The sequence below is a fragment of the Schistocerca piceifrons genome, chromosome 2 (genome assembly GCF_021461385.2).
Source record: "Schistocerca piceifrons isolate TAMUIC-IGC-003096 chromosome 2, iqSchPice1.1, whole genome shotgun sequence".
In the NCBI taxonomy this organism is placed as follows: Eukaryota; Metazoa; Arthropoda; class Insecta; order Orthoptera; family Acrididae; genus Schistocerca; species Schistocerca piceifrons.
In genome coordinates, this window is record NC_060139.1 from 491,713,415 (window position 1) to 491,785,503 (window position 72,089).

A 72,089-nucleotide genomic window follows, 5' to 3' on the forward strand; every position below is an offset into this window, starting at 1 on the left:
AGTGTTCTTCAGAGACAACAGTGTCGTCAGGAGTGCCCCCGGGAAGTGTGATAGGACCGCTGTTGTTCTCTATATACACAAATGATTTGGTTGACCGGGCGTACAGCAATCTGCGATTGTTTGCTGATAATGCCGTGGTGTACGGTAAGATGTCGTAGTTGAGTGACTGTAGAAGGATACAAGACTTAAACAAAATTTCCAGTTGGTATGACGAGTGGTAGCTAGCCCTAGGTATGGAAAAATTTAGGTTAATACGGATGAGTGAGAAGATCAAACCTGTAATATTCGGATACAGTATTATGAGTGCCCTGCTTGACACAGTTAAGTCGTTTAAATATCTGGGCGCAACGTTGCAAAGCGACATGAGGTGGAACGAGCACGTGAGAACTGTGGTAGGGAAGGCGAATGGTCCACTTCTGTTTATTGGGAGAATTTTAGGAAAGAGTGGTTCACCTGTAAAGGACACCGCATACAGAACTCTGGTGCGATCTTTTCTTGAGTACTGCTCGGGTGTTTGGAATCCGTACCAGGTCAGATTGAAGGAAGACATCGAACCAATTCAGAGATGGGCTGCAAAATTTGTTACCGGTAGGTTCGAACAACGCGCAAAATGTTACGGAGATGCGTCGGGAATTTAAATCGGAATCCCTGGAGCGGAGGCGACGTTCTTTCCGAGAAACGCTATCGACAGAATCTAAAGAACCGGCATTTGAAGCTGATTGCTGAACGATTCTACTCCCGCCAACGTACGTTGCGCATAAGGATCACGAAGATAAGATACGACAAATTAGGAATCATACGGAGGCACACAGACTTGTTTTTCCCTCGCTCCGTTTGCGAGTGGAACAGGAAAGGAAATGACAAGTATTGTTACGGCGTACCCTCCGCCACGCACCGTAATGTGGCTTGCGGAATATCTATGTGGATGTAGATGTATTTCGTCGCGAAAGCGTTTTTAAAGCTAAAGCTCTTGATAATAGATGTTCAGCCCCTCGGTTAGAAATGAAAAAATAAGTGTTTCAAAGCTTTTGGAAATTCAACCCCTAAGGAGACGAAATACGGCTAGAATGATTCACTGACTCATCATTGCCAAGACCAAACCTCTGAGGATAGAAACTTGAAGATTGGAGAGGGTGTGGATCCTGTGCTTGTAGGCATTGTTGAAGAAGGGATTGTCAGAAATTCCACTCCTAGGGAGGGGGAGAGGTAATAGGGGATTAAAGGCTTTTTGAAAGTATGTGGCTATTTTGTAGCTAGAACTGCGAAAACTGGTATTTGCTTTCTCCGTCAGAAAATAAAAAAAATGCATGTATCAACATTTTTGGAAATTCAACCACTGAGGGGGTAAAATCGTGGCTTAAAGCTTTTTTGAAAATAAATAATTACTGGAGAACTACCGCAGGGCTTTTAAGCCGACATCTATGACAATTGGTTTTTGACTTCTCTGATAGAAATAAAGAAAATACATATTTCAGTGTTCCTGAAAGTTCAGGGAGTGCAATAGGGGACGAAATTTTTAAGAAAATATTTCGTTACATAAAAAAATTTTAAAGCTAAATTTATCAAAACTGGTATTTCACTTCTTGGTTAGATATAAAGAAATATTTGTCAGGGGATGAAAGTTGCTATGTAAATATCTCCACAACAACGCAAAAGGCATGATTACGAGTAATAAAGGTCCAGCTACCAGAATCGCTTTTTAGTCAGAAGTGCATTCGGAAAATATCGTGATTCTATGGACTTAATTAGCGGGAAAAGCTTACAAGGTGTTGCAGTTTTTGAAGAACATAAAAAAAACGCCATACAGTCTACGCGGGCGAGGCAGCGGGCACTAAGCTAGGGGTATGTTGTAACGGTCTTTTAAAGCAAAAACTTCACATGAATATATGTTCTGTTCCAATCGCTTTCCGAGACAGAGCACATTTAATGTACATTGTTGTTTATTTTCTATATTATTCAATACATTCTCGGGTTTATACATGTAGATATGCAAAATAATTATCATTACAACATGCGTCTCACAAAGGATCAATTGAAAAATATGTATTTTTAACACGTTCAGCTCTAAGCATTACCATACACGTCTCATTACAGCTGTCGTACAATTTACAATTAATGTTCTAATATCCCACCGTCAACTTCAGTGATTTGTGCGTTCTTGGGAGAACACGTCATGTTGCTTTTCTGATTGCCGCTGCACGTTCACCATGGTGGGAACTACGCCCACGATATGACCAAGCAATACATCTCACGTATACACCTTTCGTTTGTACACCGCAGACTTCATCCACCCCGAGCAAAGAAGTTGAAAGCAACAACGTACATTGGGCTTTAATAAAACGTCATAGAGGTTGGGTGAGTAAGGCAGATACGTGCGCATCACTAGCTCAAAAACAAATGTACATTAAATGTGTTCTATGTCGCACACCCTTCAGAATAGGGCATATGTCAATTTGAATTTTTTTTGTTTCAGATGAATGTTCCTGTCATATCACAGAATATTGATCATTCCTCCTGGGACGTCTGTTTAATTTTTATTAAAGCACTGTACTTAAGATTTTATATTTATTTGCCAAATAAATATAAAATCTTAAGTACAGCTGGAGGAATTTCATCTTTAATAAAAATTATACCAGCTGTGTCCCATCTTCATCCAATTTAAGTATGGATGTGCGAAGATCTGTGTAATTCTCTGTGACACTCTTCGCTTTACTTCTTTGGGCCTTCAAGAACACTTAGCGAACGGCCTAACATCACGGTGGTGCTTCGTGAGCTAGAGCTGTCGTATTATATTGCTTTCCTAATTGCGTTGGCTTCAGCATAAGAAACTGTTGGCACTGTAGCGAATATAGGGCGTAAGAATGTTTTCCAAAATCGTATATTGCTCTCCTTGCCTTGTCGCCGTCGACGAACATCGATGCATCAGTACAAATCTTTGTCGAATTTGGGGAAATGATATTTGGCAAAATGTTGAGCACAGTCTGCAAGCTTGGAGGATGTTTATATTGTATCATATTATCGAGAATTGGGTGTCTTCATCTCGGTTGTTGAATAGGATTAGAAATTTTAAGATTTCGTATTTCTGTGTATTATTTTCATACAAGGTCCATCATTCAGCCTTGCATGGAGTTGAGTATGGTCCTCCTGAAAGCTTGGATTCCGACCAACGTGGGCAGCAATACTGTGAATATTCAAATGTGATTAGTGAACGAGAAATCCACTGTGCAGTATTTCGTTATATATAGAATGTAGGTAGATCTACTTTTACCTGTTTTGTCTGACTACGCTGAAATACTAATCAAATGTATATCCTAACATGCAGAACACTGTATTTCAATTTGAAGCTTATGTCATGTCTTATGGTGTTGCAATTTCAACTGCCAGTAGTATGTGAAATCATATCTCTACGAACAGTTGTGGTGCTAAGTTCTACTGAATTCTCGGCGCTATGCCGAGTCCGAGACAAATTGGCTGGGTGTGGTATTCGGCGGCGGCAGCGATTTGATAGCGAGCTAAGTTGGGGAGGCTGCGAGGGCGGCCGCCGTCCGCCAGGCGCCGCGTGGAGCCCGTCTTAAGGGCCTAGGGGCTGTTAGATGGCCGGCGGGAGCGGCGGAGGCTGTTGGCGGGCGGCGGGGGCGGCGGAGGCGGCGGCGGGCGGCGCCACGGCGTCACACTCCGGCTCCAGGGCCACTGTTCCAGACAGAACTCCGCGTCCCTTGCGCAGGCCAGGAATAGAGCGGCGGGCATTCAGAACTACTACACTACTCCCTTCTAGCCTATTGCCCTTCACTGCTCGCCGGAGTAACCTTCCCAAGTTCAGCACTTCCCCTTATCTCTTTTGGATGTCGCGCACGTCTCGCCGACAACTTACTCTTCTTCTCTGTTCTGCTAAAGGCTGGTCACGCACCAGGCTGCTCCGACAAACAAGCTGCAAGCGTACGCTGAAGTATGTTATGGAGAGACCGTATTTGTTACTACAGTAAAAGGGATAGTGACTAGTATGATTATACCACTGCAGACAATCACTGGTACCAGTCACATACCTAGATGTATATGTACGGAGCGATTAAAAGCGGAACGACCACATAATGCTAATAGCCAGTAGGCAGATGTCAGTCAGAGATTCACTAGATAAATCCTAAGAAAATACAATCTACATAGTACTCAATAATTCACTCTTATGTGCTTGGCAGAAATCACTACAGTTCCACTCTCAAATCGCACATGGTAAACACGAACACCTAAATCTTTCCATGCTACTTCAGATTTCTCTTATTTTTAGATCATTTCTCTCTCTATGTAGGTGGTCGTTAACAAGATATTTTCTCATTCGGAAGAGAAAGTTAGTGATTGAAATTTCGTAATAAGATCTCGCTGCAACTGTAAACACTTTTGTTTTAATGGGTGCCACCCGAACTCGAGTATCATGTCTGTGACACACTTTGCCATATTTCGCGTTAATACACCACTGGCCATTAAAATTGCTACACCAAGAAGAAATGCAGATGATAAACCGGTATTCATTGGACAAATATATTATAATAGAACTGACATGTGATTACATTTTCACGCAATTTGGATGCTTAGATCCTGAGAAATCAGTACCAAGAACAACCACCTCTGGCCGTAATAACGGCCTCGATACGATTGGGCGTTGAGTCAAACACAGCTTGGATGGCGTGTACAGGTACAGCTGCCCATGCATCTTCAACACGATACCACAGTTCATCAAGAATAATGACTGGCGTATTGTGACGAACCAGTTGCTCGGCCACCATTGACCAGACGTTTTCAATTGGTGAGAGATCTGGAGAATGTCCTGGCCAAGACAGCAGTCGAACATTTTCTGTATCCAGAAAGGCCCGTACAGAACCTGCAACATGCGGTCGTGCATTATCCTGCTGAAATGTAGGGTTTCGCAGGGATCGAATGAAGGGTGAAGCCACGGGTCGTAACACATCTGAAATGTAACGTCCACTGTTCAAAGTGCCGTCAATGCGAACAAGAGGTGACCAAGACGTGTAACCAATGGCACGCCATACTATCACGCCGGGTGATACGCCAGTATGGCGATGACGAATACACGCTTCCAATGTGCGCTCACCTCGATGTCGCCAAACACGGATGCGACCATCATGATGCTGTAAACAGAACCTGGATTCATCAAAAAAAAATGACATTTTGCCATTCGTGCACCCAGATTCGTCGTTGAGTACACCATCGCAGGCGCTACCGTCTGTGATGCAGCGTCAAGGGTAACCGCAGCCATGGTCTCCGAGCTGATAGTCCATGCTGCTACAAACGTCGTCGAACTGTTCGTGCAGATGGCTGTCGTCTTGCAAACGTCCCAATTTGTTGACTCAGGGTCCGAGACGTGTCTGCACGATCCGTTACAGCCAAGGGGATAAGATGCCTGTCATCTCGACTGCTAGTGATACGAGGCCGTTGGGATCCAGCACGGCGTTCCGTATTACCCTCCTGAACCCACCGATTCCATATTCTGCTAACAGTCATTGGATCTCGACGAAAGCGAGCAGCAATGTCGCGATACGATAACTCGCAATTGCGATTGGCTACAATCGGACCTTCATCAAAGTCGGAAACGTGATGGTACGCATTTCTCCTCCTTACACGAGACATCACAACAACGTTTCACCAGGCAACACCGGTCAACTGCTGTTTGTGTATGAGAAATCGGTTGGAAACTTTCCTCATGTCAGCACGTTGTAGGTGTTGCCACCAGCGCCAACCTTTTGTGAATGCTCTGAAAAGCTGATCATTTGCATATCACAGCATCTTCTTCTTGTCGGTTAAATTTCGCATCTGTAGCACGTCATCTTCGTGGTGTAGCAATTTTAATGGCCAGTAGTGTATAAAATGAGCTTCCCGTCTGTCAACTTTTTCAATGTACTCCGTCAGTCCTATCTGATGTGGATCCCACACCACGCAGAAGCGTGGTGTAGGCAGACTCTTTAGTAGACCTGTTGCATCTCCTTCTGCTAGTAAATCGTAATCTTTTAATAGCTTTCCTCCACAACGTTATCTATATGATCATTCCAATTTATATTATTCGTAATTGAAATCCCAAAGTATTTAGTTGTATCGCAGCCAGATTTGTGTGATTTGTTGTGTAACCGAAATTTAACGGATTCCTGTAAGTGTTTATATGGATGACTTCAGACTTTTCACTATTTGGAGTCAATTGCCACTTTTTGCACCACACAAATATTTTGTCTAAATAATCTGTCAATAGGTTTTGATCTTCTGATGACTTTACTATACGGTAAATGATCGCACCATCTACTAAGAATCTAAAGGGGCTGTTTAGATTGTATCCTACCGAATCCTACAGAGGTTAAATAAAAATACTGAAAGACCGCGAGAAATGCAGTTGTGAGACATCTGCAGGTTGCGCTGTGATGTTTGACCACGAACGGCAACTGTGCAATGCTCTCAGTAGGTTGCATGAGTCAGTCGAGGTCGGAATAGTGGTCTTGTAGTTGCGTGTGCATTATATAATAGGTAAGTGATTTCTAACATGGACAAACTGTTGTTAAGCGTATGATGGGCGCCTCCGTAATCTATGTAACCGAAGTGTTTGGTATGAAGAGGCACCGTATCGAAAATTTATTCCGCATGCAGGGAAAGCGGAAAAACATCTCACGCGAAGCCAGAATGCGGACGAAAGAGTGGTCGATTGATCTTGTCGGACGGTCAACACTGAGGGAGCTCCCTAAGCAGGGGTTTCCAGGGCGTGCAGGAATTCCAAAACCATTCATCAAAGATGTAAATGCTCGTAACAATAAATGTGTCAAAGCCATAAAGCCTGGACTGTGGAGCAATGAGAGAAACTCATTTGGTCGAATGAGCCTTGTGTCACACTGTTTCCAAATTTTGGACGAGTTTACATCCCGAGAGGGAAACATGGCTGGGGTTTCGGTGGTGATTTAGGCAGCTGTACCGTAAAATTCCATGGACCTCTTGGTTGTCTTGCAAATTGCTACCAAGGATTACGTTACTATTTTGTCAGGTTCATCTCATGGTACAGTGTTTGTTATCTTCTGATGATGCTGTGTTGGACTGTGTTGCAAGAAGGTAGAGCTCCTGTTCATATACCTCATATCGTCCAGCACTGGTTTTAGCATCACGAGGATGAATTGTTGCATCTCCCTTGGCCACCACAGTTGTCAGATCTATTGAGCCTTTGTGGTCCACTTTGCAGAGAAAGGTAAGTCATCGCTATAGGGGTTTCAGAAACTGATACAAATACATCGAACCCGTGTTTGTTTTCTGATTCGGGTATAACACACTAGCTCTGTATCGTGCTGTTTTATTTTGGTAATACACTTCTGGAAGTGTTTTCAGTCGCCGGTAAGACGCCACGTAATTTATTCTACTGATCTAATTTCATGTTGGACCTACAGAATTCTTACGAGAGCATTGAGGCAGCGCAACGGTTAAAATTCTGGACTTGCAAATAGGATTTAATATCCCAATAATTCACAGTAACTCTGGTATTGTTAAAATGTTGTTAACTATATTAATGTAAATGCTTCTGTGGAGAAATCAGCGTAAAACCTGAACTACTGATCAACATATACACGTAATGTAGTACGATGAACCTGCTGTAGACTTATTTCCCATAGTATATGCTTACGTATTGAAAGCAGCAGAATTGTAGAATACAGTCTGCGTTCTTAAAATATTTAAACTCGTTGAGATTAGACAAAATAATTTGGCAGTGGGTCAACTTTCGTATGTAGCTTTCGATAACGCCCACAATTACCCGGAATGTGTAGGGAATTGGGAAGATATAAATGGTTAAAATGGCTCTGAGCACCATGGGACTCAACTTCTGAGGTCATTAGTCCCCTAGAACTTAGAACTAGTTAAACCCAACTAACCTAAAAACATCACACACATCCAAGCCCGAGGCAGTATTCGAACCTGCGACCGTAGTGGTCTCGCGGTTCCAGACTGCAGCGCCTACAACCGCACGGCCACTTCGGCCTGCTGGGAAGGTATAGAAAGTCGTCTTAGATGAACATGTATATTCATTGGTACTAACAATGTTTCCGGCAGTAGATTACAGGTTTCAGGGTGGTACTATCCTCAGTCGCACAGATGACTGTCATTAGCACGAGTATGAAATAACATAGCTTGCTTAAAGTGCAGTTTTTCGACTTGAATGTCAAGGAATCAGTATTATCTGCAACGGAAAAGAATATATGTGTTAATGAATTAGAACAGGAGTTATTTGCAAAGCTTGTGCGTATCAGTCGCTAGGAAAATTAGGTTGTGTTTAAAGCGAAGGCATCATATTATTTTCTCAGTATACTTCAATGCGCATTACGCCAATCTGCGTCTTCCATGTTCACGAACCACTACAGGACATAAAGGTCTTGATAAAGAATACTGTGGATGTAATAGATGAACTATGGACTTTTACTCTGGTACTTTCCAATGGAACCAGCAATTGGCTGAAACTCTGAAATTATATTTGGGAAATGATGGGAAAAGTTAAAGCTCCTCAATAAATGACTTTAAAAGTCCGAGTAATAAATTATTAGGTCTTAGCAGCCCAAAGCATTCGGACGTTTTAAATAAATGTTTCTTTTCTTAATTGTGCAAGCACTTTTATTGTTAACAACTTTGGCTCCAACTGAACTTTAAACTGTAAACTTGAGAACTATCTTAATTCATTACTTAATTTCATTTTCGCGACGTGTTAGTGCATTTAGTCTAAATCTATGCTTTGCAAGCCGCCGTACGGTTTGTGCCTGAGTGTACTTTGTGTACCACTGTCATCTTGCCCCTCTTTCTGTTCCAGTCACGAACGGTTCGAAGGATGAACGATTACTGGGAAGCTTCCGTGTGAGCTCGAATCTCTTTAGTCTTACCTTCATGGTTTACTCTCGAGGAATATATCGATTGGCACTTCTAGGAACGTATTGTCTCGAAATTTTAACGGCAATCAACACCTTGATGAAGAACGCTGCTCTTGCACCGTCTGAAAACGGATTTGGCTGACCACCTCTGTGTGGCTTCGTACCTAGTAAATAAACCTGCAACAAAATGCGTTGCTCTTTATTTGATCTTCTCTGTTTCCTCTATAATGCTACCCGGTACAGATCTCATAATGACGAACAATATTAAAGCATTCGTTGCCCGAGGGCTATGTTAGTTACCTCTACTTTAAAAAAAAGGACACAAATTCACTCGATACCTTTCTAAGAACAACACTCCACTCCTTCCGAACTGATCATGTAAGTGTAGACCAGACATGGCTTGAAATCAGAGAAAAAGTATTGACGGCAGCTGAGAGATTTATAGCAAATAAGTTAATAAGAGCCATAGGAGATCCCCCACAGTACACTAAACAAGTCATAACTCATTTGCTGAAGTAACGAAAACAACATGGCAGATTTAAAAGAACACAATGTCTCCAAGATTGGCGACGTTCTATAGAAGCTCTGAATTTAGCTCAGACTTCAATGCAAGATCCTTTTAGTAATGTCCACAACGATACGCCGACTCGAAATCTTGCACAAAATCCTAACAGATTCTAATCGTATGTAAATTACTTCAGCGGCAAGACGCAATCAAAACCGACTCTACACGATAGAATAGTAACGCTACCGATGACAGTGCCATAAGAGCGGACTTACTAAATCCTCTTTTGAGAAATTCCTTTACCAAAGAAGACGAAGAAAATGTTCCAGAATTTGAAACAAGAATATCTGCCAAGATGAGTAGAGGTACATAGCTTCGATGAAGTGAAGCAACTAAAACCAATAAACGCTAGGTCTCGGGTGCAGCTTGTATACCAATTAGTTTTTTTTGACAGTATCCTGACACAATAGCTCCATACTTATCACTGATATACAAGCGCTCATTCGACGAAAAATCCGTACCTAAAGATCGGAAAGCTGCACAGGCCACACGAGTATTCAAGAAAGAAAATCCTCTGAAATACAGACCTATATCACTTGCGTCGATTTGCAGGAGAGTTTTGGAACAAATATAGTGTTCAAACGTTATAAATTACCTGGAAGAAACAATAATCCATTGATACCTAGTCAGCACGGATTCTGAAAATATCGTTCTTGTGAAACACAGCTGGCTCTTTATTCACATGAGGTAATGAGTGCTATCTCCAATTGACTTCATATTCCTAAATTTCAAGAAGACTTTAGACACCGTTCTTCACGAACGACTTCAAATCAAATTCCGTGCATGTACAAAAATGGTTCAAATGGCTCTAAGCACTGTGGGACTTAACATCTGAGGTCATCAGTCCCCTAGACTTTGCGTTTATTGATTCCCACGAAAATGTCCACTATAGATTTTTCGCATTTTATTTACTGTTGCTCAGGATACCGCGTCCCTCCCCTAAGAAACGTCAGGTGCCTTTGGTTTTTCGGTACACGTTTTGAGATTAATTTCCGAGTCAGATGAGGCTAAGACTGCTCATCGTGGCGAGAGTTGTAATGCGCCTCTTCAACGCTGCATAATCAATGACCTATCCTCAGACTGGACGTTGGTTATTATTTTCAAATTTGTTGATCAAAGGACACATCTACAGATAAAAATGTGTTTACTTAGCTCATTACATTGACCTTTGCTTGGCTGTCTTCTTTGGAGGCGTGAAAACATCCGCATGTTTTCTTCTGCTATGGGGAAAATTAACTGAAGATATGATTGTGAAAATCGGGTAAGACTTGAAAAACTAAATGAAGTAAAGTATCTGAACGTTTAAACGATTGTATTCTCCAACATTTCACATAGTATGACGGTACAATGTGAAAAACGTTACATCTGCTTTCTGCACCTTCATATAAGGCTCGACTTTCATTTACCACCAATTCCCAACAAATCCCTACACAACGAAGATGAACAGCGGTGCCATACAAGGCTAAGATTTTACATCTTTCTCAGAGACAATCACTAGTACATTAGTAGAAATAAAAAATTCAATTTCATATTAAATTTCACCATTATGTTAAATACAGTAAATATAAATTTTAGGCATTAAGTAACTGATCTACATGGACAGTTTTTTTATATGAATCGGAAGCTGATAGCGGCTGGTATTGCAGGTTTCCTAATGTATCTTTGTCTTGATTACATCGTAGGGAACTGACAAGAAATTTCGAACGTGGCATTTGACTTGTGCAGCAGCCTTAGCCGCCCGATGCTGGGACTAATTACTCTTCGTATTTTACTTTCACTGCTTGTAAATGTGCTTTAAATGCGTGTCCCGTAAATGCGATAATAGCTCGTGCTACCGACTATCACATAATGTTAAACTTTAAACAATTTGTTTGCAATGAGAACTAAAAGATGTTTTACATTGACTATGATCGTCGTATTAAACACAATGACCTCTTTCTTAAACTGACACCACCTACAAAAGTAAAACTGAATACCAACCCAGGAGAAGCAGAGACGTCCGGTATATACCCCGAAGAGCCAAAGAAGAGCCGAAGAAACTGGTACACCTGGCTAATATCGTGTAGGTCCCCCGCGAGCACGCAGAAGTGCCAAAACACGAAGTGGCATGGAATCGACTAACGTCTGAAGTAGTGCTAGAGGGAACTGACACCATGGACACTGTACGGCTGTCCATAAATCCGTGAGAGTACGAGGAGATAGAGATCTCTTCTGAACAGCACGTTGCAAACCATCCCAGATATGCTCAATAATGTTCATGTCTGGGAAATTTGGTGGCCATCGGAAGTGTTTAAGCTGAGAAGAGCGTTCCTGGAGCCACTCTGTAGCAATTCTGGACGTGTGGGGTGTCGCATTGCCCTGCTGGAATTGCCCAAGTCCGTCGGAAAGCACAATGGACATGAGTGGATCCAGGTGCTCAGACAGGATGTTTACGTACGTGTCACCTGTCAGAGTCGTATCTAGACGTATCTGGGGTCCCATATAACTCCAACTGCACTCGCTCCACACCATTAGAGAGCCTCCACAGGCTTGAACAGTCCCCTGCTGACGTACAGGGTCCATGGATTCATGAGGTTGTCTCCATACCCGTGCACGTCCATCCGCTCGATACAATTTGAAACGAGACTCGTCCGACCAAGCAAGATGTTTCCAGATATCAACAGTCCAATGTCGGTGTTGATGGGTCCAGGCGGGGCGTACAGCTTTGTGTTGTGCGGTCATCAAAGGTACACGAGTGGGCCTTCGGCTCCGAAAGCCCATATCGATGATGTTTCGTTGAATGTTCCGCACGCTGACACTTATTGATGGCCCAGTAGTGAAATCTGCAGCAGTTTGCGAAAGGGTTGCACTTCTGTCACGTTGAACGATTCTTGGCCGGCCGGTGTGGCCGTGTGGTTAAAGGCGCTTCAGTCTGGAACCGCGTGACCGCTACGGTCGCAGGTTCGAATCCTGCCTCGGGCATGGATGTGTGTGATGTCCTTAGGTTAGTTAGGTTTAATTAGTTCTAAGTTCTAGGCGACTGATGACCTCAGAAGTTGAGTCGCATAGTGCTCAGAGCCATTTGAACCATTTTGAACGATCCTCTTCAGGGACTGTTGGTCCCATTCTCGCAGGATCTTTTTCCGGCCGCAGTGATGTCGGATATTTAATGTTTTACCGGTACAGTGGTGAAATGGTCATATGGGAAAATCCCCACTTCATCGCTATCTCGGAGATGCTGCATCCCGACGCTCGTGTGCCGACTATAACATCACGTTCAAACTCACTTAAATCTTGATAACTTGGCATTGTGGCAGTAGTAATCGATCTAACAATTGCGCCGGACACTTGTCTTGTATAGGCGTTGCCGACCGCAGCGCCGTATTCAGCCTGTTAACGTATCTCTGTATTTGAATACGCATGCCTATACCAGTTTCTTTGGCGCTTCAGTGTATAAACTCCAGTAAATATCGTTTTATGTTATAAACTTCCGGCGTCGAAAACAGCGAAACTACGTATTAATATTGCAGCGTGTAACACTCCGGAATTTTCTACGTATTTAGAATCACGTTACCAGAAGTTAAATGTACTTGATGGTCTAGGGGCGTTTGGTATGTTAATCTGTCACTTTCCTCCAAGTGATGTGCGCCTGTTGTTACACATTCATAATATTTTCTTGGGATTCCCTAATTGCTACAGACATTTTTATCATCGGTTTCAGCATATTTTTACCATATTGAGGTGTGATAGAAAACCATTAACAGTTTCTTAATGATGTATAGTAATATGAATATTCAACATCATGAAAGTGGTATGAAATATTTCAATAATATATGCATCATGTCGTCACGTGGTCAGTGTATATAAAAGTAAAGTCGTATGACGTTGTTGGCTGAGAGGTCTCAAAGGGTAGTTCGAGGCGCCGAGTCGGAAACAGTTTTCTTCCGCCGAGTACATTGGCCTCTTTCCTTGCAGATATGTGTGAATGGTATCTTATTTTGTTGAGCGTGAGTGAGTGTAATGTATGCTTTTATAGTGTGATGTTACGTTTGCATTGTATGATGATGATGATGATGCAGATATGTGTGAATGGTATCTTACGTTGTTGAGCGTGAGTGAGTGTAATGTATGCTTTTATAGTGTGGTGTTACGTTTGCATTGTATGATGATGATGATGATGATGATGATGATGGTGAGAGAAGGAAGAGGGTGAAACCCGGTGCCAGCACACAATCTACTCCTCTCTACTAATACCGTAGGTAGTGCTGGGCTTAGCGTCCCCATCCAACGGACGGGTCACCATCAACAGTGTCACATGTCCTCATTCCATGAGACATTGCGGACAAGTTTGGAACTTAGTTCACGATGATGGCACAAAGACTTCTGATCACAAACTTTACGCCACCGCATCCCCTGCTCCCGCCGGTCAAATTGCCAGTGAAAATTTCATTCACCACTAGGAATCGAGCCGGTCCTGGTGGCCGAGCGGTTCTAGGCACTAAAGTCTGGTAACGCACCACCGCTACGGTCGCAGGTTCGAATCCTGCCTCGGGCGTGGATGTGTGTGATGCCATTAGGTTAGTTAGGTTCAAGTAGTTCTAAGTTGTAGGGGACTGATGACCTCAGAAGTTAAGTCCCATAGTGCTCAGAGCCGTTTGAACCATTTGAACCAGGAATCGAACTGGCTTATCTCCGAACCGATCTTCACATTGAAAGAGATACGTCTTAAAGTTTTAAATATGGCTGTGTGGTTAGCGACCGTTTACAAAGCAAAATCAAAGCAACAACAGCCCTTGGTCGCGAAATGTAAGTCCTTTGACCTGGTTTCGGCACCACTGTGAGTGTCTTCATCAGAAGTAAAACATTCAAACTGGCCTATAACACAGGTACAAAAATTATGGGAATTTTTTTTATATGTAAGTGTAAGTACTGACTGACAGTACAAGAAAGAAACAGTACTTACTTGTCACGTCAGTACTTGCACCTACATAAAGAAATTCCCATAATTTTTGTACCTATGTTATAGGCCAGTTTGAATGTTTTACTTCTGATGAAGACACTCTTAATGGTGCCGAAACCAGGTGAAAGGACTTAAATTTTGCGACCGAGGGCTGTTGTTGGTTTTGATTTTGTTTAGAGGTACATCTTTTTGTCTCCTTTCAAATTTTTTTCGTGCTTTAATAATGTCTTAAGAATATTTTGGCTCTCTAGTCTAGCATTTTTCGGTACTTGGGAAAAGATCCAGCGCTACTGCTCTATTTCTTTTAATATCAGCAACCTCTCACATTACATTTCCCGGCCCTTAATAATCTCTGTACAGTGTAAAATAATTGAGTTTTTTCACAGCTACAGGTGGATGCGACAGAAGTTTCCATCCCTCGGAGTATAGCAATACCAACCTCTCTGGGTCCATTCCGTAGATATCCAACATCATAGCATGATGCTAACTCAAAACATTTTCCATTTTTTTTTTTGGTCCGATCTATTGTCTGGGTTCGCGGCCCTGTCTCATAATGCCTTCTGGGTGCTGTTTGTTATGGTTCCGTACCTCAATCGGTATAAACAGAATCCTTGTGGGACCACTTGTTGTCCGTCTCTCTGTCTGTTTGTCTGTCTGTCCGACTTTCCAAAACGCTTTCTCTCAGGAAAGGGTAGACGCATCGAGTTGAACTGTATGTCACATAGTAAGGTCTACGGTCTCTTACCCACGTAAAAACTTGAAGCTCGTACGTCGATGCAATCGAAAGAAAAGGCTATGTACGTCACATACTTTCATACTCACTAACTCACTCATTAAAGCCTATAGGTTACTTCCCCTTGACGTACAATCGTGAAATTTGGCAAGAAGAAAGGTTTCACTGTAAAAGTATATCAGGAAATTGGTAAATTGTGTTCATATCACATGAAAAATGTTTCTTGTGTTGTTTGTTTTTCGGCGTCAAATTTGAAATTAAAACGTTATCGAAAGTCTTGGAGTCCCTGCGATCAATATCTTGCCAATATAAATGTCTATAAAAACAAAAATCCCGAAATTCTCGATTCCCAGAACGGATGGACTGTCTATATACTGTACATAATTACGTCTGTACGGAACCCTCAGTACGTGAGTCCTACACGCACCTGGCTAACTTTTTAAGACCCTCCAGCTGGAGTCGTCGAATTCTGAGCATGTCTGTTCTTCAGAACATGATCTTTTGTAAATGTGTAAATGCTCTGTGTAGGCTAGATTGCGTTTACATTTAGTCTAGTAACCAATAATGCTTTTTGTAAAAATAGCGTTTCGTTTACGGTTAAATTCGCTTAGGCCATATTATATGAAAATGTGTGTTTTGTCCTTAGTACCAGTCAGACCACTTGCCGTTAGCACAGTGCTTTGATTAACATGCTGTCCGCACCCCCATGCCTAATTGGCTAACGCGTGCGACTTCATGGAGTGCTAATTAGTTGCAGAATTTAGTTAAATGAATGAATTTGATCAGATGTAAGAGATCTTAGAATGATAAACCCATGTGCTGATTTATATTAGTTTAAATGTCACTAATCATTCTCATTTAATCGCCCTAAACCACCTTTCCGCATACATTCAATCGTGTTCCCATCGGTTTAACATGTTTTTAATATCACATGTCAGCTGGGTCAAACTTGCCCTTTATATGGTACTGACCGCTAAGTGCATGGTAATCGGTGATTTCTGGTTAGGAGGTCTTGCCATTAGAATGAGCCCAATCTACTGTAATTTTATGTGGTGGCTCTGATCCTTTCATTTGTCCCTAACCACCTCTAATCACCTGACGCTAAAGTTACGGAGTGGAACGAAAACATGTAAATATGGCAATTCTCTACATGTCGAGTTTTGTTAGACTATTTGGGTTTTTGGCACAAGTAATGGGTTTTGGTTTGTCATATGTGATGCTCTGTAACCTTTTAGTGGTATAGCATGCTGTGATTTCGTTGATCCCTACCTTGTGTGATTGATTGATCAGACCATTCAGTCATACACAATTATAACATTCTCAGGTGTTATATCCTGATTCCTCTCCAAGAGGCCTTTGCTGTTGATCAGACTGATGAAGTGTATAAATTTTTCTATAGTTTCGTACGACGTTGCACGTACAGTGAATGAAGACTCAATTGAGAAATCAGAATGACTAAGGAAAAATTCAATCCGTCTTGTGAAAAAGGTGTTATCACGAATTTCGGCAACGTGCGTCACGCAATTATAGAAGCCCCACGGCTATCTTAGAGACCCTCTTTTTACCTGTAGTCTCTTGGATGGAAATAGGGGCCACTTTTAGTTGGTGATGCATACGAATATCGAGCTTCTCAAAATAACGTACCTCTTTTAACTGCACAGGCGTGCGTTAGCGATCTAGTCTACGAAGACGTGTGACAAGTCTCATCACTATGTGACATCATGATGCAAATTGTATTGTAATATTTTACCTGATTCTCATGATGTTCGGTATGCTTATAATGAGAGCACATACGTCATGACGAAACTGATTGTAGGTTTGGGTTACGCTGAAACTGGTAAGGTGAATGTTTGTAGTAATTTGGCGATCTTGGCGTGACAAATTGTTAAATGAACGTTTAAAACATCGCATGCTTCCATTTGACAATTTATAAATTCTTCAAAAAAATTCTGACTAGTTTTAAATTTTTTGGTATCGCGTTGTACAGTCTATAACTTAACACGCAGTTTTTCCGTGATGGCCGCTCAGCGGACATCTTCACACTAAGGAAAACTGTCGCGCAAGGGCAAAATGTTGGCTTCACCGTTAACAGCAGGCCATACATTGTATGGTAGGTCTTCTGACACGGAATCACGACGTCGAATATAATCTATGTGCGAGGTGGAGGAAAGGACATCACACCCGGTAAGCATTCCAATACAACGTTCTAATTCGTATTTGATCATTTTGAGTTAGGATGGCCATGCTTGCCCTAAATCGATGTACGTGTTTCCAGAATGATTTCTTGAACGAGGCCAAACCCGGTTTACGTTAAAAATCTTGTCCAGTATAAATTTATATCTCAAAACCCCCGTGTCGACGACACTTTAAACTTTTCCTGTAGCTATTCAAAGATAATTATGTGAGAGACTGAAGAAGTTGTGTTGCTCCAAGACAATTTTCAGAGCTTCGTTTCTTTAATATCGTGTTGTTGTTGCCGTGGTCTTCAGACGAAAGACTGGTTTAATGGAGCTCTCCATGCTAGTCTATCATGTGCAATCCTCGTCATCGGCGAGTAACTACTGCATGAGAAACAGAAAAGAAAAACACATTACCGCTATTAATTTCTTACACCAGACGTAGCATGTTTTCGGTCATATAATCGCTAAACGTCCTATTCAATCAACAACTGCATATGCGATGCGACGAAATATAATTTATATCGGCCGGCCCTTGGTGGCTGAGCGGTTCTAGGCGCTTCAGTCCGGAACCGCGCGACTGCTACGGTCGCAGGTTCGAATCCTGCCTCGGGAATGGATGTGTGTGATGTCCTTAGGTTAGTTAGGTTTAAGTAGTTCTAAGTTCTAGGAGACTGATGACCTGAGATGTTAAGTCCCATAGTGCTCAGAGCCATTTTATGATTTATATCGTTGCAATCCACTTAACAAGGATAATCTTTTATCATTTATTTTCAATGTTGCTCGTTACCTGGTATAACTTTTTCGACTGTAAATCAGTTCGGCAGGTTGCGTTTCCAGTATTAACAGAGATAATGTACTGAAAACAGAAATTTCATTTTCTCACGTGGATGTACCCAGAAAAAATAGCTCTTAAAGTATATTTATTTTAACTGCTGAAAAGTAGTATGGTTTTTCAGTACTATTTTGCGGTGAGATTAACGTGTAATAGTAAGATTAGCGTCCTGTTTTCACAACTTTCTCAATCTGAAAGTATAATTATCTCTTGGAATAAAGCTTCCGCTAGTTTCTTTGGGAAATTTAAACGTCTACGGTTAGAGAGATCAATAAACTGTTGTTTCAGTTATATTTATTCTGCTATTATTATAATTAACTGCGAGCTTCACCAGAAGACCAGTAAGAGCTATAAATGAGATGAACTTGTAGACGCATAATTTTAGAAACTACAGACAGTGCACTTCAGTGTATGAATCGTTACGTGCTATTTATTCTACACAGTGGGGGTCCGTGGGAAGTTCTCAGTAGAAAGAACTAAAGACAGACTAGTATAAACAGCACAGCGGGCTTCAATAAGGGTTCGTAAGTTTAATGAACACTTTATGGAATTTATACGGAAGCCTTACCTTTTTCGATAATCTTATCATTTCAGTACTTCTCTCTCAGTGTTAAAAACAAACAAGATGCAATAAGTAAGTAAAAGGTGACTCACAAGTCCGTCAACATTTGGAAATTCACTGCTTCACGGGATAATGAAGGGAGAGAGGTAAAAATTGACATGGCGTTTTCTGAAACAAGAAAGGACACAAAATGACTAACAGACGGCGCTTCATATGATAGAAAAGCAATAATTAGCATAACAACTGATTTTTAGCAAAGACGATGTTCTTTATAACAAATGCTTAAGGGTGGTAGGACGTCAAACGGGCCGTCTTGGAGCAGGAGAGACGCCACAGGACTTTTTAATTTCTACTGTCTATACTTTTACGAAAAAGTTCATAAAACTTTGTCAGCATGACCAGGAAGGATTCAGGATTCACAATCATAGCAGTAAAAGTTCAAAAAAATTACAAAATAAATTTTTTGTGCATGTGAAAGTTCATCACTTTTTCACTTCTATTGGCTGCGTTTGTTGCTATAGGTACACGTTTCTTCATAAGGAAGAGAGATTCTTCGATGAATTTTGCATAGCATACAAACCATACTTACAGGTGTATGAAACTCTAGAAATTATTTAATTTATGAAAAATCAATGTGCTGTTACATTTTAAACTTCATGCTTAGAAAAAACTCAAATTTCATAGTTAATTATCTCAATTTTTACCACAGTTTTTAATAGATTTCGAAAATTCTAGAGTTTCATACACCTGTAAGTATGGTTTGTATGCTGTGCAAAATTCATCGAAGAATCTCTCTTACTTACGAAGAAAAGTGTACCTATAGCAACAAATGCAGCCAATGGTAAGTGAACAAAAGGTCAAATGCAAATGTAAAAAAAAAAAAAATTATTTTCTTATATTTTTGAACTTTCACCACTATAAGGGCAAATCATGAATCCTTTCTGGTCATTCTTACAAAGTTTTATGAATTTATTTTTAAAAATATAGACAGCGGAAATTAAAAATTCCTGTGGTGTCTTTCCTGCTCCAAGTCGTCCCGTTTGACGTCCTACCCCCCTTAATATATCGGCCATCATTCATTATGTGTATCGAGGACAACGTTTTGAATAGCGCTGTACAGTGTATCAGTAGGCATGTTGATAAATGCCGTCGGATGTTGCCTTTTACTATCTCTAACGAGGTCGGACGATCGCAGTAGACTTGCGACTCCAGGTAAATCAACAACCAAAAATAACACTGATTGAGGTCTCGGGGCCTGGGAGGTCAAGCATGACGGACGTGGCGGCTCAGCACGCGATCCTCACCAAACGACGTGCGGAATACGTCTTTCACACGTGTAGTAGTATGGGGTGGGGCGCTAGCCTGCCTTTTTTGGTAGAGTCAACATGCCGCGACTGCTGGCGCGTCTGACTCCCTCTTTCACTGCAACCCGTTTTATACACGACTGCCTGTACCCGGGCACACTTTGCTGTGACTCAGTATGCTTAAATGGAAACGAAAGAAAAAAAGAATGCAAACATTGTTTATACGTATGAGAATTGGATAACGTCATAATCTCATTCTCTCCCCCGCCTCTGTCCATCTGCCCTTCCCCCTTTCTTTGTCCATCTCCTTCTCCTGCCCGTCTCTCCGTCCCTCTCCCCTCCCTCTGCCCATCTTCTCCTCCCGCTCTCTCACTGTCTCCTACTGCCCCCAGTGTCCATATCCTCCTACCCCCTTTTCTCTGTCTATCTTCTTCTCCCCACTTTCTCTTCGTCTCGTCCTGTCCCTTTCATTCCTTCCCATTTTCTACGTCCATTTTGCCTACCCCTCTAACCATTTCCTCTTCTCCCCTCTTTCTGGCCTTGAGCCTTGGAGCTTTGTTTATCGTTATTCCACATTCACATTTTGTAGTAGTATTCTTATCCTAATCATAAACCAGTAAGTCATAAATGCTGCTATTTTGCTTACAACATTTCGATATACATACACATTACGCTTTTATGCGTTACTGTAATAAACTTATAAAAGCGTAATGTGTGTGAATATCGAAATGTTGTAAGCAAATAAGTAAATTGGAAAGGTACATAACGATGTTTTCCCTTTGTATCCATACTGACGGGAAGAAATCGCAACATCAGAAAATAATTAACGTAGAGTAATGAAATTTCGTGATCACGTTGGTTTGGGTAACATATTTAAGTGATTAACGTTTTAGGATGCAAAATAAGCCATTGCTAATGTGAAATACTGATTCATTAATAGCCAGTGTAACCACCACAATGTTGGGTGGATGCATGCAAACGTGCATACGTTGTGTTGTACAGGTGCCGGATACCAGGGATGGAGTTCTCTGCCTGTCGCACTTGGTCCGACCATAAAGCGACGGTTAATGATGCTATTTGTGTATGATGCTCGAGTTCTCGTTCCTTGATGTCCCATATGTGATCCCTTGTAGACAGATCTGATGATCGATCAGGCCAAGGCAACATGTCGACCCTACAACGTTAAAACGTAAATGTTGGTTTGTTCAAAATTGTAGTTCTCCGAAAGCTCTTGACCAATTCCTTTTAAATTTCGACACAACGTTGCATTCTAATAAGGACGCGGTTTGGTGTCTATTTCTTTAATATATGTATATTTTTAAGACATATAATACACTGGCGGAAAGGAATCGCAAACAAACAGGGAGCTGTGCGACATAAATGGAAGTTGGTAGGCGTGTTTCTACAGTTGAAACAGGATGTCTATTCCGATTACACGCCATTTACATAAGAGTGGCGCTGGTAGCGGCACTATGAGGATGCATATCGGGTTTACTTTAAACACACACCGTAACGGTCGTCAGCTTTAGTTACATTTGAAATTGGGCGTGGTGAGATGATGTTAGTATAAAAATACCTTTAAGGCAACAAAGTTGCCGTTATCAACAACTCAGTGAGTTTGAACGACGTCGCGTAGTATGGCTACCAGAAACTGGATATTCCTTCTGTGACGCAGCAGAAAGACTTGGCAGGGAAGTACGCATGTACGTTATTACTGGCAGTGGTGGTCACGAGAATGTACGGTCACAAGAAGACTGGGCTCCGGACAGCGACGTGACAGCACCGAGCCTGCCAGAGTGGCCGAGCGGCTCTAGGCGCTGCAGTCTGGAACCGCGCGACCGCTACGGTCGCAGGTTCGAATCCTGCCTCGGGCATGGATGTGTGTGATCTCCTTAGGTTGGTTAGGTTTAAGTAGCTCTAAGTTCTAGGGGACTGATGACCTCAGAAGTTAAGTCCCATGGTGCTACGTAGAATCAGGAAGGAAAGGAATATATGGAAAACACTGAGAAGACGAAGGGACAGAGTCATAGAACATCTGAAAAACTGTAGAGGACGACAGAGATTGGAATACATCCAACTAATAAGTAAGGACGTAGTTTGTAAGTGCTGCTCTGAGATGAAGTTGTCACAGGAGAGGAATTTGTCGCGGGCTGCATCAAACCAGTCTCAAGACAGATGCCCCCCCCCCCCAAAAAAAAAAAAACGAAAACTTAACGATTTCTACCGGCCACTGTGGCCGAGCGGCTCTAGGCGCTTCAGCCCCGAACGGCGCTGCTGCTGCGGTCTCAGGTTCGAATCCTGCCTCGGTCATGGCTGTCTGTGATGTCCTTTGGTTAGGTTTAAGTAGTTCTAAGTCTAGGGGACTGATGACCTCAGATGTTAAGTCCCATAGTGCGTAGACCATTTGAACCATGCCTAGTGTAATTCCTGAGGTTTTCTTTCATATACAAGCAGAAAAATCCTGTGGGGACCTAAAATTAGTAGTATGTGTAGACGTAGCTAGGAAATCGCTGCCAACCATTCAGTGTAATAAGAAGGAAGAAGGATGAATAAAAAGTCGACAGAACTCACACTTAGCATACTGGACGACGGAAGTGACGCAAAGTAAAGAAAAGATCAGTATTCCACTAATAGGTGTATTTCAGATAGTTATGAAACCGTTAATTTATGCTACACGTTTGAATGGCGCCTACGTTGTTTGCCAATGTCGAGAACCGTACTAACCTGAAGACATACTATTTGGGAAACGATTTTGCAAACCCATGAAACACCGTCTCGTTAGATGAGAAGAGAAGCGTTATATAGCATTGTCAGATAGATATCTCCTAGGCCACTGCACTTGCCAAATCTATAATGTACCGAGGACTCCGGTATTTTCATTTAAGGCTTGTTGTGTGTAGTGACCGGTATCATACTGCAAAGCAATCGTCGAGCTAGGTGACCCACTCGTTGAGAAATTCGACTCTTGTTCGGAAGCAGCGGGGTTCAAATAGGCACGCAGCCATCCAGATTCAGTTTTTCAGTAATTTCTTTTAATGGCCTCAGGCAAATGCACATCTTCCTTCTTCATGAAAGGGCGCAGACAATTTCCTTCCTCATCCTTGTCCAATCTTTCGCTATTGACGTCTTCGCCAGTGGGACATTAAATTTAGATTTACCTTCTCTGAGAAGGAACTCATTACTGGCAACGTGTAATTGCCTTTCAACTGAACCAAAGTTGTAATGTGATGTACATCAGATTTTACCTCTCTATCGTTATTGACGCAGTGTCTTTTATTATATGAAGGATTGCAGACATCCCGAGGCAGCACTTTATTGGTGCTGATTATTCATACGACATATCGAAAATTTCGGAATACGTATTCCATCATCAAGTGTCTGCGGCGCGGGATTAGCCGAGCGGTCAGTAGCTCTGCATTCATGGACTTTGCGGCTGGTCCCGGCGGAGGTTCGAGTCCTACCTCGGGCATGGGAGTGTGTGTTTGTCCTTAGGATAATTTAGGTTAAGTAGTGTGTAAGCTTAGGGACTGATGACCTTAGCAGTTAAGTCCCATAAGACTTCACACACATTTGGACATTTTTTCAAATTTCTTTGGGAAACCAGTCACATCTGTATGTATTCAATGAAATACGTCCATGCACCGATAGCAACTAAGAAACTATATCCTGCGTTATCACTTTATCACGTCGGTATTATTTTTATTTTTTATGTTATTTTACGACACATACGAAACCCAATACGACCGTAAAGTTTTGACTGACATGCTCCGCAGTTTGCTTGGGTGTCGCTAACTGATTAAGACTATAGGCCGCTACTCCTTTCACGTTAATGGGAATATTCACCGTGTTGTGTCAATCCCTCACCAAGTTCTTGAGACAAAAAGGGTATAAGTAAACCTTGTTGATATAAGTTTGAAGCAATATGACGCATATTAGCTTAAAAACGTTCCCAAAACTAGTCGCAATTTTTTGCAGCCTATTCTTGCAAATAACCTTATAAACGAGTGCACAGACGTAATTGTCACAATTAGAGCTAAGAGAAAAAAGGATTCATGCGTCAAAATTAATACTAACTCGACAAATGGTCTAGAATATTGTTAATACATTGTGCAGCCGCTGTTCCTTAGTTAGTACTTCAATGCTGTTTATATGTGACGTAAGAGTATTACTCGTCTTCTGCAAACATAAAGTCGTGGCATGAAAGACTGGGAGGCCTCGAAGGGCAGGTTGAGCCGCCTAATTGAAAAGGTTTTTCCTATCCTCTGCTCCCACAGCCACCTTTCTTTCGCGAAGTATGAGAGCTTTGTGCATAAGTGTAACAGCTAAGTGTAGGCGCCTGTAACGGGTGTGTATGTAGCGTAGTGCCATGTCTTGGAGATGATGAAAGAAGAAATAGTGACATCCGCTGCCGGCACAAAGCCTGCTGTCGAAGAGTAATAAAGGGCCCTCGAACTTGACGTTCTCACCTTACTGGCGAATCATCATCAATAGTGTTGCATGTTGGTTCAAGACACTGCTGCAAGATTCGGAATTTAATTCAAGGCAATAGCGCAAAGACTGGTGAGCGTGAACTTGATGCTATCATTCTCCTATCCTCCCTGCTTTAAGGGCAAAGTGAAAAATACCAACAGCACATGGAGTACCCGGATGGTCGGGCCACTCTCGACAGAGGTTAGCATCGTGATCTAACGGGAACCGGCGTATCCAATTTTTGTTATTATTATTATTGTTATTATTTCCTCGCGTCCATCTACTTAATGACCAGGCGTTGATGAAAAATACGCTGTTTGAGCACCATTTGCAAAAATGGTTCAAATGGCTCTGAGCACTATGGGACTTAACATCTGACGTCATCAGTCCCATAGAACTGAGAACTACTTAAACCTAACTAACGTAAGGACATCACACACACCCATGCCCGAGGCAGGACTCGAACCTACGACCGCAGCCGTCGCGTGGTTCCAGACTGAAGCGCCTAGAACCGCTCCGCCACACCGGCTGGCACCATTTGCATCTACATGATTCCTGTAACTACTGATTACTTGAAATTCAGAATTAAATGCCTAGCAGAAGGTTCATCGTACCAAGCTATTTTTCCAACGTTCCACTCCTGAATAGCGAGCCGGGAAAACGAACACTTAGATCTTCCCGTGCCAGCTCTGATTCTTCTTGTTTTATTATGATGATCATTTCTCCCTATGTAGGTGGGTTCCATCAAAATGTTTTCTGAGGAGAAAGTTGAAGACTGACATTTCATGAGAAGACCCTGCCGGAACGAAAAACGGATTTGTTTCAGTGGATCGCACCAAAGTTCGCGCATCATATCCGTGGCACTCTCTCTCCTATTCCGCGACAGTACGAGACGTTATCAGGAAGTAAAGGCGTCTCGATCCATAAGATCCCTTCCTCGGCTCGGCTTTTGACGTCTTTTGCAACGGCTTTTTATTATTGTTTTTAACGAATCGCGTTTCGCAAAGTTGTGGTTTTTATGTCTCCTTTGCTTTACGTGTGTCCATTGGCTCTATGGTAGACACATCTGAAGTCAAACATATTTGGTAAGTTTTCAGTCATCTTTGTGCCGCTACATGCTTTTCTCTTTCTGCTTAAGACTTGCTGACCAGTGCCGTCTGTGTGGCCTCTGAAATGGATGCTCTGTGGAGGTCACAAAGCAATTTTGAGAAACTAAACAGAGAGTAAGCAGAGGGTCTAAAATTGAAGAAATAGCGCAGACGTTTGCTCATGGCAGTTTTAGGTGGGACGTGTTTTGAGCTATGGTTGGGTAAGGTACCGGCGGAGGACGGGCCTAAACTGCTTCGTCTACGACACTACCAACCTCAGCAAGTAACTACGGTATTCATTGAATGCTTCATATGCTCCGCTTTGCCTTGCATCGCGCGTTGATGGGTGTTTTCTCATTTTGAAATGAGAGTAGAGACTAATGCTGGATCCTGACGGAGTTCGGGCAGAACAAAATGATTTGCGACCCCTATGACAGACGTCAGCTGTGCTTTCGCAGAAGCACAAATCACAGGTCTAGGCTGCCAGCCCTGCGACAGGAAGGCGGGGCTCGCTTCCCTGCATCTCTCCGTCTTCCCACGGCGATCTAGGTTCTCGTTTGATATCGCGTGCACCCTAAGCGTAGAGAGATGCCACTTTTTTCTGTTCGCCGGTGTAAACGGGGTCAGACTGATAATAAGCGCTGTTCAGTCGGCAAAGTGCAAACATAAAACAGAGGAATGTGAATCTGGCTTTGGTTGTTACCGGCCTCCAAGTATGAGATTTTTGCCGGATTTTCACACACATGCAGGCAAACGATTTGTTGCTATGTAACATCCGCTTCAGAACTACAACATAAAGTTAAAAAACTATTCAATGCAGAACAATTTTTTTGTTGCAGGTAAACCTTTCGATTGCAGAGTGAAAGGAACCGGAAGTGGCACATCATGAATGTCCTTTTCCCTTCCTTCGTTTGGAACCACAGTCATAACGTTTTTTTCAATGAAATTACCACCATTTACTGTACTTTTTTTATTATTTATTTCACACTATCGTGGTTTCGTCTTTACAACCGCTACCAACTACAAAGGCGGATGTCCTTACATTAACTACCTATCTAAATGGCCTGCCGTCGTCGGAATATTAAAAAAAATATGTGGTCATCTGTGTCCGCAGTTCGTGGTCTTGTGGTAGCATTCTTGCTTCCCGTGCACGGGATACCGGGTTCGTTTCCCGGCGGGGACAGGAATTTTCTCTGCCTCGAGATGACTGGGTGTTGTCTTCATCATCATTCATTCATCCCACTTATGGTCGGAGAAAGGCAATTCCAAACCACCTCCGCTACGACCTTGCCTAGTCGGCGGTGCGTGTCTCCCGCATCGTCCCCTACGCTCCTCGGAGTATGGGACATCATCATCATCATCATCATCATCATCATCATCATCATGTGGTCATCTACAACAGTACCCGCATTATCAGGTCACGAATTAAAAATAGGTGTAGCAGCAGGCACTACGCGCAACGCACACACTTCAACGCACTGTGCTGTGCTTATGATGGACAATTCTGCCTGTAATGTACAAACGACTTACAAGACAGTCTGAGTAGCCCACTTAGATTGTTTGCAGATGATTTGTCTTTCATCACACGATTAAAACCGATTGCAAAATGATTTAGACAAGATATCTGCATGGTGGGAAAAGTGGGAATTGACTCTGAATAATGGAAATTGTGAAGTCATCCACATTGGTCCTGAAAGGAACCCTCTAAATTTCGGTTACACAATAAATTACCCAAATCTGATGGCCGTGAATCCAACTAAATACTTTGGGATTACAATTACGAATAACTTAAACTGCAATGATCCCATAGAAAATGTTTTGGCGGAAAGCTAAACAAAGACTGCGATTTACTGGCACAACACTTAGAAGATGCAACAAGTCTACTAAAGAGACTGCTTACACTACGCTTGTCCGTCCTCTTCTGGAATATTGCTGAGCGCTGCAGGCTGGCTCTGAGCACTATGGGACTTAACATCTGAGGTCATCAGTCCCCTAGAACTTAGAACTACTTAAACCTAACTAACCTAAGGACAGCACACACATCCATGCCCGAGGCAGGATTCGAACCTGCGACCGTAGCAGTCGCGCGGTTCTGGACTGAGCGCCTAGAACCGCTAGACCACCGCGGCCGGGAGAGCTGCAGCATTCGCATCAGATGGAACTGGCAGAGGACATCGAAAACGTTCAAAGAAAGGCAACTTGTTTCGTATTATTGCGAAATTTTGGAGACAGTGTCATTAATGTGATACGTGAGTTCGGGTGGCAATCATTAGAACAACGGTGTTTTTCGTTGCGGCAAGATCTTTTCGCTAAATTTCATTCACAGATTTTCTCCTCCAAATACGAAAATGTTTTGTTGGCGTTCACCTTCGTAGGGAGAAATGATCATTGCAATAAAAAAAGAGAAATAATAGTTCGCTCGGATAGATGTAATTGTTCGTTCATCTCGCGCGCTTTTCGACAGAGCAACAGCAGAGAAGTAGCTCGAAGGTTCTTCAGTGAACCCTCTGCCAAGCACTTAAGTGTGAACTGCAGAGTAATCATGTGACTGTAATTGTGAAATAGCTGTAAAGACGAAATCTCGATAGTGTGACATGAGTAAGAAAGTACTTGCAGTAAAATCGTTGGTGTCTGTTGGATTGATCACTAACGCAGTGCAACGTAGGAAACGAAACACATTTTTCACGCTATTAACCTACTATCCGTAGGAATAAAATTATTTTAGAGAACTCGGCATGCTGTGAGAAGTTTGTAATTTACTATCTTTAGCGGATTTTCTGTGAACTGCCTTTGACACAAAAGCCCTGTGCAATGCTCGTAAATCATAAAGACAGATCAAAACATATTATATTCAGTGTTTGAACAAAAACGGCTGGCACCTGCTTTGCTATAGAACACCTTCGTACAAATTAGAAAAGCGAAGGCTATAGTTATTTCTAGAAGGTCGCCTAACCAGGATATGCATAATGTGCATAATGTCGTCGCTATCATGTATGTCGTGTGAATTGTAATGAGCATCCTTGAAACGCGCAAATACCAGTTTTTGACAAGCGCGCCTTGTCCTCTGTTGAACATCCATAGTTTTTCCTATGGACTACACGGTCATATTGCTGCGCCCTTACTCGTAATCTGTTCATAACTGTTTCTGTGCTCTCTGTGTATGGTCTGCAATGTAAGTAATTACTTTGGATAATGATTGTCCTTTACAATGTTTTACTGGAGACGGGATTTGTGGATCCTGTCCAACAAGGATGACGAACTACATGACTCGACAACTGTTTCACTATCATATTCACTTGTTAACCACGTATAGTCATCATTGTATTCCTTATGTACTTTGTCCGCACAGACGAACATATACAATATCACACATTCCACTGACTCATCTTGCAGAAAGGCTAGTATTTCATCCGCCACTTCTTTCTCACTATGTGCTATTCCTTGGGTTCCTTTCTGACGAAATGTAACTTCGGCGACTGTTTTCATGGGTACAATGCAATGTTTGCTTTGTTTATCGTTGCCATTGCCCTGCTTTGTATTAGTACCACCAGCATTGTAGCATTGTTGTGAGCTACTTGTCTCTAAGCAGTTCGAGTACGCTCTGTAGCCTCAAGCTGCGCTCACCATAAACATCTTTAACCACGCCCACTCTTGCCATTAGCAGCCAATATCATGGTTGAATGGTAAACAATATTTGGGTGTCGAATACCGTACACATTATTGGGGTTTTGCGACCTCGCTTTGAAGGGATTCTTTGTTAGATACGGAAAAATACCCGACGTTGCTTGACAAAACTATGGCATAGCTGTATTGCCGTTACTTGTCACATTAAGTCTCTCTCTGGGAAACGAAACAGAAAGATTTAAAGTAGTACAACCACACGCCTTTCATTGTGGAGAAAACAGATGCCTGAGTGAGAGAGTATAGAAAATTTTAAAGTCTAGGTAACTACCAAACTAAATATATTCAAGCTGCAATGAAGATTGTGAGACTTGCACGGTTAGGAAGGAATCATACTGCCACGGAATTGCTCAACAGTTTTCAACAGGAGACGTTATATAAAAGCCCTTGTGCTAATGTACGACGGCTTTCGAAAATTAATCATGGAGCATGTTGCATCCTGTAGTAAGCCTAGTAAGCCTCTTGGATAATAGATGCGACGAAAAGTCGCAGCGATTCAGTTTATATTGAGTCGTAACGACAGCGATTCTTTCACAGCAGTTTTTGTTAGGTACACAACATATTCTGACAAAATAACTACGAGCTTTAGCGCTGGTCAGAGGGTAGGTCCTCGAAGGTGGCGGCGTGTTGCTTCTGTTTAGCTACAGCGGCAGGTTTCCCCTCGCAGAGGCTGGGCCCACAACAAGGCCGCTAGACGGCGCTGAGAGGTTCCGCCCATTTAGCCAGATGAAGCCCGGAGTGGCCTCGCCAATAGCCGCCGCCTTTGTTTCCGCGGCGCGGGCCACTTGCTGTGACGTCACGAGGCGGGCGCACTCCCACGTCCTGCCAACGTTCCCATTACGTTAACAGCGCAAAACCTCCCACCGTTGCTCCCTGGAACGACGACATCAGACGCCGAGGAATCTGCTGCTGCAAGCGGCGCAGACTGTTTCAGCTTCCTAACCAGACACCTTGTTCTGTGTTCTGTGTATCGCTGACCTTCCGTCGTGGACAAGCCACGGCATTCAGTGTTTCCTTGATATACCGGGTGATCAAAAAGACAGTATAAATTTGAAAACTGAATAAATCACGGGATAACTTAGATAGAGAGGTACAAATTGACACATATGCTTGGAATGTCATGGGGTTTTATTAGAACCAAAAAATACAAAAGTTCAAAAAATGTCCGACAGATGGCGCTTCATATGATCAGAAGAGCAATAATTCGCATAACAAAGTAAGACAAAGCAAAGATGATGTTCTTTACAGGAAATGCTCAATATGCCCACCATCATTCCTCAACAATAGCTGTAGTCGAGTAATAATGTTGTGAACAGCACTGTAAAGCATGTCCGGAGTTATGGTGAGGCATTGGCGTCGGATGTTGTCTTTCAGCATCCCTAGAGATGTCGGTCGATCACGATACACTTGCGACTTCAGGTAACCCCAAAGCCAATAATCGCACGAAATGAGGTCTGGGGACCTGGGAGGCCAAGCATGACGAAAGTGGCGGCTGAGTACACGATCATCACCAAACGACGCGCGCAAGAGATCTTTCACGTGTCTAGCAATATTTTTTTTGTTCTAATGAAACCCCATGTCATTCCAAGCATGTGTGTCAATTTTTACCTCTCTATCTACATTATTCCGTTGTTTATTAAGTCTTCAAATTTATACTGACTTTTTGATCACCCGGTACACTCTTGGAGACGTAGTTATGGTCTGTGTATCCGCTTGGTAATAGGATCTGTAGTGCGTATACTCTACGTGGCATGTCTTCATGCATACATTGTTTGATCAGAAGTATCCATACAACCCTATGTATTGCGGAATTGGCCATTAGATATCACGACAGGTGTACTCGCCAATACAAAAAATGCGAGCATTATTGTGTTGTTAGTGGAGAAGCAGTAACAGGAGACTTAGTCGACGAGGAGACCTTGGCAACATTGAACGCGGAATAGCCATTGGATGTCACCTAACAAATCTACTAGGGATATCAAACCTTCTAAAGCTGCCCAAGTTGGCTGTTGGTGACATGAATCGAGAAACGGGAATTCGAAGGAGCAAAGACACGCGGACCAGGACCAGGCAGACCTCATGTAATGACGGAGAGGAGCCATCCAACATTGCAGAGGGTGGTTATAAAAATTGCATGTAATCAGCTAGCGGCAATCCAGCCAGCGCAATAACTGTGCGTGTGGAGTTAAAAATAATGGACTACAGTGTTGGAGCAGCTCCTCACAAGCCACAAGTTTCTGTAGTTAGGTCTAAGCGAGTCTTGAGATAGTGTAAAGAGCGACAATACTGGACAGTGGATGACTGATCTCGAGTGATGAATCGCGCTGTATGCTGTGGGAATCCGATGGTAGGGTTTGAGTTTGCCGAATGGTATGACAGCGTTACCTACCAATATGGGTAGTATCAACAGTGAAGACTTCAGTCCGTCATAAAAGCGAGGGATGAACACGCCCCATAGTAACGTCCACAAATAGATGTCCGTATCCTTTTCATCAGATAGTGTGTGTTCATAAGACACTTACTAATGTTCTGATGCTAAGGACCATCGTCCAAAAATACTTAAAACACTCTATGTAGGAGCGAAAGGTGACAGCATAGAAAACCAAAAGATTTCATTTGAGTTTACAGTTGTAGTAATGATTCATCCTCCTATTTTTACAATAAGAGCCTGCTAGACATTTTCTTTAGCAGCGTTTGTAACTGGTAAACGTGGACTGCTGTATTTTCGTACTTGCTGCAATGCGTACACTTTGTTAGAGAAGGCTAGGTACTCAAATCCACAAGTAACGTAGTTATTTACTTATTAATTGAGTAAATATTGACGAAGTATCGGTTTTCGTTGATCGTAACATAACCCTGCTGTTTACTTTCTAGCCATCGGTACCTCGGTTTCGAGAGGATCATATAATTTGGTCAGATTTACCTGGTTTATGGTAACCGTATTTTTGCCTTTTATAACAACTCAAATCAAACCGCTTCCATACAGTTTCCAGAAATTTCTACTCAATTTCAGGCAAATATTTAAACAGTAGAGCTGTTTCGAAGAAGAAAGTTTACTGCTTTTTTGTGGACACCTTACAAGCTTCACGCATCGAATATAGTCCTTCTGCCTACACAAAATATTTTTTTTTAAACTGATGTTAAGTAAGTTTCTACATTCCTTTGCACTACTTTACCTTTAACACATGTTTTGTCGTAACTCGCTAGACAATTCATTTGAAGGGATGGTATAACTTAGTTCCCCTAAGAATGGTTAAATAGTTAGCGTCGTTGTCTGTTGTTATTTGCTTCCTTTGCAATTTCATTGCTCTTCTGAAATTTTGTTCCACATCCTCCGATTGTTCTCCGATGTAGAATTTATCAGTGGCAATAAGCTTTGACCATGCCTTTAACTTCTCTGACGCGGACTGCCATTTATCGAGCACCCAATTTCATTGCTTACAATCAGTTTTTTTTTTTGTTCTTTCTCTTTTTTAACTTAAACAACTATCCCATAATTTACCCGCACTGACCTCGGGCTACTGAACATTTTGTTCACTTTTACATTGATGAGGCTTTCTCAGTATCGAGAAATACTGTGGAGTTGTCCTGGCAGTAATGGAGGAAATACACTGTAAGGGGAAATAAAATGTCGCACCACGAAGGAATTATTCGAATGAGACAGAAATCGGTAAGTATGAATTACATGTGCGGGCAAACAAATTTTGACAATTTCAGAAACAAAAAATGGATGGATTATCAACAGAAAGAGCTTCACAAATTGAGCAAATGAAGCTGGCCGGTGTGGCCGAGCGGTTCTAGGCACCTCAGTCTGGAACCGCGTGACCGCTACGGTCGCAGGTTGGAATCCTGCCTCCGGTATGGATGTATGTGATGTCCGTAGGTTAGTTAGGTTTAAGTAGTTCTAAGTTCTAGGGGACTGATGACCTCAGACGTTAAGTCCCTTAGTGCTCAGAGCCATTTTTTGAGCAAATCAGTGACGCGATGCTCAGGCTCTGGCCAGTTATTCGGCTTGGCATTGATTGGTAGTTGTTGGATGTCCTCCTGAGGGATATCGTACCAAATTCTGTCCAATTGGTACGTTACGTCTTCGAATCCAGAGCTGGTTGGAGGCCCCTACCAATAATGCTCCAAACGTTCTCAATTGGAGAGAAATCCTGTGATTTTGTTGGCCAAGAAGGGTTTGGCAAGCATGAAGGCAAGCAGTAGAAATTCTCGCCATGTGTGGACGGGCATTATTTTGCTGAAATGTAAAACCAGGATGGCTTAACACGAAGAGCAACAAAACGGGTGTAGGATATCGTCGGTGCACCGCTGTGCTGCAAGGGTGCCGCGGATGACAACCAAAGGAGTCCTGGTATGAAAAGAATTGGCTCCTGGTTGTCGGACCGTATGGTGAGTGACAGCCTTGTTGGTATGCCACTGCTATCTGGCGCATCTCCATACACGTCTTCGCTGGCCATCGGGCCATCAGGTCTGAGCGAGTCTCATCATTGAACACTGTTTTACTCCAGGCTATGCGATTCCAGACCCAATGTGTCCGATACCACTGCAAATGGGCTTGTTGGTGTACCGTGAGTCCAGCCCCCTTTCTGCGAGCCACCTATTAATGGTCCTTCTGATTACTGAAGCACCAGTTGCACGTCAGATCGACGATAATGATGAATCCGTCTCTCCGACGATTCCTCGGTTCTCACATTCTGTCGTCTCTCTAAGTCGACCGCTTCCTTCTTGACATCCTCGAATATTGGCATCGCCCCTATCCAAGTGCCGATGACTCGTCGATTACTGCAACAGACTTATTTGAGCCCAACTTCGCGTCCTCTTTCAGATGTTGACATCTGCGTATATTTTTCACGCACCTGTCTACGAGGCATAGTTACTATCTAACTGAATACATGGAATAAAATTCGCAAAGACTTAATGCCTTGGTATGGACACGTCACTTGTGTACTATCCTTGCCAGCTGCATGGTGGAATTGTGCTGCAGAGTCTCACATTCATCCATCAGCCATCAAAATTTACGGTTTTGCATTTCCCGTCGATACCTGTATGAATATCAATCTGTGATCAGTCTGCATAGCTCCTTCGTCGTGCGTCTTTTATATATTTGTATGTACTGTGTTGAGGGAATGTGAGGTTTAGGGACTCTCAAACCGGTATAGACAGACAGACCTGCACCGAAGATAACTGCAAATCTGCATCTAAATCTACATACATATTCCGCAATCAACCTTACGGTGGGTGGCGGAGAGTACCTCGTACCATAGGTAGCATCTTCTCTCCCTGCTCCACTCCCAAACAGAACGAGGGAAAAATGACTGCCTATATGCCTCTGAACGAGCCCTAATCTCTCTTATCTTATCTTCGCGGTCTTTCCGCGAAATGTAAGTTGGTGGCAGTGAAACTGTACTGCTGTCAGCCTGAAATGCTGGTTCTCTAAATTTCCTCAGCAGCGATTCACGAAGAGAACGCCTCCTTTCCTCTAGAGACCCCCATCCGAGTTCCTGAATCATTTCCGTAACACTCGCGTGATGATCAAACCTACCAGTAACAAATCTAGCAGCTCGTCTCTGAAATGCTTCTGTGTCCTCCCTCAATCCGACCTGATAGGGATCCCAAACGCTCGAGCAGTACTCAAGAATAGGTCGTATTAGTGTTTTATAAGCGGTCTCCTTTACAGAACCGAAGACGACTATCCACTTTCCCCACAACTGCCATTACATGCTTGTCCCACTTCATATCGCTCTGCAATGTTACGCCCATATATTTAATCGACGTGACTGTGTCAAGCGCTACACTACTAATGGAGTATTCAAACATTACAGGATTCTTTTTCTTATTCATCTGCATTAATTTACATTTGTCTATATTTAGAGTTAGCTGCCATTCCTTACACCAATTACAAATCCTGTCCAAGTCATCTTGTATCCTCCTATAGTCACTCAACGACGACACCTTCCCGTACACCAAAGCATCATCAGCAAACAGCCGCACATTGCTATCCACCCTATCCAAAAGATCGTTTATGTAGATAGAAAACAACAGCGGACCTACCACACTTCCCTGGGGCACTCCAGATGATACCCTCATCTCCGATGAACACTCATCATCGAGGACAACGTACTGGGTTCTATTACTTAAGAACTCAATGTAGTGGAAGAGATGGCCGTTATTGATGCAGAAAGGATGGGAAGGATTCTTGGTTGGACAAAAGAAGAGGAAGAACCGATGGTCGCTGAAACCGAATCAAGAATCAATCTGCTTACGCGCTCGCTGGACAAATCCCTCCCCTTGAAAAAGCACACTGGGACTTCTGAAGCGCTGTAGATGGTGTGTAACTGCTACCGTGCGGCCATGTGACCCTCCATTGCTAGAATAAGTAACGGCAGTAATGTAGTGAGTATGTGAACAGATGGCTGTATCGAGACAGCGCATTAAGATGCGTCGAAATGGAGACACGACGAATGGCGGAAAGGAGGTACCGTGTTTGGAATGCCCGTGAACACTTCGTGAAGGAAGTTTCCCGATTTATTGGCTTATCAATGAGGACCATACGACGTGCCACCAAGAAATCATTTACCTCCCGCTGTAATGTAACACGGCATAATAACACTGGACGTACGAAGATCCTAAACGATACGAACCGGAGACGGGTGTCACGCCCTGTCAACGGCAATTACACTTCATGTCCGACAGAATCAGACGGTGTCAGTGAAATGGTTCAAATGGCTCTGAGCACTATGGGACTTAACATCTGAGGTCATCAGTCCCCTAGACTTAGAACTACTTAAACCTAACTAACCTCAGGACATCACACACATCCATGCCCGTGGCAGGATTCAAGCCTACGTCCGTAGCAGCAGCGCGGTTCCAGACTGAAGCGGCTAGAACAGCTCGGCCACAGCGGACGGCACGGTGTCAGTGAATTGAGATCCATATCAACTAGTTCCAGAATGAGTAATGCGAACGGAACTGCAAGCATTCGACATTTGGAGACGAGTCCCTCACAAACGTTTATTGTTCACGGTGACATATGAAGCTGCACATATTGCAAGATGACAAGAGCTGTATTTCATAGGGCTGCGCGCATATGTTTCACCCTATTACAACTCGACTGGCCCGCAAAATCATCCCATTTTAATACCATAGTAACCACTGGGGGGAACTGGCAACAAAACGACTATTGACGTTGGCGTGTAGAATGTATGAGTTTGGCTATATACCGTCTGATTTTCGGAAAAACATCGTTCACACAATTTCGCTGGTTGCAAGTGCCGGCAAGTGCGAGAATTATTGCACAGTCAGCTTAACCGTTCGCGTTGCTGACAATAATAATATACAGAAGAAGGGAAAAGGAAACTGAGAATGCGTTAGATGTCGATCACTTTGGCTTCAGGAAAGGTGAAGATACTAGGGAGGGAATTCTTACGTTGAGGTTGATAGTGGAAGAAAGATTAAAGAAAAATCAAGAAAGATTCATAGGATTTATCGACCTGGAACAAGCGTTCGACAGTGTCAAATGGTGCAAGAAGTTCGAAATTCTGAGTAAAATAGAGGTAAGTAAAATCTGGTTTCGCAGGACAGAGCAGATCAGGTTGTGGAAAGGGGCCAAGATCAGTTACTGTTAGTTACACAAGAACACACAACTTTATTCCTCGAAAACCAAGGCACAGTTTTCTCTTTAAAACAACAAAAAAATGGCTCTGAGCACTATGGGACTTAACAGCTATGGTCATCAGTCCCCTAGAACTTAGAACTACTTAAACCTAACTAACCTAAGGACATCACACACATCCATGCCCGAGGCAGGATTCGAACCTGCGACCGTAGCGGTCACGCGGTTCCAAACTGAAGCTCCAGAACCGCACGGCCACACCGGCCGGCCTTTAAAACAACAAGTATCAATTCACGGATGAGGGCCCAAGTAACTTCTCAATAATGAAGTTTAAATAATTCCTTTTAAAACACAAGGATTTAGAAAAAAGGCTGAAGGCCTCACTTAAGTAAAATTAAAATATCCTTAAATAATTCCTTTTAAGGCACCAGAATTTAGACAAACGGCTGAAGGCCATACTTAAGTAAAATTAAAATATCTTCTCGGCTAAGGGCCCAAATAATATTTCATATCAGCAAAGGAAGTTCTTTAAGAGGCAAGCATTTACAAATCTCGGCTTAAAGGCATATTAAGGAAAAATTAAATCAATTCCTCGGCTGAAAGTCCAATAATTTTTCAACATAATAAAATGCAACCTTTAATGACAAGCATTTACACAGTACAACAGAAAACCATCATAAGAAAACTTAAAATATCTTGACGGCTGAAGACCCAAACAATTATTCAAAATAATTTAAGACAAATCTTAAGATAAGCATTTACACAGTACGGCTGAAGGCCATTTTAAAACTTCAAGGTAATTAAAGACAAACCTTACCGACAGGAATTTACACATTACGGCTGAAAGCCACAGATTTTAAAACAAACGTGGCTGAAGGCCTAAATACAGAGCAAACATGAATTTTAAATAAAGCATGGCTGAAGGCCTAATCTTAAAATACTTCACGTAAGGTTCGGCTGAAGACCATATACTTTACATAGAATGGACAAAATTAAAACACGGCTGAAGGGCTGGCACAGTACTTGCGACAAAAGAAAATGACAATCACAAACAACAGAGCAGTGGTGCTCAGAAGTGTTCCAAGAGTCGGCCTGGGGAGGAAACTCTAACCACAGTTTAGGTGAGACAGGCAGCCACGCGTAACACTAAATAACCGGGTGGCACAACGACCTTGGGACGGCTGAAGAACCAACCAACAACCTAATCAATTCCACCGACCAACTCCTACTCCAGTACGCAGACAGCATCATAACTGGTCAGTGGAAATCACAGAAGCTATACACAGTTCCACGTAAACACTTGAACCAAGAACTCCGACAATCCTAAAACCAGCCCTTTTGGAACAACAAGGAGAAATCACAAGTCGACACACAGACCCTCCATAAGCGGTCGGCGACCAAATACACGTCGTCCGATAAGACGACCGACCGAACGGCCAACCAAGGTCGTCTCCACTCAAGTTATGAGTTTCGGCAACGGTCGGATAAGTCTTGGGTGTCCGGAGCTCACTGCAGCTCCAACCCGACTCAACTCCCTGTTCGTCCGGAACTCGGAGACACGGCGACCCGGGCACACTGGCACTGACCCAGCCATGCAGAGGGAACACTTGCCCATTGACCACCCTACATCTCTGTGCGAGGAAGGAACCGACCCACGTCCGGCAGCTGACCAACTGACGAAGCCCAGAAAACGGTCAAAAGACCAAATACACGTCGCCCGATGAGACGACCAACCAACGGTCGTTCCCGTTCCAATCTCCTTCCGTCGGACATTTCACGCGTGTGGCCAGCGGTATGCCAGTACTGGCTTTCCGCGCTTCACTCCCCGACTGAACTCCCGACACACGAAGAGCCGGAAATATTAGCGGTCGCTTCAAACATAATATAACAGTACTCTTAGCGATAAGAGCTGCTACTGCAGCTCACAGGTAGGTAAGACAGGAACTTAGTGACGCCAGTAAATCGAATAAGAAAACGATGGGACAGTACCGTAAAGAGAAGATGACAAACAATAAACGCCTTGAACCCGAGCCCCGCACCGCTCAGTAACCTATAGGGACAGACGGAAATATAGAATACGTGCCAGAATCAGGAGGGGACAATAGGAGTGGAAGATCAAGAACGAAGTACTCAGATTAAAAGGGGTGCAAAACAGGAATGTAGCCTTTCGCACTCGACAGAACTAAAAGGAAGGTTCAAGAGCGGAATTAAAATTGAAGGTGAAAGGTTATCAATGACAAGATTCGCTGATGACATTGCTGTCCTCAGTGAAAGTGAAGAAGAATTACAAGATCCTCTGAGTGGAATGAACATCTACTGAGTACAGAATACAGATTGAGAACAAATCGAAGAAAGACGAAAGTAATGAGAAGTAGCAGAAAAGAACAGCGAAAAACTTAACATCAGGATCGGTGATCAAGATGTTGATGAAGTTAACGAATTCTAATACGTAGGCAGCAAAATAACCTATGGCGGACGGAGCAAGGAGGAGATTAAAAGCAGACTAGCACTGGAAAAAGGGCATTCCTGGCCAAGAGAAGTCTACTAGTATCAAACATAGGCCTTAATTTGCGGAAGACACTTCTGAAAATGTACATTTGGTGTACAGAATTGTAAGGAAGTGAAAAATGGACTGTGGGAAAACCGGAAGAGAAGAGATCGAACGTTTCGAGGTCTGGTGCTACAGGCGAATGTGAAAAATTAAGTGGACTGATGAGGTAAGCGATGAGGAGGTCCTGCGCAGAATCGGGGAGGAAAGGAATCTTTGGAAAACACTGAAGAGAAGAAGGGACATGATGATAGGACATTTTTTTAAGACAGCAGGAAATAACTTCAATGGTACTAAATGGATCTGTAGACGGTAGCTGAGGACGCAGGCTGCAAGTGCTACTCTGACATGTGGAGGTTGGCACAGGAGAGGAATTCGTGGCGGGCCGCATCAAACTAGTCAGAAGACTGATGACTCGAAGAAAATTTGGTACAGCTGGTGAAGCACAGCAGTCAACACCACCGCTGTTTGGTAGATCTATGAGACCTAATCATCAGTTAATGACTTCTGACTGATACGATGTAACCCTAGCAGTTTTTGGGCTCTCTTGACGCCATCATCGAGGCTAGAGGCTGTTTCAGGCTGGTGTCTCTGGCGTGAGGGTGACTAACGGTTCGTCTGGTTAGTTTAGATACTACATGAGGAACGGACAACGACAGACTAGGTACAAACTTCGTAGAAAATTGCTCATACCGTAAGTACCGGCGGTTGGAATGAAGCGAGGCCCGCGGTGGGAGGCTAGAGGAGGACCCAAGTAGGGCAGCGGCGCGACCCTATGTACCTGCCAGGGCACCGGCCACAGGCCACACGGCACACGGAACAGGGCAGCCACTGACCGACTGCAATCGATAGCAGACACCCCCGGCGCTGCCGCGGCACACTTTTGGGACACAAACAACTATCCCAGCATCGAATTGGGTGACTAATTTCGCGTCCATGCCTTTCCTCTGCAAATCCATCTGCTCTTGCGTGTAAGGGTTATTTGATGTGTAATGGTAAACAGGGGAGAGTTTAGAGTGTAAAAGTTTGTATACAGATGCAACCACTTAGCAGTTGCAAATGTTGGATGTTAAGCGTGAAAGAAACTACACAATGACAATGGTGCACAAGTAACTTACTGCATGTACTTATTAACGCTAAAATACATTACAGTTAACACTTACTTGAACTATTTTTGAAATCTTCTTTACGTTGTGCTCTACAACTAACGTAAAAAAACATATTTATGTATGGTACCAAACGCTGCTACAGACTTTGTTATTCTGTATCTAGTGCCGACACTTACTCCATCATCTGGCAGACTTTATAGTATCAAATGGTGTACACCACATGTCAATCATTGCAAAGTATGTTGCGTGTCTAGTTAGCAGCGTGGAAGCGCGTTGCCTACTGTGTGGCGCACCGCCCAGTACCCAAACTGGACGTCTTTCATGTTTATCTGCACGAGTCGCAAAATGTACACTGTCATCCACAAACACAAGTGATTCTAATATGTTCCTTTAATACATAATCGTTCTTCTTTTTTAGTTTCTTTGAATACTTCCACCAGGACTGCTGGGAATAGTTTCGGTGGTATCTAATATCCTCGTTTGACTTCTCTTTCTGTCGTAAATTACAAAAAAGACAGCACAATTTTTACACAGGCTCTCAAACCGCCTCTAGCATATAGTTACTGTCTTTCTTCGAATTTTCGAGACTTTGTTCACAAGAAAAGAAATAATCAACCAATCGAATTGCAGGACTCATGTAAACATTTATCATTATACTCACATAGGATGAATGTATGACTTCGTTCTCTAGGGCTGCTAGTCCAAATTTTGTTGAAATTGAACTAACACCTATTTCTAAATGTATTGGTCCCAGCCCAACTAATACAGCAATTCGTATTCATTGCTCCGTTCTGTAATTTCAGTTATAATTTGTAGTGATCCAGTGCGATATTTCAACGTCTACGCCATATTCAGTTACAATCTATTGTTTTCCGAATGGTAGAAAATAGGCGTGGAAGAGAAGGTGCATATCTTTGTAATTTCTTTTATCTTGTCTGCCTCCTTTCTCGTGAAGTGCAATAATTACGACATTGTTATATTTTTGAGGAATTGTCTCTTTAGCAGATATTCTTTAAACAATTCCACATGTATGTTTTGTATAACTATTAAGATAGTGTACAGAAATTGATTTTCTTTCCCAATAATCAGTTTACACAGTTCTCTCATTTGATCTGCATGACAGTCATCCAACCGCAGTCGACATACATCGACAGTAAAGAATCACAACAGCAAGAAGGAGTTGTGCAAGATGAACGAAACTTGGGAGGCTTGTTCCTATGTCCGAAAGACGATGTCTATTGAAATTTGGTGCAAGTCGGACTGTTGGACTAGTGGCGTCACTATGAGGACACAAATCAGATTTGCTTCAAATACGCGCTGTAAAGGTCATCAGCGTTTGTTACTTTGGAGACTGGACGTAGTGAGGCGATATTGGTGAAGAATGTCTTTAAAACAATGACGACGCCATTATCAGCAGTTCACTGCGTGTGAATGATGTCGTGTCATATGGCTACTAGAAGCTGGGTATTTTTTCCGCCATACTGCAGGGAGACTTGGAAGGAATGTAGGCACTGTACATGACTACTTGCAGCGGTGATCGTGGGAAGGTACGGTAGCAAGAAAACCGGGCTCAGGACGGCTACGTAGCGCTACCAAGAGGGAAGACCGTCGTGTTCTCAGCTATGGCCGTGGCGCATCATACTGCATCTGCAGCAGCAATTTAACAAGTACTTTGCACCACAGCGACACTCTGTTTTCTGTTATAAATCGGTTACTTCAAGGCCAGCTCCAGGCCAGACGCCTTGTAGCCTATGTTCAATTGACACACAATGAATCGTTACAAAGCTGTTACTTCAAGGTCAGCTTCGAGCCGGTGCATGTGTCCCACTGATTGCAAGCCACCGCTGTCTGCGAATTCAGTGGTGTCAAGCGAGAGCTCGTTGGAGGGTGGAGTGGAAGAGTGTTGAGTTTCCTGTTAAAGCCAGTTTGCCAATGAAACGCCTTATGTCGTTAGGAGGCCAGGTGACCACCTGCAACACACCTGTCTGCGGCCTAGATGCACTGGAACTACAGCCGTGCTTATGGTCTGGAGTGCGATTTTTGTGACAGCAAGAGCACTCTTGTGTCATATCAGTGCACACTCCGCTGCAGAGTGTAAATTTCATTCCAGGGGTTGTTTTCCAACACGATAATGCTCAACCACATACCGTTGCTGTAACTATACATGCTCTACAGAGTGTCGTCATGTTGTCTTGGCCTGCTCAGTAATCAGACCTGTGGTCGGCAGGTGATGAAGTAATCACTGTAGCAAGTATCTACTAATACCAGTATTGCTAGCCCCTGTTTTGATCACAGCATAGGTAGATTCTCCCTACACGTCGGCAGGGACCTGAAGTAAAACGCTGAAACTGGTTGCCAAATAAAATAAGGTTGGAAATTTGACGGCTGAAAGATGTTGACATCCTCTATCGAACAGCTGAGTCCCGCAACCATCTCTAAAAAGATAGACATACAGAGATCTGTCTCCAGTTGACCACAAATGGTTCGTCGTTGGACGACAACGCTAGCATTCTCCACAACCAGCATTAACCGTTCTTGTATTTACCTAACAAGTGCAACAAGCGTGGAACTCTAACCAACTGATATCCTGCACCCGTACAAACGATGCACGCACGTTCCCACGCTTGCATCCAAAATTTGGCAGTTATCCCGGTTATTAATGTAGCAGAATTTCACATTTGTAACGGCTTATCTCGATCTTACATTAACCTGTGATCTTGCAACGCCAATCACTTAAATAAGTTACTTAGACAAATGTGTTCTCGAAATTTCATTACTTTACATTAGTTGGTTCTTGGTGCTGAGATTTTTTTCCGCCAGAGTTTAAACTGCATAACACTTCTGAAAACGGGCTCTTTGAATATTTTGCCCGCCTGTTCATCAAAAAACACATAAATAAATAAACAAAATATGTGAACAACTATAGGTGAAAGTCTATCGGTTCTCCGTATTTCATTCAAAACGTGGCAGAGCCGCTGCGAGAATATTGAGACATTACAGTTCAATGCATATTTTTAATTGGGAGGCAAGTAATGGAAAAAAGCAATTAAGAGGCGAGTGACGTCTGAGCGAAAGGCGGGAAAAACAAGAGTGAAGCCTGACTGGTTGTCGGGTGCTTCCTCCATCACTCTGGAGCGAGACTGGTATACGCCGTGCTTCCAGTTCGGCGAAAATGAAGCCGCAGAAACTGAAACAGCTACCTTCTGAGGAAAGAAAACTGAGTCCCAGCATAAACTGGCAAGTTCCTTCATTAGTATTGTATTTGTTTATAGGGTAGTGAAAATTTGATAGTATCTGGCAAAATTACCTTCGGCTTCTTAAAGCGTTACATTAGCTTTTCACTGGGCTCTCGTTTTTCGTATCTCGTGGTCGATGCAATCCGAGTGTCAGATGTCATCAGTAGGAATTACTATGACAAATATCATTCACTCAGTGAAGTATTAGGTAGTTATTAGTTATTAGCCTCAAATGACACAAAAGTCTCCTCGCCATTGCATTGGTTTTTGTCGTTAGTTATGACTCATATAAAGCTATTAAACGTGTTCTTCATTTGATAATATAGTAAATGTATAGCTTCTTGTGGTTAACACTGATCAACACCGCACTACTCGCAGGACGACGAAAAGAACCGATATTTGACCTAGTGCACATACAATTGAAATGGGTCGGCGCTGAATTTGTGCACCTTATCATGTTAACAAAAGAACCAAAGTGTAGCGTACTACTCGTAAACGCCTAAAACGTTTGAGAAGATATGTACGACTTGGAGTTTCACAAGGGATTTAAAAATTCAGCATAAGTAACTGATCGTGTTGTTACTGATATACACTCCTGGAAATTGAAATAAGAACACCGTGAATTCATTGTCCCAGGAAGGGGAAACTTTATTGACACATTCCTGGGGTCAGATACATCACATGATCACACTGACAGAACCACAGGCACATAGACACAGGCAACAGAGCATGCACAATGTCGGCACTAGTACAGTGTATATCCACCTTTCGCAGCAATGCAGGCTGCTATTCTCCCATGGAGACGATCGTAGAGATGCTGGATGTAGTCCTGTGGAACGGCTTGCCATGCCATTTCCACCTGGCGCCTCAGTTGGATCAGCGTTCGTGCTGGACGTGCAGACCGCGTGAGACGACGCTTCATCCAGTCCCAAACATGCTCAATGGGGGACAGATCCGGAGATCTTGCTGGCCAGGGTAGTTGACTAACACCTTCTAGAGCACGTTGGGTGGCACGGGATACATGCGGACGTGCATTGTCCTGTTGGAACAGCAAGTTCCCTTGCCGGTCTAGGAATGGTAGAACGATGGGTTCGATGACGGTTTGGATGTACCGTGCACTATTCAGTGTCCCCTCGACGATCACCAGTGGTGTACGGCCAGTGTAGGAGATCGCTCCCCACACCATGATGCCGGGTGTTGGCCCTGTGTGCCTCGGTCGTATGCAGTCCTGATTGTGGCGCTCACCTGCACGGCGCCAAACACGCATACGACCATCATTGGCACCAAGGCAGAAGCGACTCTCATCGCTGAAGACGACACGTCTCCATTCGTCCCTCCATTCACGCCTGTCGCGACACCACTGGAGGCGGGCTGCACGATGTTGGGGCGTGAGGGGAAGACGGCCTAATGGTGTGCGGGACCGTAGCCCAGCTTCATGGAGACGGTTGCGAATGGTCCTCGCCGATACCCCAGGAGCAACAGTGTCCCTAATTTGCTGGGAAGTGGCGGTGCGGTCCCCTACGGCACTGCGTAGGATCCTACGGTCTTGGCGTGCATCCGTGCGTCGCTGCGGTCCGGTCCCAGGTCGACGGGCACGTGCACCTTCCGCCGACCACTGGCGACAACATCGATGTACTGTGGAGACCTCACGCCCCACGTGTTGAGCAATTCGGCAGTACGTCCACCCGGCCTCCCGCATGCCCACTATACGCCCTCGCTCAAAGTCCGTCAACTGCACATACGGTTCACGTCCACGCTGTCGCGGCATGCTACCAGTGTTAAAGACTGCGATGGAGCTCCGTATGCCACGGCAAACTGGCTGACACTGACGGCGGCGGTGCACAAATGCTGCGCAGCTAGCGCCATTCGACGGCCAACACCGCGGTTCCTGGTGTGTCCGCTGTGCCGTGCGTGTGATCATTGCTTGTACAGCCCTCTCGCAGTGTCCGGAGCAAGTATGGTGGGTCTGACACACCGGTGTCAATGTGTTCTTTTTTCCATTTCCAGGAGTGTAGAAAAGGAACACTGTCCTGCATCTGAAAAATAACTTGGACTGTCTGATCATTTCCTCCAAATAATGTGAATAAAATCTGGCTAGAAAAGTCTGTCAAACTGAAGTCCTACCAAACACCTTTTCTAAACATGAAACGCAGGATATTTTGACGTTATTGATAATGTACAGTAGCTGGGAAGAAGTGCGTACAATAAACCATGAAGATGCAAACTGCGTCCTCAATTATTTGTTGGATGTATTCCAATCTCTGTCGTCCTCTACAGCTTTTCAGATGTTCTGTGATTCTGTCCCTTCGTCTTCTCAGTGTTTTCCATATATTCCTTTCCTTTCCTCAATCCTTACCTTATCACTCCGCATAATTTTCAACATTCCTCTGTAGCATCACATCTTAAATGTTTCGATTCTCTTCTGTGGTGTCACCGCCAGACACCACACTTGCTAGGTGGTAGCTTTAAATCGGCCGCGGTCCGTTAGTACATGTCGGACCCGCGTGTCGCCACTGTCAGTGATCGCAGACCGAGCGCCACCACACGGCAGGTATCGAGATACGTACTAGCACTCGCCTCAGTTGTACGGACGACTTTGCTAGCGACTACACGGACGGAGACTCTCTCATTTGCCGAGAATATAGATAGCATAGCCTTCAGCTAAGTCAATGGCTACGACCTAGCAAGGCGCCATTTATCCTTTGCTATGTATCTAATGAAGCATGTTCAGTAACAAGACCAATGTTCACCAATTGTGGATTAAAGTTAAGTATTCCAGCAGCTACGTACTTTTCTTTATAGGATTCATTACGTATCCTGTTTCAGACCTCATCCCATCCTGCGTGAGCTAATAGCGTGCATTTCGGCCTTCTCTAGCAATATGACATCTTATGTTCCGGTTTTCCAAAAGTCCATGTTTCATTACCATAGAATGAATGCTGTGCTCCAAACGTACACTCTCAGAAATTCCTTGCTCAGATCAAGGACTTTGTTTGATACTAGTAGGCTTCTTTTGGTCAGGAATGCCCTCCTTCCAGTGCTAGACTGCTTTTGTTATCGTCTTTGTTCTATCCGTCATGGATTATTTTACTGCCTAGATAGCAAAATCCCTTAACTTCAGCTACTTCGTGACCATCAATCCTAATGTTAAGTTTGTCGCTGTTCTCATTTCTGCCATTTCTTATTACTTTCTTCTTTCTTCGATTTACTCTCAATCCATATTCTGTATTCAGTAGACTGTTCATTCCATTCAAATGGTTGAAATGGCTCTAAGCACTATGGGACTTAACATCTGAGGTCGTCAGTCCCCTAGACTTAGAACTACTTACACCTAACTAACCTAAGGACATCACACACATCCATGCCTGACGCAGGATTCCAAACTGAGACCGTAGTAGCAGCGCGGTTCCGGACTGAAGTGCCTAGAGCCGCTCGGTCACAGCGGCCGGCGTTCATTCCATTAAGCAGATCTTGTAATTCTTCTTCACTTCCACTGAGGATAGAAATGTCATCAGCGAGTCTCATCATTGATATCCTTTCAGCTTGAATTTTTGTTCGCGTTCTAGATCTTCCATTCATATTTTTACCTTTTGGCTCTTGTACATGTATCAGACCACCCGTCTCTCCCTGTAGCTCCCCCTATTGTTCTCAGAATTTCGAAAATCTTGCACCATTTCACTTTGTCGAACGCTTGTTCGAGAGCGACAAACCCTATCAATGTGTCTACCTTGTTCTTTAGTCTTGCTTCCATTATCAGACGTAACGTCAGAACTGCCTCTCTGCTGCCTTTACCTTTTCTAAAGCTAAACTGATCGTCATCTAACACATCCTCAAATTTCTTTTCTATTCTTCTCTATATTATTCTGGTCAGCAACTTGGATGCATGAGCCGTTGAGCTGATTGTTCGGTAATTTTCGCACTTGTTGCCTCTTACAGCTTTCGGAATTGTGTGGATGATATTTCTTCGAAAGTCGGGTGGTATATCGCCTGACATACGTTCTACACACCAGCGTGTATAGCCTTTTTGTTGTCACTTCTCCCAATGATTTTAGAAATTCTGATGCAACGTTATCTATCCCTTTAGCCTTATTTGACCTTAAGTTCAAAACATGGTTCAAATGGCTCTGAGCACTATGGGACTTAACATCTGTGTCATCAGTACCCTAGAACTTAGAACTACTTAAACCTAACTAACCTAAGGACATCACACACATCCATGCCCGAGGCAGGATTCGAACCTGCGACCGTAGCGGTCACGTAGTTCCAGACTGAAGCGCATAGAACCGCACGGCCACACCGGCCGGCTGACCTTAAGTCTTACAATGTTCTTTTAAATTCTGATTCTAATAATGGATCCTCTGTATCTTCCAAATCGACTCCTGTTTCTTCTTCAATCACATCAGACGGTTCGTCTCTCTCATGAAAGCCTTCAGTGTACTCTTTCCACCTATCCGCTCTCTCATCTGCATTTTACAGTGGAATTATCGTTGCACTCTTAAATTTACCACCCTTGTTTCAAATTTCACCAAAGGTTGTTTTGACTTCTCCACATGCTAAGTCGGTCCTTCCTACAATTAATTTTTTTTCAGTTTATTCACATTTTCATGCAGCCATTTCGCCTTCGTTTCCCTGCACTTCCTATTTGTTTCGCTGCTAGGTAACTTGTATTTCTGTGATCCTGAATTTCCGTGAAAATTTTTATATTTTATATATTTTCATCGATAAACAGAAGTATTTCCTCTATTATCCATGGTTTTTTCGCAATTACCTTTTTTGTGCTTTCATTTTTCTTTCCAACTTCCAGTTTTATAGTATCTATTCTTCTTCAACTGAACTGTCTACTGAGCTATTCCTTGTTGCAATTCGATAGCCTTAGAGAAATTCAAGCGTACGTCTTCCGTATGCCACTTCTTTACGTATTCATTCTCCTGTAACCCTTTCTTCTACTTCTTCACCTATAACCGCATTCTAATCGCCCATGACTATTAAGTTTTCACCTGTCTTCACGTATCGAATTACCCGTTCTGTATCTTCATACACTTTCTCTGTCTCTTCATCTTGTGCTTGTGATATCTGGATAATATATATCTGAACTTTTGTTGTCCGAGTTGGCTTGCTGTCAATTCTGATGTGAACAACGCTATCACTGAACTGTTGACAGTAACTCTATCTCTGCCCTACCTTCCTATTCCTAACGAATACTTTTCCCGTTATACCATTTTCTGCTCCTGTTGATATTACCCTACATTCATTTGACCAGAAATCCTTGTCTTCTTTGTATTCCACTTCACTCACCCCCGCTATATCTAGATTGACCCTTTGCGTTCCCCTTTTCAGATCTTCTAGCTTCCCTATCACGTTTAAACTTCTTATTTCCACGCCACGACTCTTAGAACGTAATCTTTCCGTTGGTTATTCGATCTTTTTCTCATGATCACTTCCCCCTTAGTAGTCCCTCCAAGAGATCAAAGTGGAGGACTATTCCGGAATCTTTTGCAAATGGAGAGATCATCATGACACTTTCAATTTTATGCTACATGTCCCGTGGATACACATTATGTGTCGTTAATGTAGTAGTTTCCATTTCCTTATGAATCCTAATGCTGTTGATTATTGCTGGTTCTTCCACCTTTAGGGGCAGTTTCGCACCCCAAGGGCATGATAGTGCCGTGAACCTCTTCCGCTCCTCCGCTCTCTTTGACGAGGCCGCTGTCAGATTGAGGATGACTTCTTTTGCCGGAAATCTTCGGCCGTCAAAGCTGAGGATATTTTGATTACTGGTCAAAGGCGCTACCCCTAGACCACGGGTTAGTTCCAGTCCTACCGGATCCTAAAATAATAAAATTCCTCGGAGCCAGTGAGGCAGAGTTCATGAACTTATATCACTGTTACAGACATGCTGCAGGGTACTGCTCGTTACAGAAAGGTCGTCAAATAATAAAATTAAATTTAGTGCTGAAACTGGAAACAAAGCCTTATGGAAAGATGTAAAGCAGTAAATTGGGAAAAACAAATGTAAACATAATAACACTTGGAGGACATCGAAAATAAGGGAAACTTCTTTCCCTATAAAGAAGATATATAACGATGCATTTTATTTCTGTTAATACCACTCTCGACCAGAGGAAGTAAAGGATGAACCACAATCGGTAGGAATACGAGGATTAGCAAATCATATGATCTTTGATTATCATAATGATTACAGTGGTGGAGAAAGCCAGTGAAAGCCTCAGGACTGCTTACACCTGGTCAGTAAGCGATAAACTATCAATTGACAGTAGGAGAACAGCAGTAGGACAGCTTCAGATCACATTGGGAAAATAATAGTAATGCTACTCTAAAGAAAAATGTGGAAAGTTTCATGGCTTTTCTATCAAACACATTTGTTTTAGAAATTAAAATTTGTACCAGTTAACGTAGAATGAGCACATAAAGGTGCTAACATACTGTATATCCCAGAACGAATGTAAATATTCAGGGGTATGGCAGGAACTATCATTGGAGCAAAACACTCTAGTCAACACGGGCTCCAAAACGCTTACCTTAAGAGGTATGCGCACTTCTTCAGTAAAACAGACGAGTTTCACGGTAGCGAAGACGAACAAGTGCTCATAGCTATTGAGGTACTGGTATGCACTTTACAACCCATGTGTACTGGATTTTTTTCTTGTTTTGGTCCATAATACCACCTCTCAAAGTATCGAAAGCAAAGAGCTTGCTGTAGAAGAAATTTCTCTCACGGTAGGTGAAGTGCTCATGGGCTTTAAGGTATGCATTTTAGAGACCGTGTTGACTAGACTGTTTTGCTACCAGTGGTCGTTCCTGTCAAGTCCCTTCCTATTGATCATTCCTCCCAGAACACGCTCTATCAAATATCATCAATGTGTAATGAGATATTAATCAATAATGTAACGCTAATTTTGGCATTAGCAAAAAAGGTATTTGCAAGCACCTATATAAAAATGAGCAGTGTACATAATATAACAACATATTTTTAAATTAATTCACTGACTGCGTATTCTTTGATACTAGCTGTATTAGGTATAGATCTACTACCCAATAGTGACATATGAAGATTTCTGCCAGAGAGGTACTCGAACCCAGACTTCCCGCTTATAGTGATCGGTCACCTTAACTTCAGCTATCTATGCACGCTCCCCGGACCGGCCAAGCAGGTATTATTGCGAACGTTAGGTGATGAATATAAAGGACTGTGATATACAGATGTAGACAGCGTGACATATGGGAATTTGGGTCAGTTCGGGGAGTGTGCATGAATTGCCGAAGTGGTTGAGACGACCACTCACAGTGGTCCTCACACATCAGCACATCAGTATACACATAGTAGCAGAATGAAACATTTGAAAGCAAAACTTGAGAAAGCTGGTGGCGGTTAGAGAAACAAGTGACACTATACACACAAACTTGGCAGTTAAATTGCTATACGTTGGAAACAGTGACAAAAAGGAAAAGCGTAAACTTTCACCCAGTGTGCCACCGTAGAGCAATCTGCTTGGCTTAAAAATAATGAATTAGACGCTGATCTCTATGCACTTTTCCATTTTATTGTAGAAATCTCAGCGAACTGTTTAAAATCTATAACCTTAAAGTGCAAACGATAATCTGTATGTGAAAACGAAGAGATCGTGAGATATTTCGAGACACCCACTGTAGATGCCTTGTAATTAAAGCGAAACGCATCTGGATGCACAAGATAAAAAAAATGTGCAGCATGCAAAGTCGGTTTCTTTTGAACCACTGTAATTTATAATTTCAAAATATTTCGTGCAGCTGAGGATCGTTAACAGTATCTGTTCTTTCAGACGTGCATATAACTGGTAATATTTGTACACATCCTGCGAACAGCAGCAATGGCAATGAACTTGCAACAAAATTTTATATAGAACAGTACTGATTGCATAAAGTCATTTTTATTCATATGTGGTGAACAGTTTTGACATGATGTAGATCATCTTCAGCCAGGGACTGTTAGACCAACTTAAGTAAAAATGTCTGTTAGACTTCAGTTTTGACAGCACTTGGTCACAACAGCCAAGATTAGGTATTTTGTGTATGATAAATAACGTAACTATGTTTCATTCTTCCAGTGTATTAATTCTGTAAATATTAGCAGTTCCAGTTTACTATAATGTATTCACATATTTCGAAAAAATGGTTCAAATGGTTAAAATGGCTCTGAGCAATACGTGACTCAACATCTGAGGTCATCAGTTCCCTAGAACTTAGAACAATTAAACCTAACTAACCTAAGGACATCACACACATCCATGCCCGAGGCAGGATTCGAACCTGCGACCGTAGCAGTGGTGCAGTTCCGGACTGAAACGCCTAGAACCGCTCGGCCTCCGCGGCCGGCCTCATATGTTGACAATCTCGAGAAAAATGATCAGAGAAATAAGTATTATATCCAGATGTTCAATGATTTTTACGTTATACTTTCTGACATGCCGCACACCCGCGAGAATCATCTCATTTTTGGGTCTGTGGAACGAAAATTGAATCTAATCTAATCCGTACTCTGTAATTTACAGTACAGCAGAATAGATGGAAACATTTATTGTAACAAACATTAAGTTAAACGTAAAATATGTGTGTGGAGACGATGGCATCGAGCAGAAACTGCGAAATGATGTAGGGTGACAGGTAAGTGGCAGGATTTCAGCTCTATGACATCACCATACAGTAAGCGGTCGATATCAATGGGTGGCATCTACGATTCATGCTCTGTTCCATCGTTTCTGCACTCCATCACAGAGCGCAATATCGCATATTTTGTGTTTATCTTAATGTTTGTTACATTACATGTTTCCCTCTGTTCCGTTGCACTCTATATTACATAGTATGGTCCGAAGATCATGCACATCAAGTCGAAACTGGCCACCACTTATGAATAAAGGTGTTTTATGTGATCAAGACTATTCTACATATTGTTTTATTGCTGTGCATGTAGTTATAAAGGTTTATAAAACTTCTTGATATTAAACCTGTAAGTAATTATATGCATGCAACATGCATTTGCCAACTTCTAATTACACTTTACTGTGACTTTTAATTCAGTTTCATTGTTCGTTTACCAAAACAAGAATAAAACTGTGTAATACATTGCCTAAGGATAGGAAAAATATTGTTAAAATTCATCTGTTCAAAAAAGTAGCTAACATAGACTTCATAAGGAATGTGTACGACACAACTGAAGTTTACTGGGCTGGACTCAGAGTGTGGTTAATAATGAAAAGGGACAACTACAACATCCTGTCACATTACAATACATGATCACTGTGTCATCTTTCCCTTACGAGGAAATCATGTAACGTGAGCTCACTCACCACAGTATGACGAAGATGACTAGGTTTGTTCGACAGGTTGAAAGGAGGACATGAAGGCGTGCTTGGAACGTAGTGACATGTTTATGAGTCAGGAGTAAATTTTCGTAACACACTGGAGGGAGAGCAAGAGGAATAGCAGATGCCTGTGATCCAGGAGCATGTGCCCATAGTGTGCAGGGCCACAATGCTTTGTATTACAAGTATTGTACTGCAGACACTGTATGATGAAAAGAACGTTATACAATAGGCACCAAATGAATGAGGCAGTGCAGTTGTTAAAATGACCTCATATTCGGGAGGATGGAATATGCTCTGTCTGGCTATTCTGATTTAAGTTTTCTTAAGTCATTTCAGGTATAATATGGAATGTTTCATATATGAAAGTCACAGCTTACCAAGTATACTATCATTGTTAAAACATACTTATCTTTTCTATGTATATCATGCTGATAGGCTGAGGACAATATTTTAATGTTGAGCAGTTCCACTTCAAATGGTACAGCCACAGGGGTTTTATATTTCCTCGAAATATTGTCAAATGCTTCCATTCCAATTTTTTCCAATATTCCTTTTGCTGTCATAGTGCCATTCCTGCTTCGGAGAAATGGTAGCTTCTCCTTAACATCTTGTCTCAAAGAGATAATCCTGGAGAATTTGCTGTGTAGATGATTGTTAAGTGCACCAGAAGCTCCCTTCTTCAACGATACAGACCACCCATCGTCCAATTGTTCTTGACAGTCCACTTGATCATATGTTCTAACCACCCTAATATTGTATAAAAGGGTTCTGCTATGGACACACCGACATTTAAATTCTTCTTAGTGAGGAGCCTATCATGTTCTGTGCAATTTATGTTACCAATGCCAGTAAGGGATTTATACAGTTTCTCCAACAATAACCATACCCCATGGTACTGTGAGCGATATATTTTACTTTCTTTATCAAGATCCTTTTATAGTTCAAAGAACGTAAATGTTGGATACTACTGCCACGTGATCTTGTCATCACTTCTGATTATATCTCTTAAATTTAGATGGCTGCTGTGTACTGTCTCCTAGTTCCAAGCAGTTAAAAGGTCGCTGCATAGTGTATGTGTGGGCAAAATATATGAAAAATAATAATTTTTTAAAGCGTATCATTATTTTTTTTTGACGTGACTTTATTGAATATACAACCCTACAGTCCATCTTAAGTCGATGTGCTTTTTGGAGGTAAGCATGCATGCAAAACAGATGCAGGTTGTTCATCGTAATACAGATGTATGATTATGTATATCCGATTGTGAATGAAAATAAGAAAAGTTTATTCGTTGTACCAAAGTACAAATTATCTGAATTATTTTGTCAAAAAACTCGTCATAGTTGTGATAAAACTGATACCCGGGTTATCCATACATTATAGCAACCGTCAATGCTAGGGTAATTCCAACATTAATTATTGGTTGGCAGTAAATCATGTTTTTCTGCTTTGGTTGTTCCATACAGTTGAAAGGCTGTATGCACTACTCGCCTGGGAGTGACATCACACGTTAAAAAGACACTCTGGATGATGCTTTAATACATATCCCTACGCTGATTGATACGGAAATCGGTTGCTATGTGAAACATGCTTGTTATGACCTAATCGACCGGCCCTTTCATTTTCTACATTCATTTCATATATAGCGTAAGGATGCAGGCAATGAAATCTTGCTTCAGCAACGGAAATTCACTGTATTGCGGCACAGTCGCTTCTGGCTTCAGTATTACGGTCTGGCTGATTCTGGTTATTGCGTTGCCCGAGTGGCAAGCTGTGGTCCTGGTTTTCCCTAGTATATGGTGAGTGTAGAGCCCATAGTGATTACTCAACAGAAAAATTCTTTAGGTGACGCCTTCCAAAGAATGATGTTGGTCGTCTAGGTGCCAGTCATGGCTAGTACACAGTGAGTGATGTATTCCTTGACAATGGTGGCTGGCAGAGGATGAACACATTGCTGATGCAGAACTCCTTGTCAATTTGGTGGCGTAAGACCAAGCCAGGCGGTGGCGAGCGGTGTCGGTAGGATCTAGTCAGTCAGATGTGGAAACATTGCGTTGCGCGACACCATGTAGCAACACAGTGTGCCTCTCACGGCAGAACGCTTAATTGTAGGGTGCTGCACCATCGCTTTTGCAGTGCCCCGGTGCAGAATTATGTCGGTAGCTGGCCTGGTGGATGGTTCAAAAATGGTTCAAATGGCTCTGAGCACTATGGGACTTAACATCTATGGTCATCAGTCCCATAGAACTTAGAACTACTTAAACCTAAATAACCTAAGGACATCACACAACACCCAGTCATCACGAGGCAGAGAAAATCCCTGACCCCGCCGGGAATCGAACCCGGGAACCCGGGCGCGGGAAGCGAGAACGCTACCGCCTGATGGATGGTTCAGTTCTGCCAGAAATTCAGACTGCAGCAACTGGCACCAACTATCTATATGGTGTTGAAGGGGTACAACAATGAAGTTTTGCAATAGAGGCACAATAATGCGGACTTTGAATTGGTTGATTGATTTGAGGGAGGGACCAAAGAGCGAGGTCATCGGTCCCATCGGATGAGAGAAGGGTTGGGAGGGAAATCGTCCGTGCCCTTTCAAAGGAACCGTCCTGGAATTTGCCTGAAGCGACTGAGGGAAAGCACGACTTTGGAACAACGCAGAAGTTGAAATTGGTAGCATTTGAAATATTGTTACAGTGGAATCAAATAAAATATTAAATAGATGCGTATAACAATAAATTTACGGGAACTGTAAAGAGGAAAAGAAAATAGTCTGCGGGTAATCTACATCACAAGATGGGACACGTTGGTTCATAATATTGTTAAAACATCCGAGAATACTCGTGGCCGTAATGAAAAGGACACACTGTAGTGACGGGACAAGACTAGAGCTGGCATTACGGATCAATGAAAAAGCCTCTATGAACTAGAAAATGATGGGTTATGTGATGACAGGTTTCGCCAATGCTGGAAATGTTTTCGTGCTATTTTACGAGGGGCGTTTAATAAGTAAGGCAACATATTTTTCTATGATAGCCGGTTGATTTTATTTAGGATTTATGTACACCATATTATTCCTCACTCCTTCTGCTACATAAAACTGCTTTTCAACGTAATCTTCGTTCAATGTGGCGACCTTGTATCACCTTACTGCGAGGTCCTGTATGTTCGCATGGTACCGCTCCACTTATCGACGACAGACTCAATGTCTTTCTGCATTAATAACCTCCCCGCCATCCAATTACTGTTTCCCACAGTGTGCTGTCTTTATTGGAACGAATAGATGGAAGTCGAAAGGTGTGACACCCGGGCTGTAGGTTGGGTTAGGAAGAACAGTGCAGTGAAGTTTTGTGAACTCGAGTGCGCGGACTTGTGTGAGGCCTTGCGTTTAGTGGAGAAGGAATAGTTCGTCTGCATTTTTGTGGCGACGAACAAGCTGAAGTCCTTTATTCAATTTCCTGAGGGTAGCGCAATATACTTCAAGGTTGATCGTTGCACCATGAGAGACGACATCAAACTGAGTAAACCCTGCAAAGTCCCGGAAGAACGTCACCATCACCTTACCGGCTGAGTAGGCGGCTTTAAACTTTTTCTTCGGAGGAAGGGTAGTGTGTCTTCACTCAGTGGATTGCCACCTTTTTCCGGTTCGAAGTGATGAACCCATGTTCCATCGCCTGTGGCGATGTTCGATAAAAAAATTATCACGATAAGCCCCGTAACGCGCAAGGAATTCGGAAATGATGGTCCGTCTTTGTTCTGAATGGCCCTGTGTTAGCCGGCGAGAAACCTAGTGGGCACAAACCTTTGAGTATCGCGAGTGTGGTGGCACCACCAACAAAGATATCTAGTTTGTGCAGCGAGGTGTTCGACTGTGATTCTTCGATCATCTCTAAGGAGAGTATCCGTGCGTTCCAATATTGCCGGCGGTCACGCGGGAGATCAGAAGGGTTTGCACGATCCTGTTGCGATGGTGACGGACGCCTCGCCCAAAGACTGACCGCGCTTTTATTCATTGCCAGGTCTCCGTAGACATTCTGCGAGCACCTATGAATATATGCGATGCTCTAGTTTTCCGCCAAAAGAAAATCAATGAAAGCTTTCTGTTTGGAGAGCAGCTCCGTTACAGACGCCATTTTGAAAGTCACATATGGCGCCGCCTCCTATCGGAACCTCATTAAATTTATCGCTTTCTATGGATCCCTTGGAGAGGAGTCTCTGGGATGCGGAAAGAGTCAAAGGCTTTTTTTTTTAAATTATACCTCAGATACATGGATGTTGTACAATTCTAATGCAGACAGAGTTATGAGCTATAATCCTTGTGAAGATATTCAGCGATGGAGTAGAAGGTGTTGGCCAACAGGAAGTTCTTTAATTCACTCTGAAACCGATCTCTATCACTTACGAGACCTTTGATATGCTCTGGTAAGTTACTCATATACGAGTACCCATGTATTTGAGGCCTTTTTCTGAGACTATAGCGTCTGAAGCAGGAATATTCCGTGAAGTTCCCCAGCAAATTCTGCATTTTTTCAATCGAAATTAGCGGAGATAAAAAAATGCTTTACTTATTGAACTGCCCTTGTAATTTGTGGGGACCTCAGGCCTTGTACTCAAACGCAGAAGAAAACGAAGATTAGGATTTACTGTCCTGGTGACGATGAGGTCATTAGAGACGGAGGCAAAGGTCAGATCGAAAAAAGAATGCGGAAGGATATGATCGCACAGTTTTCAAAAGAACCAGCCTGAAGTTCGCCAAAACAAAGTTGTGGATATTACGAGAAACTTAAACATTACTGGTCGGAAACAGTTTTCAACGCGGTTTATTTCAAAAGGGAGACAAGTGCATTAACAACTGCGCTACCTTGTTCGAAATATAAGGACAGACAGCTACCAGCTGTTAGAGAGAGGAGCACGCCCTCTAAGCAGCGGGAGAAATATTGTACGGCGGGCAGCAGACGCGGTGCACCGCCGGGCAGCCCATGGGCTGCTGCGAGCCCCGTCGGAATGCGAATCGCGCTGCTGTCAGCTCAGCACCCGGTGGCGAGCGGCGGTCCAATAGCTGCCACGGACGCAGCTGTCTGCCCCACTGCACGCCCCCGCTGGCGGCTGTGTTCACTGTTTGGCGCTTTTGCCGGAAATTTCAAATTGACGTGGAAGCAGCGAACACAAGTCTCTCGGAAAGAGAAATTCTGTAACCTAGAAATATGAAAATTGGTATAGACATGTATTTCTTCCAGCATGGTTCAGAAGGGTCTCAAGCAATCTTTATGAAACTTGGTATATATATATGCATATCTAAAAAGAAAAAGAAAATGTGATAGCGGATGGTGATCTAACAAACAACCCTATAATCGGGGATGGAGATGTGAAAGTAATTGTAACTCTGGACCCTCTTTATTAGACAAATGAGTTATATACCATCATAAAAAACTTTCTCTAAGGATTACACATCCATAACAACCATTGATGTGAAGGAAAGAAGATGGAAATTATGGAACGACGGGAGTTATTTCAGCCACCTCAGTAGATAAATAGTATACTTATTGGGGGAAAAAAATAAAAAGAACACTTTGGAATGAGGTAACCACGAGCCCTTGGATGTATCGTAAGGAAGTGTTTGGGATGGAATTGAAACTTAAACCTAAAATAAGCCAAAACTCTTGGTATTTGTAATGGACTCATAATTGTTGGCGGTGCTGGGCTGATTGTTGACTGCATAGATAATGTTTAAATTCCTGTTGAAACGAACTGGACAATAAAACTATGTCTATCCTTAGAAAGAAACAGAATTCTCTACAGCCTCGTGAAAGGAACTGAACGTACTGGGAAATAAAATGAAACATCTGCAGCCGTCGTTTTGATGTTGTTTTATTAAATTTCAACCGGTTTAGGTGACGCAATACACCATTTTCAGGCCTTAACTGACGCTGAGGCTGTGAATTCCAATCATATATATATACACGATCCCATCACTGACCAACAGCTATGAACTGGCTTCCGCAGAACACTGTAAAATCGATGTTGTGTCTGCAGCCATTATTATCTTTAGTTGCAGACACAACATGTCTTTTACTGTGTTCTGCGGAATTCAGGTCGTAGATGTTGGCCACTGATGGGATCGTGTAGACGATTGGAGTTCACGCTCTCGACTTCAGTTAAGGCCTGGAGATGGTGTATTGCGTCACCGAAACTGGTTGCAATGTGTATAATAAAATAACATCAAAAGACGGCTGCAGGTGTTTAATTTTATTGCATAAGTGAAGGGCCAAAGTACCGCAGACCATCAGTCAGAAAAATGGGTGTACAAGAACTTACTGCAGGTTGGGAGAAGGGAATTAATATGTGAGCACAACTCGTAATTAATTTAAAACACAACAAAGGAAGGGACGAATGACTGAGAAGACTGCCTGACGCTCATCTTTGGGACGATATTTTGTCATTAGCGCCTCTTCCATTCTGATACTAACGCAAACCGATTCTGTAATTCATTCAGTTACCATTGAAATACTGGTTGTGAAAGTAGACAAAACTGATACAGTGCTAAACTAATTGCATTTGAAGGAGAAAGGAGAATGTACTACCCCATTTTTACAATTGCCTCAAAAGATTAATTGGTGGGAAACAATTTCTTATCATTCACTTCCTTTCCTTTCAGGTGCTTTTGTGACATCCACTGGAAAAACCCGTGTTTGATCGTTGTTACTGCAAAGGAGTGTCACCCGGGAATGGTTGTGGTCATAGCCTTGTTAGGAATACTGAGAAGCTATATCCAGGAGAATTAGCGTATCCACGTGTGGGAAGTGACATTACTGCTTGGGAGAACTGAAAACTAACCATAAACACCTAAAATACTGGCGTCCAGTGACACTTCAGGCGGAGGATGAAGCAAAGATCTGCCGGCAGTTGCGCCTGATCGCCTAGTTACTCAGCTATCTGCAAGCACCTTCCTCCACTCGTCTTCTGATAACTTCTATTTCACGAAAGAAAGTCTTAAATTACGTAGCTGGCCAGGTTTAGTCACAAAGTCTTGGGCCTGTCAATAAATCATACCATTAAGTCTATAATCTCACAGCTATGTGATAACGGCACTGTATTGCCCAAATTACAAATTCTCGTTATCCTTTTATGCAGCTGTGGGTTCAGAACTAATCACCTATTTCACGGTAGCAAATTTTGTGAACTGTGGATGCATATCTTTTCTCATCTTGCAGAAACAGCAGGGCTATTGCACAATTACATCACTGCATGCGGAAATTTAGTTGCTGGCTAGGATTTTCTATTCTCTATCAGCAGCACTTACATTTACTTTCAAATACACATACATTCAAATGTTCGTCGTCAGTTAAAATGGTTTTCCGGCAACATTCTCATCTTCTCTTTCCAGTTCTACAGCCCATACAACAAAGTGGCGGCGTCGAGAGTGACACATTAGTCTGACTTAGTCCTTTCTGCCCATGTGGAAAATGGAGTTCTGTGTCAGAGTTCGCTGCTGGCTGCTGCAAAGTCTACTGCTGGGAGTGCTTGCGATTAGATTTTTTTATACTCACACTAATAAAATCACGCAGAATTCTGCTGTTGACCACGGGATTCCACTGACACCTTTGGTCTTCGGTTTTCTCCAGCTAACCTGTATTTCTTTAATCAGATTCGCGAAATGGCTTGCACACAGTCGACTTATTCTACACGTTATGACGCCCTAGTAGTGTACGAAGATGTACGACGTTTCACAGCAGACTGGTGAGAGCAATGACGTCAGCTGTCTTACAGTAAGGGAAAACCAAACGCTCTTTGGGCTCACTTTGCTCACTGAATTCTGGAATCTGAGTGGGATTTTATAGGTACTGTGTTACTGTACAGGAATGATAACTCATAACGGACACGTATTCGGCAAGACGACAGTTCAAACCCCCCTCCGGCTATCCTGGTTTAGGTTTTTCGTGATTTCCCTAAACCGCTCCAGGCAAATGCCGGGATGTTTCCTTCAAAAATGGCACAGCCGATTTCGTTTCCTGTCCTTTCGCAATCCGAGTCTGTGCTCCGTCTCTAAGGACCACGCTGTCGGCGGAACGCTAAACTCTAACATCATTTCATTGGTTTTGCAACCATTAAAATGTGAGTTTTTGGAAGATCAAGATCACATCAAAGGTTTACAGCTGTCCTCAGATAATTACCTTCAGTTGGTGTCGCAAGTTGACTAGATATTATTCTTGTAATACGAATTGCAGTAAGAACCTTTTTTCAGAACGAAATGATAGCCTGCAATGATGGTTAAACGTAAGGAGTCAGTGATGACTGTAAACAAACATCTTAGTCGTAAGAAGCATATTATCAAATTAATAAAAGTAAGTGTTGTCAATCTATCACGTTACACTCAACAAAATTTTAATATTTCTTCATAACACGTTGGGAGCTACTGGCAAAAACGAGTCAATTCTTTCGGTATAGATAACTGTGAGTGTCATCTGTTTTCTGTACATCAGTTTTTTGATCATGTACTAACTACTGCAGTGATTATAGAAGACTCATTATTATCTCATTTCACGTACCTGTCTATTGAACTTGATTTTCGTGCTGGTCTTTGCCATAGTATCTTGGGATCTCGCGCAACAGAGAAAAAGTTTCGGTAAGCTGGCAAACACTACACTGTGCTTTGTTTCTCTTGTTCATTATGAACAGTGTTGTCACACTTACATTCAGTCGAATGTACGAATAATATTGCTTCTATGCTACGGGTACATTGTGTATGTAAGTGAATGTCGTATCAGCTGGAGGTCTAATAATCTGAAGAAGTATCTCTTCCTTCTGTCAAAAAATGAATTAGCATTTAAGAATTTAAATCAGTTTTATAACGCTGTCCGCTACATCACAACCGCTCTTGAACGGAAGTTTTCCATCCTGATTTGTAGAAAAAGTTATGCATTCACACAAAGCGAATGGAAGGACATTTACGTTCTGAGAACAAAAGAAGGCGTGGGCGTGAACGTGTAGTAGAGTGAGCTAAATTTATTGCTTGTGACAATCATCGACAGTGGACCAGGGCTCTAACTGTCTAGTTTAATGGCCGTTATGTATGCTTACGCTTCGCAGTAATATATATCTTGCATTTTATTTGCAATTTTTTGCTCTATGCTCTACTTACATTAATTGAATTGTTACTACACACGATGGAATAAAAACTTCTCGATCTTTGCATACAATCTTAACACCTCATCCATAGACTTCCTGAAAGTTTAAATGACTGTCATTCTATGACCAGAATATCTTTCGTCTAAGTATACCTCTGTAGTTTTTAGACAACATGACTACGGAAAACGCTAGTACAAATCCTTAGCTCTCGGAAGGAGACCGAGTCTCAGTTATGTAAAGAAAAGATTTGGAAGACCAATATCAGATTCAAGACACAGTGCCTGACAACTAAACCACAACTTCCTACTGGAAATATTACATTTTATGCATCATGCAACTACAGGGAGCACCGTCTGTTCTCTCATTCCAGTCCAGTGCTGAAATGCTATACGTGTTTGCACAACAATTAAGGCTGTTATCTGTCAGCAAATTACGTCTCCGATAACGCAAAACTTGAGTGTAAAATAACGTTATAAATTATCTTAGGACGTATAGGAAATATGGACTGGTTCAGAACATGAGCTAAGAAAGGTATGTTTTGGACGAGATTCTTCCGCACTCTAGTGCAAAACGGACGTCGTATTACACTCCTGGAAATTGAAATAAGAACACCGTGAATTCATTGTCCCAGGAAGGGGAAACTTTATTGACACATTCCTGGGGTCAGATACATCACATGATCACACTGACAGAACCACAGGCACATAGACACAGGCAACAGAGCATGCACAATGTCGGCACTAGTACAGTGTATATCCACCTTTCGCAGCAATGCAGGCTGCTATTCTCCCATGGAGACGATCGTAGAGATGCTGGATGTAGTCCTGTGGAACGGCTTGCCATGCCATTTCCACCTGGCGCCTCAGTTGGACCAGCGTTCGTGCTGGACGTGCAGACCGCGTGAGACGACGCTTCATCCAGTCCCAAACATGCTCATTGGGGGACAGATCCGGAGATCTTGCTGGTCAGGGTAGTTGACTTACACCTTCTAGAGCACGTTGGGTGGCACGGGATACATGCGGACGTGCATTGTCCTGTTGGAACAGCAAGTTCCCTTGCCGGTCTAGGAATGGTAGAACGATGGGTTCGATGACGGTTTGGATGTACCGTGCACTATTCAGTGTCCCCTCGAAGATCACCAGTGGTGTGCGGCCAGTGTAGGAGATCGCTCCCCACACCATGATGCCGGGTGTTGGCTCTGTGTGCCTCGGTCGTATGCAGTCCTGATTGTGGCGCTCACCTGCACGGCGCCAAACACGCATACGACCATCATTGGCACCAAGGCAGAAGCGACTCTCATCGCTGAAGACGACACGTCTCCATTCGTCCCTCCATTCACGCCTGTCGCGACACCACTGGAGGCGGGCTGCACGATGTTGGGGCGTGAGCGAAAGACGGCCTAACGGTGTGCGGGACCGTAGCCCAGCTTCATGGAGACGGTTGCGAATGGTCCTCGCCGATACCCCAGGAGCAACAGTGTCCCTAATTTGCTGGGAAGTGGCGGTGCGGTCCCCTACAGCACTGCGTAGGATCCTACGGTCTTGGCGTGCATCCGTGCGTCGCTGCGGTCCGGTCCCAGGTCGACGGGCACGTGCACCTTCCGCCGACCACTGGCGACAACATCGATGTACTGTGGAGACCTCACGCCCCACGTGTTGAGCAATTCGGCGGTACGTCTACCCGGCCTCCCGCATGCCCACTATACGCCCTCGCTCAAAGTCCGTCAACTGCACATACGGTTCACGTCCACGCTGTCGCGGCATGCTACTAGTGTTAAAGACTGTGATGGAGCTCCGTATGCCACGGCAAACTGGCTGACATTGACGGCGGCGGTGCACAAATGCTGCGCAGCTAGCGCCATTCGACGGCCAACACCGCGGTTCCTGGTGTGTCCGCTGTGCCGTGCGTGTGATCATTGCTTGTACAGCCCTCTCGCAGTGTCCGGAGCAAGTATGGTGGGTCTGACACACCGGTGTCAATGTGTTCTTTTTTCCATTTCCAGGAGTGTGTTTGTAACAGCTGAAGTTTAATTTGATCATTATGGCGTGTTATTTCTAATGCTTACTGATTTACTTGCTGTTAAATTCTGTAAACGTGAATATACAATGGTTTTGGGTATTGGTGGCAATGTAATCTCTCCATAAGTGTCCGAGTTAACACTCTTAGAACAAACAAATCTAATTTGATCCAGTTGCTTATTGTGAGTGGTGTAAAGGAAAATACCTGTTTTTCCAAGTTTGTCACCAAAGATTGTACCACTAATTTATTTTTTATCGGTAATTACAAAGTAATATGGACAGACTAAAGAAAACGCAGTGGTAGGCCATTACAGATAATTTACATACTTAAAGCAGATTGTTTGTGCATATGTGTGTATGTCCAGAATCTCCTCCCAAACATCTGGAACGATTTCAACCTCATCTGGCGCAGAAACAGCAGACTTCATCAGTATAATCTCCTAGCTCCAATAGGAGAGGAGATATGGGTAAAAGTGTTTTTCTTTCAAGCCCCTGGCATACAGGCTGCTCTGAGCAACAACCATGATATGTGGGAACAGCACTGATCTGCCATTTCTTCTTCTTCTTCTCTTTCTTCATCATCTTCCCCCTTGCCTTTTCCTGTTTGCTCTCGGAGTCAGCATTATTACGTGGACTCTGGAAATGCTAGTAACATTGGGTGGCCGAGTGCTCTACTTGATGCCAAAACTCCTTGGTACAGATTCTGTTTATCCATGTGTCTGTGAGTATGTAGAGTAATCTCGATTTCAAGTGTGAGAACATTTTCGAAACGGTAGTGTAGCATGTATATGCGGTGGGACGTGGGTATCAGACCTAAATTTATCTAGCTGGTTACAGGAAACGGCCTAAAAACCACATTGAGGTTGGCTGGCCCACCAGTCCTCATCGCTAATCATTGAGGTGGACTCGATCCGTGGCATGATCACCTCCATGAATCCCAGAAGCGGCTCTCGGCTATCCGAGCACGTTTATACATATTAAACTGAGTTAGCGTAATTAATCAGATCTGTAATAGAATTTGGGCTATGAAAGATACATCGTAAGGCTATATTTGGTGAAGGAGAAGTGGCATTACAAAAGTTGAAAAAATACCACTAGAATAGTAACAAAGTTGTGTTAGAATGCAAGTCACGTGGAATGACCACTCGCAGCTTTTGGTGTTATAGTCGTTCCCCAAAACAAGAAGAGAAGTTACATTCAACACGAATTTGTAGCGCAGCTGTCACTGTCACCCTTTCTCCTGTAGAGCAATTTTGCTTGAAAAGAGGATGCGTACCATCTGACGATGACCATGTATATGCGAAACAGCTGACACTTCTTTTTCAATGAAGTAAACGGAAAGCATAATGTGGTTGATGCTGCTGTACGCTATCACATTCCGCTCTACAACAGATTGCGTCGAGACGTCTCGTGCTCCAGATTGTATGCTGTCACATGACATCCACTATCCACCCAAATTCTATTGAAATAAATTCATTTTTCCTGAACTGCCTACTTTGTGTCGCACTCACCACATTGGCTTTGTTCCACATAGTCATGTTGGCTATGGAGATATTCCTACAGTCAGTATCCTCGTTAGTCCTTTTTGCTGATTCCAACATTCTGCTCCATTACCTTTACTCAGTTGATGAACCAAGCAGTCTCAGGTGCCTTAGAACAAGTCGCAAAAATCTCTCTCTTTTCGAAACAAGTCACACCTGTAGATTTGTTTCTAATCTTGTTGTGTCAAACAGATACATTTAATATTGTTTTCTTCTACTGTTACAGTCTCAGTATTCAAACCTTAAAAACCTCTCTTCCGCGATCAAAGTACTAGTACATGATACACAACTTCACTTGTATCTGCTTATAATGTATGTGTTCTTTCTTTCTGTAGGGCTGAGTACTATCTCTCACTCTGTTTGCCTCACCTCGAATATTATTTCTGTTGTTTTCTCGCCACGATGATTGTTGGTATGATTAAAAAAAATGGTTTAAATGGCTCTGAGCACTATGGGACCTAACTTCTGAGGTCATCAGTCCCCTAGAACTTAGAACTACTTAAACCTAACTAACCTAAGGACATCACACACATCCATGCCCGAGGCAGGATTCGAACCTGCGACCGTAGCGGTCGCGCGGTTCCAGACTGTAGCTCCTAGAACCGCTCGACCACTCCGGCCGGCCGTGAAATGTGTAAATGGAAGAAATACCTACATGAAATAATAAATATGGACCAAAATGAAACCCGTGAAACTGTGAAATCCGAAAGAGTTACTATTCTTGGTGGCCACAAAGTCCCATTACCCCCCCCCCCAATTAATAACCAGCATAAACCCTTAAACGTGAATAAATAACACGAACAATGGCTTTTAGAGACTTTTCTTGAGATATGTAGAGCTGAATATGGGTGGTAATGCACCGTTATCGGTGGAAATCTGCGAGACTGGGCCCTCTGAATCGCAAGTGAGATGAACATTGCTGATTTCAAGTCTTCTTCAACCCGCTGTAGGACATTCAAGAAAACATACACTACAGGAATTAGCAAAACAACAAAGTGTCAAGTAAAAGTGCAGAAGAGATGCCATTAATTCATAGCTAAAATGAAGACGGAGTGTGCTGTTATCCCCGCATCTGCTATGTCTAACACCGACCAGCCAGTTTTCATGAAAGAACTGCGAGCAAACTGCTCTTTATCCTTTCAAGGAGAAAAAAGACAGGGTCTGCTGTGCAATCGATTAATGGTATGATTCACTCTTATACAACAATGATACTGATAGCTATGAGTGGTTCATTGTTTCCGCAGGCTTACATCTGTCTTCAAGTATCTCAAGTCAAATTTGGACAAAAAATAAAAGGATTATTTAATGTCATAAATCTCACAGTTGACCTATCAAAAACTGGAGAAATAAGAAAGAATTTCATTCGAAACAGTCTCTAACCAGTTGCAGAAATTAATTCATCCTTTTTGTTCGGATCTTGGCCTAGATATAACAATTGCTCTATCTTCCAGGATAAGAAAGACTGTTGATATAATTGTGGTTCTACTCCAAACAACCAATGTGATGCTCTGTATAGAAGCTTTTCGGTTGTGGATAGTTATTTTAAAGGACGTTTCTTCAGACAATATAATTTTCAATAGTCTTAAATTTCAGTAATTTGTGCATTATCAAACTGCATCGGCACATTTTATGAACTGCTTTAAGTATGCTCGGTATGCAGCACAATAAGCAGAGCACTGGCCAGGACCATTTCTCACTTTCCCAATTCTGTCTAAATAAGACTAGTAATTACTGTGGCGTGCGGGAAACATCAATTTATTCTTTCTTTAGGTGTACCTGTGTAACGAAAATGTTTGTTATCGTCATTCAAATGACATTTCGCTGTATTGTGACGACTACGGGAATTACACGAAAAACTGTTGGTAAAATATGCATTATTCAAACTTTACTATGAATAACAGCCAGCTACACTGCTGTGTAAATTGTTTATATTTTATATCATTCACGATGAGCCCATTTCGGCGTATTGCTATTATCAGGTGCCCTGTAAATACATACATAAGCGACGGTCTTCTTATAATGGTCTGTAACTACGATCTGAAAAGCCATAATATATCATTAGGTGTTTTTACCTTACGTGTAACATTGTTGATGTCATGTCGTATCTTTTTTAGAATTATTACTTTCTTCCAGGTGTACACTGGAGATGTATATCGGATTATAGTTCGTTTCCATGTGTGCCACTTTTTTGATAGTTTTGACGATAGTGGATCAGCGATATTATATGTTTACGTAGTTACCATAATAATGAAGACCATCGCTTACGTATGTATTAACAGGGCACATGATGATGGCAATACGCTGCAATGGGCTCATCGCGAATGATATAAAATATAAACAACTTACATAGTATTGTAGCTCGCTATTATTCATAATAATAATGTCATTAAAAGACATATTTTTCATTGTGGGTCCCAAAGAACAAAAGTTATTCAAAAATTATCACAAGAACCATGGTACGGGAGTTGTTACAAAAAGATATATGTGTAATAAAAATTTCATTTCAACAAAATTAGCTACGATTGATGGAAGTTGTCTGCAATGTAACATCGAACACTGCCTTAATTTGTTTTCCTTTGCTTGTCACTTTTGTAAGAACTACATATGCTTCAATTTGAGGTAACAAACAGCTTTGAAAACTGTCTGCCAACAGCGGTGTACTGTTTAGTAGAAATTGGAAATTTGTGGTAAGGTCTTATGAGTCCAGACTGCTGAGGTCATCGGTCCCTAAGCCTAAACACTAATCCAACTTAAACTAACTTACGCTATGGACAACACACACCCATGCCCGAGGGAGGACTCAAACCTCCTACGTGAGGAGCCACACAGACCCTGACGAGGCGCCCAAGACCGCGCGGCTACCCCGCGCGGCGACTGTTTTGTGATCATAGTACACCATTACATTTTCCCCACCTACCGATCAAATACAGGGCTATTACAAATGATTGAAGCGATTTCATAAATTCACTGTAGCTCCATTCATTGACATATGGTCACGACACACTACAGATACGTAGAAAAACTCATAAAGTTTTGTTCGGCTGAAGCCGCACTTTAGGTTTCTGCCGCCAGGGCGCTCGAGAGCGCAGTGAGACAAAATGCCGACAGGAGCCGAGAAAGCGTATGTCGTGCTCGAAATGCACTCACATCAGTCAGTCACAACAGTGCAACGACACTTCAGGACGAAGTTCAACAAAGATCCACCAACTGCTAACTCCATTCGGCGATGGTATGCGCAGTTTAAAGCTTCTGGATGCCTCTGTAAGGGGAAATCAACGGGTCGGCCTGCAGTGACCGAAGGAACGGTTGAACGCGTGCGGGCAAGTTTCACGCGTAGCCCGCGGAAGTCGACGAATAAAGCAAGCAGGGAGCTAAACGTACCACAGCCGACGGTTTGGAAAATCTTACGGAAAAGGCTAAAGCAGAAGCCTTACCGTTTACAACTGCTACAAGCCCTGACACCCGATGACAAAGTCAAACGCTTTGAATTTTCGGCGCGGTTGCAACAGCTCGTGGAAGAGGATGCGTTCAGTGCGAAACTTGTATTCAGTGATGAAGCAACATTTTTTCTTAATGGTGAAGTGAACAGACACAATGTGCGAATCTGGGCGGTAGAGAATCCTCACGAATTCGTGCAGCAAATTCGCAATTCACCAAACGTTAACGTGTTTTGTGCAATCTCACGGTTTAAAGTTTACGGCCCCTTTTTTTTCTGCGAAAAAAACGTTACAGGACACTTGTATCTGGACATGCTGGAAAATTGGCTCATGCCACAACTGGAGACAGACAGCGCCGACTTCATCTTTCAACAGGATGGTGCTCCACCCCACTTCCATCACGATGTTCGCCATTTCTTAAACAGGAGATTGGAAAACCGATGGATCGGTCGTGGTGGAGATCATGATCAGCAATTCATGTCATGGCCTCCACGCTCTCCCGACTTAACCCCATGCGGTTTCTTTCTGTGGAGTTATGTGAAAGATTCAGTGTTTAAACCTCCTCCACCAAGAAACGTGCCAGAACTGCGAGCTCGCATCAACGATGCTTTCGAACTCATTGATGGGGACATGCTACGCCGAGTGTGGGAGGAACTTGATTATCGGCTTGATGTCTGCCGAATCACTAAAGGGGCACATATCGAACATTTGTGAATGCCTAAAGAAACTTTTTGAGTTTTTGTATGAGTGTGCAAAGCATTGTGAAAATATCTCAAATAATAAAGTTATTGTAGAGCTGTGAAATCGCTTCAATCATTTGTAATAACCCTGTATTAGAGATGAAAATATCCACCTAGTATTCGTACCAGCTCCTTCTGTTACAGCTGTCATATCTCTAGCCTGTGCTACCGATCTCGGATGAGGAGGGATTTTGAGGTAGTGTAGTGCAGTGCAATTACTGCCTAAAATTTAGATTCCCTTTAGCATTCGGTGCCTGCGTGAGTGGCATCACAAGGAAAAGTAGTCTTTGGCAACCTGTCAGCTGTAGTATGTTCCTCTAATTTGCCACGACAGCTCTCTGACTCGAAATTATATGGCATTTTTTATTGTATTTTCCAAACAGTCGCCTCCATTTATCGACGGGCCGCAGAAGAGCACTCGTGTGGCAGCAGTATTTTTTGAATCTGTGAAGGGTTTCCATGCAGTTTAGCAATACCGTTTGGTTAATAAAGTCTGTCACCACGAATAATTTACGGGACTGTATCGGGGACACTTTGTCAAGCAGAACGTGTTAGATTACGTCGGGACGTTATAGCGTTCCATCTTGTCGGTAGGATGATACAGCGTAGCATCTTAGACATGTAAAAGGTCAGTGATCGGTGCAGAAACTACGAGCGTTCAGTGGAGTCCGTCTTGCGGCTCCGAACAAAGCGGAACGTAATAACAGCTTACATGTTATGCTGGTAGCAAAATGGCTCTGAGCACTATGGGACTTAACATCTGAGGTCATCAGTCCCCTAGAACTTAGAACTACTTAAGCCTAACCAACCTAAGGACATCACGCACATCCATGCCCGAGGCAGGATTCGAACCTGCGACCGTAGCGGTCGCGCGGTTCCAGACTGAAGCGCCTAGAACCGCTCAGCCACACCGGCCGGCCTGCTGGTAGCACCCGAATGTCTGGAAGCGGAACAAGTTTCAAAGTGGCGACTCTCGAGTGCGAGCATCCCCAGCCACGGAATGCGTCTCGGTATTCATCAAGAGCAATTTCTCGGGTATGGCTGATAGTATCGGAATTATTCAATAAATAAGAGTGTAATTGCTTGTTTGATTAAACAGGAAATCATAATCTGCGTTTAAACTCTTTCTACCAATACGACAGTGTGACACCGCGAAGGGGACACACGACAAATAAAGAAATTCTCGAATGTGCAAATTATTAGCATGTCAGCGCTACCAAGCGAAGTATGTAAGAATAATGCCATCCACATTTTGCATATGAGGAAAGCTTGTGAGCCAGTTGTATATTCAAAATCACATGTAAATGACTGTTGTTTGTGAAGAGATAGCATTATGCTTCGCGAAAGAAGGAGAAACGTCTGTCAGCGAGTGTCGGGAACCGCCTGCGGCGTCACTGTTGCCTGTCGTGGCCGGAGTTTATCGTCCTGCGATACTGCCCCTCGCGTATGTCGTAGACCCCAAGACAGTCATTCGGATACAGGATCGATGGATTCCGCTGGTCTTATTCTATAACATACTGGACCTCAATGGACCCACGCGACTAGTACCTGAGAGGACAAACACATTCTTCACTCGACCATGCAGGATCGTACGGTCACATCATGTACTATTGTGTCATGAAATTGTGTTGTTTGCAGTAAGAGAAGTGCCCACCAGGGAAGTGTGACAACGTCATGGGCATCATGAACGTAAGCACGACTTCCATTTTTGTGGCTTCCATTGACACGGTATCGTAGAGACGAGAGCATACAAGTGGCAGACCCAACGATAACACGAGACACAGAATTACTTAGCACCATGTCTTCCTCTCAGACAAGGCCCCGTTCTGCTTCTAACATTATGCTGGCCGCATCCGTGTGTGGGGCTCCGAGAAAAACAAATGTTGCTTGATTGAATTTTTGAACATCATTCCGTCTCAGAACCTGGCGTAATGGTAAGGGGTGGCACTCGACACACAACGTGAACAACTCTGCATTTACATCTACATACGTATTCCACAAGACACCGTGCGGTGCATGGCAGAGGGTGCTCCTGTACCGCTACTAGTCATTTCCTTTCCTGTTCTACTCACAAATAGAATGAGGAAAAAACGACTCTCTATATCCATC